Below are 67,845 nucleotides of genomic sequence, written 5' to 3'. Positions count from 1 at the left end.
GGTGCTGTGTGTGGTTGAGGCACTGGGAGGACACTCGCTCTCTGAGTTATGTCCCGGGAAGGAGTTCCTGCAGCCGTTGTTTTTACGAAAATGCTATGCTTCCTGGGATGCGTCGACACAGGGGTCTCGGTTGCCAGGACCGCGGCCCAAGCTGGAAGCTGATGGCCATAGCTAGTGCGCTGAGGTGTGACATGTAGTGGCTGAAAATTGGCGTCCAACTGCAGCAACCAGTGATCCCACAAATCTCTTGTGGATTGATGGATGAGTCAATGGGCAGTGTGCTTTCCTCGGCCGCGTGAAAAAAAAGAAAACGGGTTGGGGGGGGGGGGGGGGGAGTAGCTGCGCAAAAGTTATAGGTGGTAGGTGGGACGTGTTGGTTGTGGGAGGAGAGAACGGTGTCTGTATATAGCTACCAGTGGGGTAAGCTTCCACTCTGGAAAGTATGGGGTGGTGAGGGGTGGCGCACGGGTTGTATATGCAGCGGTCCTCACGGCGGCCGTGTAAGTATGCCGCTTGAGAGAAGTGCGCGCTGAGTGCCTCAAGGGTATGACGCGATATTGTAACGGGCTAATTCCCATATATGCAGGTCACTCTCTGCTTTACATTCATGGATCCCTGGGAGTCCTCAAACCTCTACTGGCGCAGTGCTGCAGCGGTTAATCGAAAAGTAAAAATTGTCGGTAATACAGAGTGCGATACACTACCATTAGAAAAATCTGAAGACAAAACTGCAAACTCTGAATGGAATAGGAATTAGATGACAATCATGCGAAGTAAAAACTTCAAATTTTATTAGGGTGATGGCGACAGCAGCCCATTTACAACACATCTTAAAGCAAAATTACCCAAACTTGCCCAAGAGACTTGGAGGAGGTGATTGCAATTTGCCGGTGGGACTGAGGGCAAATGAATCATGTGAATGGCCGGTTCTTTTCTTTTGCTTTATAAGAATTGTCAATGAACCTTTTATGATTAATGGTTTATAGTTATGTAACGTCCAAAAGGCTATGGGGAACGCCGTAGTGAAGGGCTCCGGGAATTTTGACCATATGGAGTTCTTTAAAGTGCACTGACATCTCACAATACACTGGCCTATAGAATTTCGCCTCCATAGAAATTCGACCACCCTGGCCAGGATCGAACCCGCGTCTGTTGGGTCAGCAGCCCAGTGGCAAGACCACTGAGCCACCGCGGCGGCTCGATTTTCTATAAGCGATAAAATAACTATACTACTCACTTCCCATTGATCCACACCAAAAACAAAAAATACAGAATTTTTGAATAACTTCTTTAAACCTGCGAAAGCCGACTTCTATAAACGATAACAAGGACGATTAATGCAGAGAATTCTATGTCTGTGTCTTCGCGCCGCAAATAGAAGTTGGTGAAGACGAATATGTGCAATGCGCAACGGGAGAGTGCGTTGTAGTTTAACACGAGGCGTGTTCGGCTGCGGCGATAGCCTAATACTCTCACGCAATGGCCAGGGAAGCTGATTTATTTGAGCTGCCATGGGTTCGAACCCTAGTCGCGCATATTTACCTATTTTATTTGCTTCTTATATTTGTCACAAACCAACAAAGATTTCAAACCCACAGATATCGCAATATGCTCGCCAACCTACAAAAAGTCCCAAGATCTTGCTTGGGGTTTATCCATCAAAATAGTGCTTTCGCACTTAAAAACGAAACATTCCTGTAGGCTTCATAGTTTCGGTGGCTGTTGGTTAATTCTTACGTACGCCATGCCGAGTTCCTTGTACTCCTTGTGCTTGTCTGCTCAAGTGTTTTAGAAAAGCTATACAAATTTTGCGCGATGCATAATCGATTATACTCGCCGCACCAGCACAGCTTACTTTTGCTAGATGTCATGTGACCAACGCTTCGCATTCTTTTGAGATAGTAGCGGAAATGGGCCTATATTTAGAGAAATAAGGAATGTATGTTGTAGGTCGTGCTTGTGATCAATTCTTTACACGCTCTGACGTCAGCGCAGATAACAGGACTTGTAATTTTAGGGCTTGTAATTTTGTAATTTTTTGCTTATGAATGCGCACAAATGCCTAAATATGACACTGTTATACAGCCTGCCATTATTTAAAGAAATGCTACCTTTTGTCGATTATTATTTACAAAATGCATCACCCTACTTTCGAAAAACAAGAGGTCAACGTGCAGAAAAAAGTGACACGATTTATGCGTGCATCCCCAGGTGTCATGTGGGCAGGCTACTTAGCGGGTGGAAACTGATCCCTTCGGTCGATATACCGAGACGAGACGCCAGCTTCGCGTGGCAACATGGGAAATGAGCACGCAGGGTGTTAGGAGACTGAGTATATCGTTAATGAACAGGAAATGAGGCCAATTCGCCCATCAGCGCAAGTTGTCGTGTCTCTCCGACGAGACTCAGTGTCCTACATGTTAAAATGTTTTGCTTCCTCTCTCCTTCTTCGCAAAGCTGGTATTTGACGGGTGACACTGTAGCAGACAGGTTTTTCACACATGTGATGGATGGAAGAACCGTAGCCGTTAGAGAGAACAGCTTCTGAGCATTAAAGAACTTCTCACATAGGTGCAGAGGAGACGTGGAATAAGCACAAATAAAAAACTGCATGGAGGCGCGCGTCGACATTTTACAGAGCGAACATCTCATCCTTTAGTGGTCCGCACACAACAGAAAAGGTCAGTGACCTAGATGATTCTCAACTGCCGGATGAGCTGTGACCTTGCGAAACGCGCACCGCTGTTTCGATTGCCATGCTGACTCTGTAAGTGACGCTGCACATGCATTTGCCAAGCGTGCGTTTTTCTCCTATATGACGTCGGTTTCGAAAATTACAAGGCCAGATGGGAAGTAGTTGCGCCTATATGGTGCAAAAGTCAGCACGTGCCGATTGACGCTCGATTCTAGAAGCGTCGGCGCCGTGCAGCGAGAGAACGTCGCAGACCCCTCGTGCCGTGCTACATCCTCCTCGTCGGCAGGTATGTAGCTTTCCTTAAAATGGTCCTTTTTTTTTTGTAGGCCGCTGCGGGAACTCGGTACACTAACCTGAGCGGCCTTTCACTGCGTCTTCTTTCCAGGCGCTCTTGTTTAAGTTTGTGCTGACGTACCGAGAGAAAAAAAAACACATTAGAAAGCATCGCAGCTGTGAGCTGATTTCACACTTTACGGATTTTTTTCAAATGTTGCAGGTATTTTTTTATTATAAAGTGTGAGAAACTTAGCCATTAATACAGAAACGATGTCATGTAACTCGGCATGAGTTCATCAACAATCTTACTGCAGATATCCACCGCAACCAGGAGGGGACAACGGAGCTCCTCATGCATGTGGCTTTTACTGTTGGTTCAACAACAAAGGAATCGTCATTTCGGAAAGGCTTCTGCCGTGAACATATAGGCGGCGGATATACCGCCGCGGAAGTGAACGGACTACTGCGCTTAGCGCTATAGTTCATCAGCTTCAGGGCTTTTTTAGCATGTGCAGTAACCAATACAGTCGATACGAACTAGCGCTCCGCAAGATATACGTTACGAGGGCACTACCACCAAAATAAGAAACGACATTGGCAGTAATTACATGCAGCATTCTGTGGACAAAATGGTAACGCTAGCGGACAGTATGAGAACATCTGATTTGTTGGAACACCGAGGCTAGAAACACCTGTGCCAGCAGACCAGCTGAACTCCGACGTTGTTGAAATCGTGAGCCACTCATCCGTAGCCATGTTTTTTCCGTCATCTTCATGTCTGAGTGAGCACGGTGCATCAATCATGAGCATGTGGCCTAATAAGCACTTCTGCTCCTTGATGCCAGTTTTTTCTGGTTTGCAACATTGGAAATACATCGCGGTGAGGCGGATCAGTGATCCACGCAAGCTTGGCGCCATCGTTCGTATCAGAGATACTCTGCTGCTTCTATCCTATGCATAGTGTCAGCGTCAGTTTAGTGCTGTTTATTGCAGGCGTGACGTCAATGAATAACCCTATAAAAACGCTTCTGGAAGCCTTCATGTTCAGCCGGCAGGCCTTCAAAGCGTCTGCATGTTGCCTAAGAAACGCTTACGCTGCTTCATGCAGGTCAACGCGAGAGAGTTAAAACGGTTCCCTCTGTCCCCCGATTCTGGCGTGCAAACATAAATGCATTTTTATTGGCCGTAAGGTGTAGAGCTTTTGCAAACTCTTTCTCTGGGGATGCTGAGTTAAATCCTAGCCCCCGTTCTGGGGCATCCAGAACAAATGATCTTCTGAAGTGATTGCTGACTGACCGGAAGAGAAAAATAATGTGGCCGCTTTACGGGCACAACAGACAAACATGGAAAACCTAATCTCTGATTCCAGCTCCAAGTTTTCTGACGTGTAAACCAAGTTGAAATAGTCTAGAGTATTGAAAAAACTTCACTAAACGGACTTCGGGTGCAATTCACTGACTTGGTTTACATCAGCAGGCGCTCGATCTTCGTGTCTTTTGCGGTATTTGAAGACCCTGATGAAGCTATGCCCGCGTTGAAAGAAAGAGCGGTTGACACATTGAGTGTAAACCTTAGTATTACCTACAGGCTGATTACTAGAATTCATTCAGTTTTGAAGTTAGTGAAGCCAAGATTGGTGGCAGTATCTTTCCAGGAACAAACGGGTATAAACATATTATTTAAAAACACGCGAGGTGGTCCAGAAACGAAAGTTTGCTTGGGCTACTACCTACCCGAGAAAACACAATGGCTTTCGCTGGGCAACGCGGCGTAAAGTCATGAGCTGTCGTCGTTAAGAAGTACGCTCAATGACCACGCACTGATTTCTTTTTAATTTCTTTTGTTTTTCTTTCTTGGTGTCTTTATTGTCGTCATCTTCTTTTAACACCGCGATATTGGCCATTATCTACTTTACATTCAGAGGTCCCTGGGAGTCCTCATACCACTCCTGGCACACTAATACTGCAGTTAACCGATGCCCCACTGCCCTCTGACGGCATGTGCTGCCACCGAGGGAGTTTGTGGCGCGACCAATCATTAACTTAAGTGCCACCTACCATAGTGAACTGTCTGCTCAGCATCCGATGGCTTTACCTACGCCTTCACTCATCTGCGCCACTTTCTACGCGACATGTCTCCTCTAATCCTCCCGCATTAATAATGAAAGTATTCTCTACAAATAAGAAATTGAATGTTTAGTTAGAAATTTGCGCGTGGCCCAATGGCATATGTGCAAAAGTCGAACAGTCCAATTATCTGCATAATTTTTACAGAGAGTGAAGCAAGCCTTCCTGTTATAAAAACATACACCTACAGAACCTTATTTAGTCTAGTATACTAAATAAAAGAGGGCAGCTGGAAGCTCAAGTCCTAGCCTATAATGCACATGCTTTATAAATCACTGATACTTAGCTAGAAGAATAAATCGATCATGCAGATGTGTTTCATCCTTCGTACAAGTGATTAGCTGCGATGGACAATCAAAAGAATCAATTCAGAATTGCGACTGCGATTGCATGCCCGATTTGCGTTGAATGAAAATCACCAACATCAACGTCATTTATAGTCTCCATTTCAAAAATACATTTTTCTCGTGTTGTTCAGCTACTTCAAACCATTATGCATACTGTCGAATCACTGCTTCACATGAGACGCCTAGTACCGTCAAATTTCCTCTTAGGTGCCTCAGCAACAGACTCCCCCTTCCACGATCTCCAACCCTTTGCTCAAGGTGCACAAGAAAGGGCGAACAAAACGCTTGAACAAAACGATCGCCGACATGCTCGCCATGTTGGCGAGCTTCTTCCCCATAAATGAGTTCTTGGCCAGATCGAGCTTTGGCATAAATTTCCTCGCGAGCTAATTTATGCCTAAAGCCTGGACCACGTGGAGCGCGTTGAACGCTTTCAACATGTGAGAACGCGCAGCGTGTGATACTCACGCGGCCATGACGCCAGGCTTTCCCCTCCACGGGTGCGATTCCCATGTTAGCGCAAGTTCGGCGGTAAGGCCACCTGCGTTTCACATGCGGCGAGTTATTGCCTCAAAGAAACACTCCCTGGTGGCCAAGGTTACGAGCACGTGCATGCCAAAAGCACTCAACCTCACTCTCAGGCTTCTACCTATTGCCCACTCAAGTAAAAAATGTTGGGCAACTAGTTGGTGCAACTTTGAACACTTCGCTGCAAATCATTTCCTTCCCCTTTGCCGCTCCAAGCGCAGGCGACGCAACATTGCGGCACCTTGGTACTTTAGCTCACCTAGCTAAGATGTTATGGACTGGAGTTCTTGCTAGTAGTCGCGGCAGCTTTTTCCAAATATTCATTCTTGTGCGACGACAACCACGCCGTCCTTTACGTGAAGGCTGTTTACCACGCGTACGCTTACGAAAGTGTTTGGCTTATAGGTACCAGAGGCTTACCTTCAATTTTTGCAAGCCTTTTGACTCGACATCAGATTGATCCAGCTGGCCTTTCCCTGGCAGGTAGCAAAACGACACTTCTGAGCTGAGCCTGTATTATGCGACAAAGTCAACGTTATATTCTTTGCGGGACTGAGCACCTTTAGCCACTTGTAGATTAGGGATTTAGAGGTTGCTGTGGCTATCAGATATTTCATTCTCAACTTTCGATTTTTTCTTCACTTGTCGAAGTTACTGCGCCCGCCCCTATAACCAACGAGTCGACCAATTTTGGAGCAAACACGGCCGCCATGTTTATGTTAAACTGCTTTGTCTTCTCAAAGTCAAGTACGAAATGCTCGTTTGTTCTAGTCATTCATGTGCTTGTTCTCTATGCTTCTTATGAAAGTTCCTTATGAATCAATGATGCACGAAGGTACATTTTAACAGGTTTAGTTTTTTAACCCTCAAGACAGGATATTCAGGACGAACTTCACTCTCAGGTCGCCCGTTCTTGCAATAGGGTGTGGAGTGTGTAAATGTGGCATTAGCAAAAATTCTTTTTATTATATTCTCGAAAAAAAATGATAGGATAAATGCGAAAATTGGTATATACTTAGAGAAGGAAAAATGAAGGTTCTAAAAGCTTCGACAGCGAAAAACACGACGGCCAAGACGTGGATTTTTGAGGTTTAATAAAGGAAATATTTGGCTACGTTATGGAACATCCATGCGTCTGTTTAATGCCGTGCTCGATAACTCACGGCGGGGATTTCCGGATGGTGTGCGGACACTTCAGTCTCAATTTATCTGCCCTAGAAGATAAGGGTACTTATCATAGTGCAACTTGCGGGCTCGGGACCGATTCTCCGATGTAGCACTTAAGGTTTGTGTGTCCGCCATGTTATCGCTGTCCGATAATACAACGACAAGGCTGAGCCGCACAAAGAATATGACGTTCACTTCATTCCACCTCAGTGGCTCAGCTCTCAGAAGTGTCGCTTGCTACATGGCAGAGAATCACCAGTTGGATCAATGAAATGGCGAGTCAAATGTCTTGCAGCAACGCAAGGTAAGCCTCTTATACCCTACAAGCCAAACACGTTCGTAAGCGTACGCGTGGTGAATCGCCTTCACGTTAAAGACGGCGTGGTTGTCGTGGCACAAGAATGAATGTTTCAGAAAAGCTCCTGCGATCACTGGCAAGAATTCCAGTACATAATATGGCCGGAATGTGGCGTCGTCTCCGCTTGGAGCGAGATTACTCGATCGTAAAGAAGGCAAATGGGAAGGAAAGGATTGGCAGCGATGAGTTCTAAGTTGCGCCAAGTAGTCGCCCCGGATTTTTTAGTGTGCAGTGGGTAGGAGGCTGAGTGTCAGGTTGAGTGCGTTTGCCACGTGCTCGTAAGATTAGCAGGCATGGGGTGTTTTTTTTTCTCAAGCAAAAACTAACCCCAAGTGAAACGTAAGTGGCCTTACCGCTGAACATTCACTAGCATGGGAATCGCACCCGCGTGGGGGTGGGGGGGGGGGGAAGCTTGGCGTCACGGCCGCGTGAGTATCACACGCTGCGCGTCTTCACGTGTTAAAAGCGCTGCACGCGGTCCAGGCTTTAGGTCACGAGAACTCTCTTAATGCATACCTCGGGAGGAAATTTATGCAAATTTCTATCTTGCCAAGAACTCATTTGAGGGGAAGAAGCTCGGAGTCTACAACAGAGGCTCGAAACTGAAGTAACAGAAGCATTTTGAGCTGTGGAACGGAATCGGCAAGAGAGCAGCGTGGAATAGCCGATATGCAACAAATGACAAGATAACATTCTCCGAGGTTAAATCAAAAAGCTATCGGCATGAGTAACTATCCACAGGGAGAAAGTATTTCTGATGCTCATTTTAGGGTACAAAATGAATTCAAAAAGAACGAAAAAACGGTAGAAGAGGGCGTGAAAGCTGCAGGGGAGCAGATGGTGGCTTGAAGTAAGCAGGGATATAATCAGGGATCAATCGGAGGTCAATAGGAGTTCCCTCTGTGCCGCTATGAATGCGGTTCGCCTCATCTTGTTTACATTAACGGCGACAGTGATGAGGCGTCTTGCCATTAGAAAAGGTGTCGAATTTTCCCACCTGATAACAGCATAGAGACGGATCCGCCACTAGCTTACGGAATATGCTTACCAGGCACTGGTATGTGGCTCTGTAACTAGCTAGAGGCAGTTATGCGTAAAGCAGCCTCAAAGTTCTCGGAGTGAACGGAGCTCGCACTTCACTGGCGAGACATGGACGCCAACTTGGAAGCCTTTAATAACCATTGAAGGAAGGCACGGCGCGCCCACACCAAATAACATGACAAAATCCACGTTATAAAAAGCACTGTGGCTTTTTTTTTTGCCTTTTTCAGGCAGAAAGACAAAGTCTGCTAGTGCCTTGATGACAGCTAGCAATACATTGCATTCATTTCCTCCGCAGGGAAAAGATTAGAAAAAAAAAGTAATCTCAACGCTAAGTGACAGGGGAAGTGGCTTTACGTTGCTATAGGGTAACGAAACGATGAAAAACTTACACTGGCGAGTAAAATCTCCGCTGCTTACGACTGTGACCACCTCTGGCCTTTGTGACGCAAGGGTAATCTTGCATATATGTTTCAGGTGTTTTTATGATTTGGATACCTCCCTGTGACGAATATAGGCGATGCACAATGGCAACTAGTGCACAATAAAGATAGACGTTATAATCAGGTAATGGTCACTGTAGTCCGGCGGCGAGCAGGAAAACAGTGAGAATGGCTCCCAAACGAAACTGTTCACTTAGGCTGACCTGCGCCCGCAAAGAACTGGATCACTCGTCGGCGTCGTAGCAACAAGCATGCTCGGCGGTCGACGAACAGGATGTCAACCGCTCTCGGCCGTGCTCGTTTTAAAGCTGATAGCGAAAGTTTGAGATAAAGCTTGACAAGTTACTAGAACACTCTAGAACAACGTAGAGTCCGCCTGGATGCGATCAACCGAGATAAATCTGGGTGCGTCTTGCATCACAAAAATGCGATAAAGCAGCTACCGGCGCTTTTGAAGAATTAAACAAAGGCTGCACAGATTCACGGCAATATGTTGCTGAAGGCGAACCTTTTTGAGCAAAACAAAAATCTCTATCGCTTGCTTCAAAATTTTTCACTGTTTCGGATGCCCGTGGATAAATATTTGACATTTACTGCTTCAGTGGAAGCTACAAAAGAAATCTGACACTTTCGAAACAGTATCCCTAGCTCTTTCTAGAATACAAAAACTGCGCGTCGGCTTTGGGCGTGTTGATTATAATCACCCCTTTGATTTATCACCACAAAAGTCAGCATATATGTCAGCCTATAAATGTCAGCATATCTCACCTCCTGATAAATCCAGACCAATAATTCTGTGTAAGAAGTAAAGAAAGGACACATTTTATTCCAATCTTTTCATACTTGCTAGAACAACTACGCGCTCGTCAGGGTGTGGCCTCTCTGCTTCTCACGTGGTACCATTCTCCAGTGTCTCTTGATCGTCTGGCCCATCTTGTTCTCGCACAGGAAAGAAGGGACGGGGTGCGTCGAGCTGGGTGTCGATGCAGACCGCTGGGTGCATCATAGGTTTCACCTCACTTTGCCTACGTGGCCGTCCGGCGCCCAGCTCAACAGCGTGCCTCCGAGGTGCAATGGAAGCATCACTGGCCGAGTATTGCTAGTCGCTCGTAGCTACCTTGTGCTTCCTGCAAGATCGCTCCTAGCTCGGCCTCGGGCTTTTCAAAGGGCTCCATGCACGCCCTTCTTTTTTTGGATATTCAACGGCTGCTTGGGGCTGGTCCGCACATGTTCATGCACACATACGCACAGTGACGACCACACATGCTGCTCGGGTCCACAAAGGACGGAGAGGCAAAGAGACACCGTCAGGCTCAGTTGGAGCAAAACCGATCTATTCAAGAACTACATATTACCAATACATCATGCGGAGGCTGGGTTCCTCAAGCTTACATGCAGCCGCGTTTCCGCCAGATTCTTCGTCAGGAAGGACGGAGGGGCTCCAGAGCTAACTTTTTTCCTTCGCTCAAGCTCGGCTTCATACCGTTGGCTTGGGACTTTGAGGCGCCGGAGGACCGACTTCCCAGCGGACTCGTCTCGAGCAGCTCGTCTCTCTACTCCCCCACTTTGCTTGTTTCCCCATACATTGAAGTGGTCGCCCTTTCCACGCTGGTGTGTTTATGCGTTCTTATATCAACCCTACCATTTTCCTTCACATTGCTTGCAGCACTGTCCACACTCTATTTCAGTTCTTCATGTTTGGTTGCAACCTTCATCCTTACTTGAGAGTACTGGCACCACACATCTATCATTGACTTCTCTGTTGACAAGATGGGCGCCTGTTTTTTTTACCTTAATTAAGGACCCGCCAAATTCACCCCACCCTAAGAGCCCGGACGCTGCATGAGCGAAACAAAACTAGACGTCCTTGCCTACGCAAAGGCACTGCCGTGTCAGGCAGTCGACATACCCCGTGCTGTGGCCGCGTCCACTCTTAATGTGTTTAAATAGCCTGTCATTCTTCCCCTCCCGTGGATAGTCAGTCATGTGCTTTAAACGAACTCTAGCAAGCCTCGCTTTAGCCCGCTGAAAGTAGACGGCGACGTAAAGGTTGCCTTCGACGGTGACTTTTGGCGACGAGTCGAGCGTGGTAAAAGCCCTCCCGTGCACAACCTTACACGTTATAATCTGTGTGGTCTTCTGCACAGTTGTGTTGTGCTCAAAGGCGACGCAGCAGAGGAAAGAATCTCGGGCATTGTGTTTGACGGCGAGTATATCGGCGTTTCTTCTGGTCAAGCATTCCGTTGGCCATTTGAAGGTGAACCTGCACCTTCATCAAAGCAGAGGAGAGAGGGTGGATGGGGGAGTCTGTTGCTGAGGCACCTAAGAGAAAATTTGACGGCTGTTTCGCACATATGTGATCCAGTGATTGGGCAGTATGCATTCTGATTAGCATTGATTCAACAAAACGAGAATAAAGTATTTTTCGAATCGAAACTTTAATTTTCGTCGATGTGAGTGATTTCCATTGAACGCAAATCGGGCATACAATAGGAGTCGCAGTGCTAGCACGTGTCCACCCTCCATCAATAGCAATGCGCAGTTTCGTTGGCTGCTACTTTGCTTCGCTAGGATGCCGTTCTGAAGACGAAAAGAGGGTATTCCATGTTTTAATGCTCCAGGACGTGAAGATGGCTTCCCTCCCAGATACTACTCGGTGATGCGCTGTACATGAGGATCCCAGCGTTTCTGTTCCACAAAATAGCCAGTTCATATCGGTGTAAGAACGGCGACCTCATTGCCTTCTTCCGGTGGCGTGCCCACTGGGGCAGCCGACATCGCTGAGCTAGCGTCTAGACTTGAAAACTACGCAATGTCTATGAAGCTGCTTGAGAGTGTGCTCCACCACAGTCACGCCAATCGATCTTAATTCCTTCTAGAACGTTTTTGTCCAGTAAAGCTGCAAGAAAATTATTTTATGCTTAAATTTTGTCATGCTTTCGCGCGGCAGGTAATTTTTCAGTAGAGTTTCCACAAGGCCAGAAGCCCCCTTGTTAACCGTAATCAGAGAAGACGCAAGGATGGACGGGCAACGACACTACCCGCTCTTCTATGAGCATCAGGGCGCCACTAGTTGTCTATAAGCTCCGGAGACAATTGAAGTCCATGGCCCGTACATGGGACACAATAAATCATCACCAGGTGCATCACTCAGCCATACAGTCAAAAAAGGGAGCTACCATAAAGCGAATTCGCTGCTACAAGCGCGCAAACTTTGAAACTAATAACTCCGAACTACACGAAGCTTTCCGGGGACTTCCTGGCTTATAATTCATCTCACTCAATCGATCTACATTGGCTATCGCTTATAACGACCTCCCCCAAACTCTGAGAATTATGTGCCAGTAGTCACAATCGCATATCATAAAAGTGCGCTGTAGTTCTCTCGTCGCCTTTGTCGTCTTAGTAATAAGAAAAACGCTTGTACTGCCAAGAGGTCAAGATAGGTCTCCTCCCACCGTGGAATAGGTACTGACATCGTGATAACGAATCTCATTCACTGCCTCAGCACCTCGTCTTCGCTTCCTGAGGCACGAACTCTCTACGATGTTAACCAATAATTATTGCAGAGTTTGTCGCGTCATCAATCCGAGTTCCTACCCTGAAATAGTAATAATACATACGAAAGGCGAACGAGTCACTGAAAATCAGTGTGCTCAGCTTCTCAACTTCGTATTTACATCACTGTTTACATACATTCATTTTATTATGAATGCTTGTTCTGTATTCTTCAAGTATGTGTTTAGGTACAAGGACAGTAAATAAATAAAACAAATAATTCATTCTTTAGAAAAGGCTTAGCTAATATACTGTGTTATTTATTTATTTCACAATACTGCAGGCCTATGTGGCCCAGGCAGGAGGGGCAAACAACCTAACAATACACAAAAGAAACGAAAAAACAACACAGCATCATTCGGCGATAACAAAGGGAAGATAAAAACAACAGCATTAAAAAATACAAAATGAGACAACTTAACCAAGGAAATGTTCTTCCAATGCGTTGCTAAAATTGCTATTTTGAAAAAGGGTTTCTAGCAGCATGTTCCAATCGGAGATGGTTCGGGGGAAGAAGCTATACTTAAATGAATTTGTTCGTGCGAAGATAGGCTGCAGTGTGTGCTCCTTAGTGTGTCGTGTACGTCTGGTGGTAGAAGGTTGAACATAGTTAGGTATTGGAATGTTTACCTCGCGTGAAAGAATCTTACGGAGGAACAAAATTCGGTTTATTTTTCGGCGGTCTGAAAGAAGTGGGATATTATTTTCAGCCATTAGCTTTGTGGGAGAATCATATCTGCTGTATTTGTGGAAAATAAACCTGACTGCTTTCCTTTGAACGTTGACATGCTCATTTACTTCTTTATGGGGACTACAGAGCCCCAGAAAGGTCTTTAAATGAATGGGCGGGGGTGGGGGGGGGGGATGAGGGGGGGGGGAGAAAGTGCTTGGGTGAGGCAGTATACGCGGATCTCCTTCTCGTTCGCCATCTTGTTCAAATGGCTGTCCGCCATTGAAATATACATCGCCAAGAGGAGAAAAATACGCCTCATGCACACTACTGAATTCCTCCTGCATATGCAAACTGAGGGGCCCTTATAGCTTCTTAGGGACGAATAGCCGAGAGCGCAAGGTGTTCGGCGCCTTCACCGAACTATTGTGGCCAGCCCTACAACCACGCCGGTAGGACATCCACAAAACATCCACGTCATTGAGACGCCCAGTTTTCCGGCACACGGAGAAATTGTTGATCAAGCCACCCAGAATCGCAATGTCGTTCGCAAGATGGCGATAACAAAACTTTTGGCGGTGCCTGACGTATTGAGTCCGCCGACAGTGACATAAACGACAGCCATATAATTTAGTCAGGCTCTGATACAGATTTCTAGCATGCTGTTTCGAAATTCAAGAGAAGGAATTAACGAAGAAAGCAACCATGTAGGCGGGAGCACACGCGTCTATCGCAGGAGAAATGCAGAACCTCGCAATTCTTTGTTCGCAATCACGGCAAACAAATTACATATAGCCTGATTATATTCGGCTAGTGAATATATAATAATAGCGATATTTTCTCATTATTGGGCGCATGGACACGTTGGCCAAAGCTTATATGGGAAACATATGAGGATGTAGAGATTTCTGGCAGCGGTGGCAGCGACGGAGGGACGTGGCCTGATTCCTCGTCTGTTTCTACCTTTTTACAGTTTACACCAGCCGCTGATTTTCTTCGGCCCTGCATAGCCTACAGCCCGGATTTCTGCGACCTTAAGCGGTCTTCAGCCTGACGCACCGATAGGCGTATCAAGTTTATCCGTACGACTGCACCGAAATCCACCGCCCCTTGGTGTTATCGACGGAATCACCTGAAAGCGAACTTTTCGACTGGTGTCGTGCCGCGGAACATTTCATTTCTGGCAGCGGTGGCAGCGACGGAGGGACGTGGCCTGATTCCTCGTCTGTTTCTACCTTTTTACAGTTTACACCAGCCGCTGATTTTCTTCGGCCCTGCATAGCCTACAGCCCGGATTTCTGCGACCTTAAGCGGTCTTCAGCCCGACGCACCGATAGGCGTATCAAGTTTATCCGTACGACTGCACCGAAATCCACCGCCCCTTGGTGTTATCGACGGAATCACCTGAAAGCGAACTTTTCGACTGGTGTCGTGCCGCGGAACATTTCATTTCTGGCAGCGGTGGCAGCGACGGAGGGACGTGGCCTGATTCCTCGTCTGTTCCTACCTTTTTACAGGTTGGTAGTATTGTTTTTGGCACATTGCGAGCAGTTGTCGCTTTTCTTTTTATCCCCTCTGCTGCAAATCCGCTGCCAGTGTGTTTTTTCTTTTTACTGTTGACCTGCCGATTTTTGTTTCTACTTCTGCCACCACTGCCTACTACTGCCTACTGATCTTTATGTTGTATGGTGCTGCTTTCATTTGCTTTTCTTTAATACCTTTTTGCAATCAGTTTCCGATTTTGGGTATGGGGACCGAGATAGAAAGTTTCAAGCGCGAACTTCGGAAAGAAATTAGGGAGCTGAAAAGTAGCCTGGAATTTATAAACGACGAGTTTGAAACCCTCAAGACCGAGTGTAGTGATGTGAAGAGGGAAAACTCTGAGCTACAAGCGTCTAACAAGTTACTGATGCAAGAAATTGAAGCTCTGAAAAAACAAGTGCAAGAAAATGCTTTGAAGATCACTGCCCAAGACCAGTATTCAAGGAACAGAAATATAGAAATCAAGGGAATACCACTAAACAAAAATGAAAACTTGATTGATATAATTGGCAAAGTTGGCGACACTCTTGGTGAGCCAATAACGCAGGAGGATGTTGAGGCATGCCATCGCGTACGTGCATGGAATCCATCTGAGGGCCAAAACATTGTTGTGGCTTTCAACCGCAGAGCAAAACGGGATGCGGTTGTCGAGAAGGCAAAAAAGACGAGGTTCACGACTGAAGACTTGGGATTTTCCCCCACCCAATCAGTGTTTGTAAATGAGCACCTGTGCCCGCAACTGAAAAAACTGCTCGGAGAAACTATCAGAAAGAAAAAGGAAATGGGCTGGAAATTTGCCTGGTCTAAGGGCGGAAAGATTTTTGCGCGGAAAACAGAAACTTCCACTGTCGTCCCAATCGCATGCGAAGCTGACTTAGCAAAGATATCTTGAAGTGCCACCCTCAAATGTGCTAGCTTATCTTACCGATTTTCGCGATGACCGCAACACGCGATGTCACACTCCCAAACAAAAATGGCTTAGTTTTTTGCACTGCAATGCGCAGTCTGCAAAAAATAAGAATGACGAACTGACAGCTTTCTTTGACAGCTTTAGTTTCAAATTTGACGTCATCATGGTAACAGAAACCTGGTACACTTCACAAGAAGACGTACTTAGCATGGATGGCTTCAACAGCTTCTACTTAAACAGATGCCGACGCCGAGGTGGCGGCGTACTGCAACTTGTCTCCAACCGCCTTACTTGCAATATGCTCTCCGAATTCTCTGCTATGACAGCTGATTATGAAGTGTTAACACTACAAAGCCAAAACACAGTTTTTTCCGTTATATACCGCCCACCGGACGGTAAACCTGACCTCTTTTTCACGTTTCTAGATAAGTTATTAAGCTTTACATGTTCCAATCAATTGAATCTCATTATTGGTGGCGACTGTAACATAAATTTTCTTGAAGATACTTCCAGCTCCCATGAGTTTCAAACACTTCTAGATTCCTTTCACTGCAGTAACGTCATAACAGAACCCACACGCATCACCTCCTGTTCTGAAAGTCTTCTTGACTTGCTTATCACAAACAAAACAACGGAGTGCGCCAAATCAGGTGTCGTTGCTGCACAGCTAAGTGATCATTTGCCAATTTATCTGATCTGCAAACAAAATGGTGTTTTGAAAAACTGTGCCAATCCCCCAATGTCTTTTCTTACACGAAATATTAACCTGAAAACTCTCAATCTTTTTCGAAGTCGGATGGAATGCACAAACTGGACCTCTGTATATGAATGCACAGATGGAAATCTAGCATATGACACGTTTATGACTGTCCTTAAGAATGTTTACGATAGTTGTTTTCATGTGAAAAGAGTAAAGAGTTCAAAAAAAATTCGCAAGCCATGGCTCACAGATGAGTGCCTCGAAATGATACGCGAAAAAGATGAAATGTACTTTCATTTCGTGAAAACTCGAAATCCTGCAGACTTTTCTGCTTTTAAAAAATACAGAAATAAACTGACGAAGTTCTTGCGGAAATCTAAGAAAGATTACTACGAACATGTTTTTAATGAGGCATCTGGCCGCAGTGACCTCATATGGCGTGAAATAAATCATTTATTGAAACCAGGCACAAAACAGAATGATAGTCTGAAAATCACAATCAACGATCAGCAATTAACTGGTACGCAATTAGCATCTCATTTTAACGAATACTTCACAACTCTTGCAAATAGCAACTATAATGAACATGCAAAACTCTTTTTAGGTGCACCTAATGCAAACTCTGCTTTTTTTGAACCTATCACACCACAGGAAATTCACTCAGTTTTTATGTCCTGCAAAAACAGCAAAGCACGAGATATAGACGGGCTGGAATTCAGGCCTATTAAGTTTGTTGTCGACCTCCTGGTAGACGTTATTGCCCATATTTTCAATGTGTGTCTAGCCACTGGTGTCTTTCCATTGAACATGCAGAGGGCTAAAGTGACTGTCCTGTACAAATCTGGAAACAAAAATGAGCTTTCGAACTACCGCCCAGTTTCGGTGCTGCCAGTTATCTCAAAGGGATTCGAAAAAGTCACCTGTCAAAGGATTATGTCATTTTGTAATAAGCATAATGTTTTGTCGGAGCGCCAGTTTGATTTCCGCCAAAATATGTCTACGGAACTGGCTCTTCTAACCCAAAAAGATTTCATTATCAAAGGATTCGAAGAAAGAAAAATAACATTAGGTGTTTACGTTGACTTTTCAAAGGCTTTCGACAGAATTAATCATCAAACTCTTTTCGCTAAATTAGAGCACTACGGTTTTCGTGGCATTGTCCTTGCTCTCCTAAGATCTTATTTAGAAAACAGAAAACAATTCGTTTCTATCGGAGAAGAGCAGTCCACATTACGAAGCATAGCATGCGGAGTACCACAGGGCAGTGTCCTCGGACCGGTACTCTTCAATATATACATTAATGATATAACACGGGTATCCCCAGAAGCCTCTTTGGTAATTTATGCAGATGACACGAGCTTTTTCATTCAATGTGACGATACGACGGAACTCGAGAAATTTGGAAATATTACCCTGAATAAATTGTCAGAATGGAGCAAAATTAATTCTTTAGCAATAAACAATAAAAAAACAAAGGCTGTCATTTTCTCGCCATCACAAAAATTTGTTGACCGTAATCTTAATCTTTATTTAGGATCTGAGAAGATAGAAATAACAAAGGAAGTGAAAACGCTCGGTGTCACCTTTCACGAGAACTTGATCTGGGATATCCATGTAGGCTGTGTGATTAAATGTCTGGCCAGGGCTTGCGGGATACTTTGCCGATTTAGACAAGTTCTTCCACTCAAAATAAAGCTGCTACTTTATAATGCTATTTTCAATCCTCCCTTAAACTATTGTAATCTTGTATGGGGAACTACATCACTAACGAACATCAACAAACTCCTTCTTTTACAAAAAAGAGCTCTCCGTCACATAGCAGATGTTCCATACGACGCTCACACAAGTGACCTGTTCCCCTTACTTGGTGTTGTTCCTGTGACACATATGTACGAGCTGAATGCCCTATTGAAATACAAATATTCCCTGAAATTTAATCGGATGCCTTTTCTACGATTATGCAATTTAACAAAACCACCCGAGGTGCCGTACAATATAAGAGAGAAGTATGGTTGGTGCCGTTTTCCCGCACGAATCATGGTCACAACAGACTACAATACATTATGCCTACTTTACTTAACAACTATCATAATTCAAACACGGACATCCACACACTATCGAAACAACACCTTAAGTGTTTGTTCACTCACAATTTAGGGAGGTAACGTCAATGTTTTGAAAGCTTGTTTTATTATTGCAGCCTTTTGTGCACGTATTTTTAATGGTGGCTGCATTACACTGTCTGTGGTAAAACTGTGGTCTGTGCTTCTATGCCTGCAAATGTAGCAGGAAATGTTTTTAGTCCTGTATAGCCATATATCAATTTCGCCGTTAGATGTTCTTCAGTGTGCAAAATATTGGTGATTAAGTATTAGTATTCGTCTCATTGAATCCATGTCTATCAGTTACATTGAACCAGTATTATTACTTTTTACTAATATGCAGCATTTTTGTTTGGAATTACTATGTATATTATGTATTTTGTGTTTACTATATATTTTGTGTTTACAGTTTCTATGTATACTACATGCTCTTATCTTCGTACAATTTTAATCGCAACTTTGTATTATTTCTGCTGTTATCCGTTGCCAAGAGAAAACAAGGGGTAAGAACCGTTGTCAAGCTGCTCGAGAAGCAGCTTTTTGTTCTTATCTTTGCATTTATTTCTGTATTGAAAAAAATGCTAAATAAATTGATTTGATTTGAATTGATTTGATTTGAAAAGGGGCGGGGAGGGGTCAAAAAATTTATGCTAAGGCTTTTGCCCCAGAACCGGTATGCGGGAAAGCATGTTTACAACGGAAAACCGGGGAGTGTGAAAAGGCACTGGCGGCCGAATCTCGCGCCTGTTGCGTACGAGACGGGTGTTCGAATCCGCAGGCCACCGCTGCCGCAGCGACTGATTAGCTGCTGAGCCTAGTAAAGCGGAGTTGTACTTCCTTACTACACTGGAGCCACACACAGAGGTTGTGATGAATCATCTCATGAAAAGGAGAACTGCTGGAAGCTCTACGGCAAAGAATTCGGCGAGAACGCGGCGCTTGAAAGGTCAGGAAGAGAAATTTAGGATTCAAAATATGAGAAGAAATGAGCAGAGGAACAGGCGTGCCTGCAGAAGCATTCGGTTCACATAAATACATTTTGATGTTAGAACTTCGAAATGTTTGCAGGACGCGTGTCTAGCTTATAGTGCTGCATGTGTTAGCGAAATCAAGCGAGAAGGCAATGAGCAGAGAAATCTTTTTCTTTCATTGGCTCAAATGACATCTCTACAGAACAGCCCCTCTAGAGTTGTGAAATCGCTGTGCGAGGTTAAGATGCCCTATATGCGGATGCGTGTGGTAGCTCATAAATTATTGCTTCAGTCATCTTTTAGGAGCCCTAGATGAGGCAGGGTCTCTGATATCATTTATCCGCCTGCGAAGGAAGCCTTGCACAGAGTAGGGAAGCTGTGTTCGAGAAGAAAAAAGGGAAAGGTAAGACGTCATTCATGACAGGTTTTAATCAAGAGCCCTTAGCAGTGCGTCTCTCCGGCAGGTGGCTTTTAATTGGAGCTAGGTATTGCTGTATGAAAGGGAGAGTGAAGGTGAAGAATTGACTCTCCGCTGGGAACAGCAGCAGTTTATTGGCTATAAAACATCGCTAATAGAAGATACCTTACGGCTGCATGGATATTGCTTTAGGGCTGTGTTTAAATGAAAATTTAACTAAAAATAACGCAATAGTTTGGAATTTTGTAATTACGGGAACGATCTGGAGTGCTAGTAAGTTTTTCAGCCAAACATGCTCTGTACAGGAGCTATAGAGCAAAATCAAACAGAAGGGAAAGAATGCGTTACACGTTAAGGGTGTGACAGTTAACCAAAATATCCTGGAGTGTTGGAAAAGAAAAATTAAGTGTAATGCCCCTTCAAGCAGCCATATTACAGTTCAGAACACTCGACGAAAGGTTTCATTATCTACCGGCTGGGCGCTTCGTACCAATCGCTATTTAATAAGGGTCGTTCAACGAACAAAAAGTTGCAAATGTTTTGGATACTTCTATGAAGTTGTTTCAGTTAAAGACACGTCATCATGGTGGTGCGCACAGCCGTGACCATAAGTCATCATGTTGCAAGGGCTCTGATGAGCCTTGTCGCGAGGCACATACGGTAGCCCTCAAGTATAAAGTTTACAGCGCGAAAAGGCGAATCTTATGTTCATCCTTCACGGCTTTGATACCTTAAAAGACGCCGTAGGCGCCCCACTATTAACCTCAAAGCAGTGGTTGTAGCCTGAAAAATATTCATGAAGGACCATAGTGTCTCCTGCGAAGGACTGCTACAAGTCCTCATTGATTTTCGTTTAGGACCACACTGGCTTCCTTACACATCAGTTGCACTAAGCAGACGCGGTCTTTTGATCGCCCCGCGCTACAGCAGAGCATGTATTATATTATTATGTGCATAGGTTTTTTTTTACTTTATTTATTTAGTAATACTGCAGGCCAATACTTTGGCCCAAGCAGGAGGGGTATATCACAAACAAGAAAGCACAGAAAAGCGTATACAATACAACATGAAATGAATATAATGCACAAAAAGAAGCACAAATGAGAACTTCAACATCGCTAATTTACACAAAAATGATTTTGCAATGCAGCCATGACATCGTTTGACTGAAATACACTAATGGGAAGTGAATTCCAATCGTTTACCGTTCGAGGGAAAAAACTGTACTTATAAGCGTTTCGGTGCAAGGAAATACTCATGACTGTCTCGTGTTCTCCTCGTAGAAGGCCGACATACGGAAGCTGGTAGCGTCATATTATTTTTTCCAGAAAGAGAGTTATGTAGCAGTAGTACCAGACGATTAGTTTTTCTGCGTATTTCAAGTGTCTGTATTCTATTTTGTACCATTATTGAGGACGGCGAATCCTTCCTGGCATATTTCCCGTGTATAAATCTCACTGCTTTTCTCTGTACTCGCTCAAGTTCTTTTGTGTCTTTCATGGTATGCGGTTCCCAGAGTTCGGAAGCATATTCTAACTTCGATCTCACTATTGCATTGTAGGCTAACATTTTAGTCCTTACAGGCGCGTTTTTAAGCTTTCTCTTTATGAACCACAATTTTTTTAGCGCTGCTGAGCAAACATACGAGATATGAGTAGACCATGTAAGCTTATTGTTAAGGGTAACGCCAAGGTATTTGTATTTGTCGACTTCGAGGACAGTTCTATTTACAAGTTGGTACGGAAAAATGCTCGCAGATTTTTTTCTTGTTACGCGTAAAAGTACAGTTTTTTTCCGCATTGAGCTCCATTCCCCAATTGAAACACCAGTCAGTAATTTCTGCAAGGCATCTTTGCAACACATAATGATCATCATGGGACACAATTTTCTTGAAGATAACACAATCATCCACGTATAACCGAATGGACACATTACCAGGAATAACATCAATCAAGTCGTTAACATAAATTAAAAATAACAATGGTCCTAGCAAACTCCCCTGATGGACTCCTGAGGTGACCTGACGAGCACTGGAAGTACAATTTATAATATCAACAAACTGTTCTCTGTTTTTGAGATAAGCACATATCCACTGTATGATACCAAATGGGAGTCCAATTTTATCTAATTTATGTAATAACTTTGCATGAGGAACTTTATCAAAAGCTTTGCTGAAGTCCAGAAAGAGCAGATCTATTTGTCCAGATAAATCAAGTATGCGGGATAGCTCATGTACCGGTGTTACGAGTTGAGTTACAGTGGAGAGTCCTTTCCTGAAACCATGCTGAAAAGGTGATAGTATGCTATGATCTTTCAAAAACTCTTGTACGAAACCAGCGACAATATGTTCCAATGGCTTACAACACGTGCTAGTAATAGATATAGGACGGTAATTTGAAACAGTTTGGCGGTCTCCTTTCTTGTGTACCGGCACAACACGTGCTTTACTCCAGACTGATGGTATTGCGCCTAATTTTCAGGATAACTGAAAAAGATTAGAAATGAATTCAGATAATTGTTCAGAATATCGCCTCAAGAAAGCATTAGGAATGTTATCGGGCCCAGCTGACCTCTTAATATTTATATTTAGAAGCAATGCCAGGCCACCTTTGCGACTGATTAAAATATGATCTACCGATGGGCTACTTGACGAAATTAGAAGGCGCCGACCAAAAGAAAGGATGAGATGACGTTTCGGCTCCCCCACGGGAGCCTTGTTCACAATGAGGGACAACGTAGCTGCGTTGTCCATTTTATACACGGCGCAAGAGCGAACCCAGGCACCTGGCGTAGATTGGGGGCAAGTTTCCGTCATTCCGATTAAGCGTATGCGCTGTCGTCTGGATAATCAGCGATTACAGATAGAGGCGTGATATCTTGTCCTTTTCTTTTTCGATCACACGTGCCTCTGCCCAGTCTATGTTGTGATTGGCGGATACTGAGTGCTCGGCAAGCGCATTTTGATCTGCGCGCCGGTTTTTGACGTCATTCTTGTGATCACGCAGTCTCCGCTCAAAGTCACCCGACTCGCCAATGTACACAGACGGGCAGTCCGCACATGGGATCGAATAAATAACACCTGGGAACTTTTCCTTCTTCAGTTTATCTTTGTAGTGCACAATCTGACTCCTCAGCTTTCGAGCGGGTACATGTGCGGTCTTTACATCGTATGACCGTAATATGCGCGCCAATGGTTCGCTGATGCCAGGGACATAGGGAATCGCGGCTCGTTTCTGGGTTGCGGGATTTGCCTGCAGCCTGGGACGTTCCAATTGACGCTGTACAGAGTCCATGACGTGTACAGGATAACCACAGGTGGACAAGTCTCGCCGTACACATACATCTTCAGCAATCCGGTCTTCTCCTCTGGAACACACCTCTTTTCGTCGGAGGAGCGAAGACACCACGGAACGTTTCTGGCAATCAGGGTGAACGGACTTAAAATGGAGATAACGGCCGGTGTGCGTGGGTTTCCTGTAAACAGTGAAATATATAGACGTGAGGACTGTCTCGAAACGAGAATATCTAAAAACGGGAGATGGCAGTCGATTTGCTCTTCAACGGTGAACTGTATGCTAGGTTCCAAGCTGTTAAGGTGAATAGCAAAGTCATGTAATGCTTCTTTCTTCAGGATGCAAAAACAGTCATCCACGTACCTCAGGAACGCCTTCGGGGCAGGCGTGAAGGACGCAAGGGCGCGGCATTCGGGCTACTTGTACTGGAAAGTTCACACTGATCACTTTCTGTAAACACACTTTGAAAATATACATTGAAGTATTCAGCAATGCAGTGCGCATCCTCTATTTCAGTTCCGTTGACGTTAATGCTTTGTATCTGTTGTTTTCTCTGGCTTCGGTGCAGCCAAAACTTTTTAGGATCGCTAGAAATAAATTCTTCAAGATTCAATCTGTAGAACTCATCTCTAGCCAAATTTACCTTTCGTAGTAAGTCTTGTTTCAGCTGCGTAATTTGCGGGGTTGTGGCTTTGTTCCCCTTTCTCAGCCTTTTTATTTTACGCTTGGTCTGAATAATATCCCGATTTATCCAAGGATTCAGGCGCTGTTTTCGAACTACCTTTAAAGGAACAAAGTGCTCCGTACAGTACTTCACAGTCTCCTCAAAACGTTGCCATGAAAGTTCAACATTATTTTCGATTATATCAAGTTGTGCATCTAAATAATCTATAATCGCAACATCATCTGCCTTAGTGAAATCTCTAATTGTTTTAACTGTTCTATGATCTTGGTGCTTCTGCGCAGCAACTTTCCAGCAAAAAGATATCAGCTTGTGATCTGATATACCAGGCTCCACCGTTGTTGTTCCATCCGAAAATACTTCGCTCAGGAATAGAAGATCAAGAATATTATTTCCACGGGTATCATTATCAACAACCTGCTGGAGGCCCAGACTTAACATAATATCCATCGCTAAGTGACGAGAAACCGATGAACCATAAGTTAAACGATTCCAGTTTAGACACGGCAGATTGAAGTCACCTGTTATTATTAAGTTTTTTCCCTTTAGTCTCAGGAGATGATCATACAACTGATGCATAAAAGAGTCATCAGCCCCTGGGGCCCGATATACAGAGCACAAAAAAAACGACATTCCCCAGATAGATATCATCGAGAATAAACTTTCGTGTTCCTTGATTTGATCTGCAACTGTTACATGAACACTGGATTTTGTTATGACTACAATACCGCCACCGCGAGAACCCCTGTCTTTTCTGTACAGATGATAGTTCGGCGGAACTATTTCGTCGTCGCAAATGGCTTCATGCAACCAAGTTTCCGAAATGATGCAGACATGGGGGTCATAATACAAAAGCAAATCTTCCAGCTTATCTGTCTTATTTACATACTTCTGGCATTGAATGAGAGAAGCCGGAGCTAGTGCGCCTGCAAAAGCTAGCTTTCGGACGTTGAGCTGTTCGTTCTAGAATTTTGTTTGCGGCTCGGTGAACTATCAGTTCCAGAAATCTGTTTACGGGAGTTGGAGGCAACATCCCAAGAAAAATACAGGTCATCAATTCGTAGCTTATCGTGTATTAGCTGAACCTTTTTTCCGCTATTTTTGTCTGCCTTCGCACTAGTCCAAAGCAGTTTGCGTTTGCGCCGCGTGTCAGCGCAGTAATCATTCTGAATAGAAATATTTGAACCTTTTAGCTTGTATGCGTTCTGCAGGACTGAATGTTTTTCCGTGTAGCCCTGGAAATACATGATAATCGGCTGGCCATCTGAACTCTTCCCAAGCCTATGTATTCTTGTCACCGACGAACAGCTCACGCCCAATTTATTCAGAAAGACGTCGTTTAAAACCTTGTCACGTAAGGGCGACAAAGTTTCATTGGGAATTTCCGGAATGCCAAAAACTATCAGATTTGCTAGCCTACTTCGATCTTCTAGGTCGATCAGCTTGGCTTGCTGTGATTTTAGTATCTCTTCCATTTTACTTACAGTTGTGAACAAGGTAGCAGCTGTGCTCTTATTTTCTTGTACGTCTTCTTCCAACTGAGTCAAACGCTTGTTAAAACTATTGACCGCTTTTTCTGTATTTTCAAGGCGCATTTTCAAGTCCGCGATATCATTTTTTATTGCCTGTTGTCCTTCTATCAAGGATTGAAACATTTCAACTGTTGGTCCAGGATTTTCCTCAACATCGCCACACATCAGTTTGCAGGAGCAGAAACAATCATAGGCTATACTTATACAAAGTTGAGGGCACGGCAGAACAACTAAAAACCTATTGTCACTACGCAACGAACAGTTGTGACCAACCTGTACAAAGAAGATGAGGCGCATGGTGAACGACCTGCGCCAAGCGCTTTCGCCGTGCCCACTCGTGGCTGCAGTGCTTTAAAAGCACTGCAGCCACGATAGATATGAATAGGAATTTTGCCCTCCATGTTTGCTTATTCGGCCGTTCACTGGAACCCATGACTCTCACATTTCGTGAAGCGAGAGACACTTACTAGTCAACTTGCAGCATCGACTGCAGCAGAAATGCGCCGTATTTAGGTCGTCTATTCTTGGCTTCCTTTAACAGCTGTGTTAAGGATTAAAGGTTGACTGATTAAGATTTTAGAAGTAATTCAAACAACTACGGAATTCTACTGCATCGGCCTCCGTGAAAATTCCCATTTACTTTGTGAAATCACTCTCTTTAATACTAAACTTGACGCTTAGAAGCCGCCACAGCCGGCTTCCTGCCTACTCCGGCATTCATGCAGGGAGGCTTAATGAAGACCTAAAAATGAGCTTTCAAGATTACACTACCGAGAACAAGACATTTAATCACTTTATCGGCTCCATGAAAGTGTGCCCAGCTAGGTAGTCACGCCGAGCTTCTTTGCGATGTTTCAAACTCAAAGACCATTGAAATATCAGGCGATCATCTCCAACAGCCGGCGACGTCGCTTCGGCGGACGCGCTTGTTGCAACGCCCATTTTTCAATTGTGCCTCTCAAATATTTCAACTTTTCTCTGTTTACACACTGCAGCGATTGTGGTTCAGCTCGACGCAGTAAGCAGGCTCGTGCACTTTCCTTTTCATCCTTCCCTCAATTGCAACAACTCCAACCATTCCTGCTCACACGTGGGCCGCCGCCCATGCGTTTTGAGAGCGCCGTTTCGGGTAACGATGCCATCACACGCCAGCTGCCGCTCCTGGCAACAAAGGGGTTTTGGCGGCGATGCGATCGCACACAAGCTGCAGCTCCTCGCTCTGTCGGCGTTGTCGCAGCAATGCCATCACACACCTGCCGCTCCTCGCTCCGTCGGTATTATGGAGGTGATGACACCACACGTTAGCTGCCGCTCCTCGCCCGTTGATTTTCTGGCGGTGAAGCCAACACACGCCAGCTCCCGCTCCTCGCTCCGTCGGCGTTCTGGTGGCGATGTCATCACATGCCAGATACCGCTCCTCGCTCCGTCGGCATTCTGGTGGCGATGCCATCTCACACCAGCTCCCGCTCCTCACCCGGTGGGCGTTGTGGAGACGATGCCAAAACACAGCAGCGGCTACTCTTCGCTCCTTCGGTGTTCTGGTGGCGATGCCATCACACGCCAGATACCGCTCCTCGCCCGGTGGGCGTTGTGGTGGCAATGCCATCACACAGCAGCTGCGATCTTCGCTCCTTCGGCGTTCTGGTGGCGATGCTATCAAAGGCCAGCTGCCGCTCTTAGCTCCGTCGGCGTTTTGACGGCGATGACATCACACACCAGCTCCCATCGTCGGCGTTGTGGTGGCAATGCCATCACACAGCAGCTGCGCTCTTCGCTCCTTCGGCGTTCTGGTGGCGATGCTATCAAAGGCCAACTGCCGCTCTTAGCTCCGTCGGCGTTTTGACGGCGATGACATCACACACCAGCTCCCACTCCTCGTTTCGTCGGCCTTGTGGTGGTGATGCCATCACACAGCAGCTGCGCTCTTCGCTCCTGCGGCTTTCTGGTGGCGATGCTATCAAAGGCCAGCTGCCGCTCTTAGCTTCGTCGGCGTTTTGACGGCGATGACATCACACGCCAGCTCCCACTCCTCGCTTCATCGGCGTTGTGGTGGTGATGCCATCATACAGCAGCTGTGCTCTTCGCTCCTCCGGCTTTTGGTGGCGATGCTATCAAAGGCCAGCTGCCGCTCTTAGCTTCGTCGGCGTTTTGACGGCGATGACATCACACACCAGCTCCCACTCCTCGCTCCGTCGGCGTTCTGGTGGCCATGCCCTCATAGGCCAGCTGCCACTCCTCGGCCAGTGGGCGTTGTGGTGACGCTGCCATCGCACCCCTACTGAAAAATCCGGTATGAATTTTAAACCGGAACCGCATACCGGGTTATTGTACAGGATTTGCGATACCGGATTACCGGAATATCCTGTATAAAACAGGACAGTCCTGTATAATACAGGACTCTCCTGTTTTGTACAGGATACTCAGGTAAACCGGTATCGCAAATCCTGTACAATAACCCGGTATGCGGTTCCGGTTTAAAATTCATACCGGCATACAGGACAGTCCTGTATTCTACAAGCTAGGCCCGTATTATACAGGAGGGCCCTGTATCACAGGACAAAGGCAGGAATAAAATGCTTCAAATATATCCCACTTGGACTAAATCTGCCCAAAAACTGGGGCCATAAGTGTACATGCCAAATGCTGCAATATACAGAGCCTCAGAAACTGGTAATCTGCGATTATCAGCGACTCGTATTGCAGTCGATGTGCAATTGTGTTATTTGCTCCCAGCTTTTACCAAGTATTGGTAGCTTGGTGAGTATTATAATGCATCAAAAACTCCAAAAGATGTTTATTTTTTTCGCAGGTCTTGAACCAGCTCACTGAGGTAATAATTTAACTCTTTGCGACGATCTACCGGCGCTGGGGTCTCTACAGGGTGCTGGCCAATGAAGTAGTCAAAAGCACCTGCTGAAAAGTAAATATGATTGGTAGTACATAGTGCCCCCAGCTTATCATTTAATTGGGCACTGACACACAACATAATGCATTGAGAACTGTGACATGCAACTTACGGCCATTATTACTTTATTCATTGCGCAAATGCATAGAATCGCTTCAATTACCTAAATATATTGAGCATTCTTTAGCCAAAACACTACGCACACTGAATATAGTCGAAACGTTGAATCAAGATGCAAGAATATATCTCGTTAGTGTATGTATGCTCTCTGCAAAATTCGATGATATTCATAGGCATATTTATTTAACCATGACATGAACGCCCGCCCTGAACTTGAAAATTTGTATCTTTCAACCACACAAGAACACTGCCTGGTACATAAGAGAAAAAGATATATTACAGATACCAGCAGTCTAGGGCAAACATCGCGTCCCATGAATTTTAGAACCGCACCTTGTCCATATTTTAGCACCGTGATAAATTATTAGACTTCAACGATTGCTTCGATGCGCAGACACAACGTACAGTACCTTAGAATCTCGCACAGTCCGTATGTCGACGCCGTTGCGGCGAACAGCACGCTCCCACGTAATCCTACGTCAGTCTTTTGGGAACGAAAACACAAGCACTTTTGGTCCGTTGTCATAGTTTACTCTACAGTTGGGCACGCAGCAGCGACCCATTGCTTCAACAGCAGGTCACGACACGCCAAGATTTAGGTATCACGATGACAAGCAATTTCCTAGCCAGCACTCACGAACGCAACAGCAATAAAACGCAGCAGCGCACGCTGACATGTCCGGCTACACGACTACGGAAGGGTGCAGAACTGGTTGAGGGAAGAAAGGACACGTCTCAGTGTCGGAGGAATGCGGAGGGGTCAACGGCCAAAGTGGCTGACGTCAGAGCGGGGGGAAAGGAAAGCGCGCAGGCCTTGGGAATTCTCAGACCCAGGAAAAGCAGAGAAGGCAGTGATGAGAGAAAAAAAAAAGCTTTAAAAAAAAATTGCGAAGAGACGGGTTACTCGTGTAAGGTTTCTACAGGTGGTTTTTGTTGTTATTTTGTTCTCTGGAGCGCTGTATCTTTTAGCTAGCATGGAGCGTCGCCCTTAAGGGAACACCCAAGCTGCCGGCTCCATTGAATTAACCTTTTCTTCGTCGATAGAAATGTTCTGGGCGATTTGTGATTAGTATGTCTTCCTGATGGAGTGAACGGTGGGGCCACTCGCGATGGCGCTTGGACAAGTTGCGTTATCAATGGACTATCACTTGATGAAGAAGAAGTGCAAAGAATTCCTGCACGAAAGCCAAGAATTTTATTTCTTCACCGATGCGTCGCTACAGACTGCCGCTAGCGAACATTAAGAAAGCTGCTGCAATGAACGCGACAGTAACAAACCTTTTGGAGCCTCTGGCGCAGTCACCGGAGGCTCGCCATGTTTATCAGCCAGTCGTGAAGTTCTGCACTGTGAAACCCAGAGTAATCTGCGCAGGACTTACGAAGACTGCTGGCGGATGTATACTAGCCGTTTGCCCGCACACAGCAGCCCTGGCTTTGTGAGGGTGCTGCACGGGAAGCCAATATGGCGGTTGCGCTCCATTCACCTTCGTGCAGCCCCCGCCTTTCATACACAAACTGCATGTTTTGCCACGCTTAGCCCTTTTCTTTTCCTAACCCTTTCAACAAAACCGTGTATGTGTTGATTATCGCACTTATGCGCACGCTTACCCCCCCCCCCCCCCCCCCTTCCCCTTAAAAATATCTGCTGGCGTACAACAGTCAATCTGCAGACCAAGCACCAAAACCGCAGCACATATCGCTCTGAATACAGGCTGGTATGTCCGGTTTGAGCTCCGTACCGGACTAGTCTGTCCGGTTTGAGCTCCGTACCGGACTGGTCTGTCCGGTTTGAGCTTCGAACCGGGAATGAACTGTCCGGTATGAGCTCCGTACCGGAGCGGTCTGTCCGGTTTGGGATCAATACCGGACCGGTATGAACCGGTATAGCGATCAAACCGGACGGGTCTCGCCGGTATGAGAGTGATACCGGACCGGTATGAAACCGATATGTTCCGGTAAAATCCGGTTTGCCGCGATACCGGATTTTTCAATAGGGACGCTAGCTGCCGCTTCTCGTTCCGTCGGCGTTCTGGTGGCGATGCCATCACACGCCAGCTGCCACTCTTCGCTTCGTCGGCGTCGTGGTGGCGATGCCATCACACGCTAGCTGCCGTTCTTCGCTCCTTCGGTGCTGTGGTGGTGATGCCATCACACGCGTGGTGCAGCTCCTTGCTCTGTCGGCGATCTGGTGGCGATGTCATCATAGTCGAGCTGCCGCTCCTTGCCCGGTTAGCGTTGTGGTGACGCTGCCATCACACGCTGACTGCGCTCCTCGCTCCGTCGGCGTTGTGGTGGGGATGGCATCACACGCCAGCTGCGCTCCTGACTCCGTCGGCGTTCTGGTGGCGATGCCATCATAGGCCAGCTGCCGCTCCTCGCCCGTTGGGCGTTGTGGTAACGCTGCCATCACACGCTAAGTGCCGCTCTTGGCTCCGTCGGCGTTGTGGCAGCGATGCCCTTTTACCCTTTTATTGGTCCTCTCAAAAAAGAGGTAAAAAAAACATAAAAGAAAGAGAGAGGATGATGCCTGGACCAGCAATGCTTTGCCAGGCTTAACGCCAATTCAAAATAAATGAAAAATAACTAAATGTTCCAAAGAAGAAAAAAAAAATTAAACGAAAAACAGAGCATTAAAAAAACTCATAAGAAAAGAAAACAAAAGTCTCGTCATAATAAGTTAGACGCAGGCAGATAGCCAAAGCACAGCGTGCAGTCCACGAAATAAATAATAATAATAAAAAAAAGAAAACCCAAGTCACTGCAAAGTCATTGTCACCGTAACAGTCAAAGAAAGCACTGAGTGCCGGCCACAAAATAAAAATCAGAAAAATAAAAACATAATCAAGACAAAAGAAAAAAAAAAGAAACCGAAGTCACACGCCAGCTGCCGCTCCTCGCTCCGTCGGCGTTGTGGCGGCGATGCCATCACACGCCAGCTCCCGCTTTTCCCTCCATCGGCGTTCTGGGGGAGTTGCCATCGCACGCCAGCTGCCGCTCTTAGGTCCGTCGGCGTTGTGGCGGCGATACCATCACACGCCAGCTCCCGCTCCTCGCTCCGTCGGCGTTGTGGCGGCGATGCCATCACACGCCAGCTCCCGCTCCTCGCTCCATCGGCGTACTGGGGGCGATGCCATCGCACGCCAGCTGCCGCTCTTAGGTCCGTCGGCGTTGCGGCGGCGATGCCATCATACGCCAGCTCCCGCCCCTCGCTCCATCGGCGTTCTGGAGGCGATGCCATCGCACGTCAGCTGCCGCTCTTAGCTCCGTCGGCTTTGTGGCGGAGATGCTATCACACGCCAGCTCCCGCTCCTCGTTCCATCGGCGTTCTGGTGGCGTTGCCATCGCACGCCAGCTGCCGCTCTTAGCTCCGTCGGCGTTGTGGCGGCGATACCATCACACGCCAGCTGCCGCTCCTCGCTCCATCGGCGTTCTGGGGGCGATGCCATCGCACGCCAGCTGCCGCTCTTAGCTCCGTCGGCGTTGTAGCGGCGATGCCATCACACGCCAGAACCCGCTCCTCACTCCATCGGCGTTCTGGGGGCGATGCTATCGCACACCAGCTGCCGCTCTTAGATCCGTCGGCGTTGTGGCGGTGATGCCATCACACGCCAGCTGGCGCTCTTAGATCCGTCGGCGTTGTGGCGGCGATGGCATCGCACACCAGCTGCCGCTCTTAGATCCGTCGGCGTTGTGGCGGTGATGCCATCACACGCCAGCTGCCGCTCTTAGATCCGTCGGCGTTGTGGCGGTGATGCCATCGCACACCAGCTGCCGCTCTTAGATCCGTCGGCGTTGTGGCGGTGATGCCATCGCACACCAGCTGCCGCTCTTAGATCCGTCGGCGTTGTGGCGGTGATGCCATCACACGCCAGCTGCCGCTCTTAGATCCGTCGGCGTTGTGGCGGTGATGCCATCGCACACCAGCTGCCGCTCTTAGATCCGTCGGAGTTGTGGCGGTGATGCCATCACACGCCAGCTGCCGCTCTTAGATCCGTCGGCGTTGTGGCGGTGATGCCATCGCACGCCAGCTGCCGCTCTTAGATCCGTCGGCGTTGTGGTGGTGATGCCATCGCACACCAGCTGCCGCTCTTAGATCCGTCGGCGTTGTGGCGGTGATGCCATCACACGCCAGCTGCCGCTCTTAGATCCGTCGGCGTTGTGGCGGTGATGCCATCACACGCCAGCTGCCGCTCTTAGATCCGTCGGCGTTGTGGCGGTGATGCCATCGCACACCAGCTGCCGCTCTTAGATCCGTCGGCGTTGTGGCGGTGATGCCATCGCACACCAGCTGCCGCTCTTAGATCCGTCGGCGTTGTGGCGGTGATGTCATCACACGCCAGCTGCCGCTCCTCGCTCCGTTGGCGTTGTGGCGGTGATAACATCACAGGTTAGCTGCCGCTCCTCGCTCATTGATTCTCTGGGGGCGAAGGCAACACACGCCAGCTGCCGCTCCGCGCTCCGTTGGCGTAGTGTTGGTGATGACATCACGTGTTAGCTGCCAGTCCTGGCCCGTTGATTTTTTGTGGCGATACCAACACACGCTAGCTGCCTCTCCTCATGCCGTGGACGTTCTGGCGCACCAGTTGCCGCTGCTCGCTCTGTCGGCGTTCTGGTGGCGATGCCATCACACGCCAGCTGTTGAAAGGGATTGTTCGTCTTGGATATCCCGCTGCTTTCCGGTGGTATTGTCAACATCCTTTGCGGTATCGTCCTGTCTGATTCTTTATATGAATATCTTACTGCGGGATTGTCGGTTCCTCTTTAAAGCAAATTTGCTCAGAAATCTTTCCGGATAATTTTGTCGTCTCGATATATTACGCGCGAACTCCTTTTGGTGCGCTCTGGCTACCAATGGAGCCCATGAATGCGAAAAGTGAGGGGGGGGCATATGCTGTTTTTTTTTTATAATAATGTTTTAGTGATTTGAAACTTCTGTGCTTTTAAAAGGATTAGGTTTTAAAAAGGATGATGCTTTTCATTAACAAAATGCCTTTAATTTCTACTGCGCTCCCTCAAGAAATGCTTGATATACCCATATTTGTAGGAAAATAAATTTTTTCCAATGCACTGACCTGCTCGCAAACAGTCGCACTTGCGACGTGCAGGTCCATGTAAACTTTCAACAGCGCGATGACTCTATTCCACACAAAGCAGGAACCAAAACCCAATCTTTCTTTATCACCTCTATGAATGCTTCGATATTAGCTTCCGGAAGGCGAATCAATGCGATCTTCTGCAATTTTCGAGTCAGTGCTTGCACCGTTTCAAACGATGCCTTGATGGCGACTGACTTCACCGTGGCCTAGGAGATTATGCAGCGAGGCTTGATGCTCCAAAAAGCCCCCGATTCCATCGCAGGCATTTTGATCATGCCCATTTGCCGTGAGCATCCACTTTGCAGAAGTCCTGGGGCTGTGCTAGAGCTCACAAAGTTGGCGCCTCTTTTTAACCATTTTTGTATTGCCCTTATTCCGATTCATTTAGTATAAAGTGTACAAGTATGTGGTTTGACATATAGCTCTTATATTGACTCTATCCGATAGTTACAAAAGCATGACATACAAATAAGAACCCAAAGTTCGCATAGTGAAAGCAGTAAACCACTACCACTCTTCTAGTTATTAAATATCTTGCTGTTTGTATCTTTGTAACGCCCATCTTGACTACAAAAGGAGAAAGCTAGGCTGCGGCAAATTTAATCTCCCACGAAATAACACCTCGACATGCTTAACATGGGACATGCTTTGCATGTCCCATGTTAAGCATGTCCGTTTCAGCATGTCCGTTTAACCATGTCCGTGTTAAGCATGCATAAAATGGGACATTCTTTGCACTCGCCAAGTAACCATTTGCCAAGAGGACAAGAGGAGAGCTTGAGACAGACAAGTCGCGAAGCTCTTCAAGGCTTTTTTCCTGCCCGCCGACTTTTTACAATGTGCACTCGGCCAGCTTCGTGTTCGTGCAAAAAACGCAGGCGCCTCCTGTCAGGGGATGGCGATTACCCATTTCGGCGTTGAAGCGTAGAATTTTGTTCGGCAATCAGGCGTGCGAGGTTAACTGCTTTAAACTTGCTGTATGCCTGGCGAATAGACCGAGTCATGGCATGTCGTGTGATTAACTATTTTTCACCGACAAAAACACGTCCCATCTTGTTTTTTGCGCTTTGTCGAGAACAGTCCTGGTAGTTGTCCACGGCTGCCAACGGCTGCCCATGGCTGTGTCGTTCTCGTTTGCGGGTCAGGCAGTGGCCGCACATTCACTTGATGCATTTTAGACTTTCTGATCATGTAAAGGGATGCTGGCGGAATAAAAGTTTTTATTTCTTTCACTGAGATTGATGGTGGGAGAAGAGTTCATAGGCAACAGAGCTCATTATGGGAATCAGAAGTGTCGAAAGGCATGCTTAAAGCTAACTCAGCACTCGGATTAAGCGCGAAAAATATCTGCCGTGCTTGTAGCTGTCGCACCCGCCCCGTATGCTGCAGTCAAACTTGACCGGATCTTGTTTAAAACATCTTCGATGTCCCCTTCCGATTGTTTTCCGATTCCGATTCCGAATTCCGATTGTTTTGAAGGTGGCAATTCTGAACTCTCAACATACCTGTTCTGCTCTTCAACGCCGGCTTCTTCGAGAACAAAAGTTTGCTCGAGTCCAGATGACTGCGGCGATTCCGGGGCCAGGTTCTTGAAGCGACGAAAAGTTTGCGCACACGAAGTCTACTTCTTGGACGGAAAGACACTCTTTTGGGATAAACGTCAGAAAGTCCCTCTGAGAAGAAAACCTTTTTCACGTGTCCTGAATAATCTGCGCAGTACACGCAATTTTGGCTATACTCCTTAGCTTTAACAGCGAAAGAAGGCAAGAGACGCTGGTGAACTGTAGCCGGATGTGCACACGGGAAAATGACTGCGGCTGGGAGACACCTATGAAAGTAATGCGCATATTCTCACAGCCAATTCTGTTACTACTCGTTTCTTCGAACAGCGAGAAAACGCGAAAGAGTAAACGAAGAGTCACTCCGGGCATCTCCCAGACACACCGCATTCGCTGAAAGGCGAGTTTCAAGTCTCCGCCCGTCGTTTGGCAGACTTCTAGACTGCTTGATAAGCAGCGAGGATTTTAGCTTACCGCATCTGTTTGAGCGGCTTGGAGCGGGTGTCGCACCCTCAAACGAAGCAACTGTTGTACTGACATGCGTAGAAGACCGAGCACGGCAGCTTTAGCAACTGAGCGTGAAGCCCAGGTGGAAATAATTAAAGAATAATGAATTATTTTAGTCGCAAATTTTATTGAAAACCTCTCATTGCAAGGTTAGTGTGAAGTTCTTTTCTATGTCGCCATTTCATGTTAGGACCCGACCCTCATAATCGGTTGCTCTAGCGGCAGCATCTAAAAGGGTAGCATTCGCTACTGTGTAAGTGTCAAAATACAAAAATAATGCAACACATCTTTTAACGATGCGATCGGGCACGTTTTGACGCATCATTTCTGCATGCTTAAAAGAAATTAAGGGTGGCCCTTTTCTAAATATTTTTTCAAACTGTGGCCATACAGGCGTTTCACTCGCAGGGCAGTGTTATTTCAAACTTGAAGGAATCCTGCCAGGCAGTACAAAATGAGCATAGATTTAGCCAATAGAACACATAATGATGTCGGAAAGTTCAAGTATTCCAAGTTTTAAATTTGTGGAGACATACAGCTTCATATTTTAAACGTTATTCAAAATGTTTCTTTACCATATTTTTTTACTTCAGACCCATCGTACAGACAATTTTACCCATCGCCTCATTATGCTGCACGTGGACTGTAGGAAAGAAAATATCTAAAAAAGCTGGCTGCAAATATGTATTTTTATATCTTTCCAAAGTTTACGTTTTGCGAAGGTTTTGGTTCTGCGACATCAGAAATTATGTGGACAGGATGATTAGTTATATAATTAGAGCCAAAAATGTCAAAAACAAGGAGAAATTGCGCGGACGTTGTTAAAGTGAGTGGACGGGAAAACAGCCATGGACGCAGAAATAGTGAAAATATAGGCAAAAGAGAAGATAATAAAGTTTGAAATGTATTTGATTAGTGATAATGAATGGAACAAAAAGTTTTATGCACATATATTAATTATTTGAGTACTTCTCAGCAAAAACCATTCGACGGTTCAAGAGAGAAGAGCTCGACGGGGCTTTAGTAAGTGGGCGGAAAAGGAACCACGGCGCCAAATTTGAAAAACCAAAATGACTGATTGCGACAAAAGAAGGTGTAGTCAGAGTTATTAAATCAATCTTTAATTAAAGCAACAGATAACTCCGCTAATGTACTAGTTAAATTAATAAACTAACAAAAAGAAAACGATAAAGAGAAGCAAAGGGAGGCGACCAGTGCCCAGGAAGCGTCAATGCTTTCGCATTCTCCCAATGCCGGTCGCCGCAGTCATCTCTTACTTTTTATTTAGAGATTCTCGTGTTAAAACACCGCCAACGCAAACTACGGCTTTTCTGCGGCTTTTCTGCGACAAGGGTTTGTCCGCGACACGGGGCCCCTAACACAATCGCGTTAAAGCAGGAGATGATTTTTGTACGTAGCGAAACGCATGCAGAAATAAAAAATGTATAATAGACACCGTAGGAAGAATAAATTTATTCTGCTTTTGATTGCACAATATCAGCAATTGAAAAACAATGAGGGACTCCTTCGAAAACCTTGCAGCTTCTTCACAGTGAGAGTCGCATCTATAACGGGCCCTGAAAAGCCGCGGGCGCCACCCCGCAACGCAGAGTGTTGCACCAAGTGAATGACGCATCACGGGAGCCTGGATCGAACGGGCGGCGGAGTCCACCGGCAGAGAGGCGCAGCGCGACCTCAGCGAATTTTTAATAACACTTGGTCGCCCGCCTGGGTGACTATGCCAGAGACAAGGGCAGCTAAACGGGTGCATAAAGGTTTGTGTACTGACAACGCTCGATGTCTAAGTATGGAAGCAAAACACGGCACAATATGTACACATGCATTCCTGCAGTGGTATAGTCTAGGCGTAGCACGGTCTAGCCCAGAAATTTATTTGTAATATACGCCGCCATTCAATTTACTTTTCTCTGATGCCAGCCAGTGGTCACGATGGTTCGGCTAATGCTTGCACTATGCGGCTAATGCACTAATGACTAATGCACTATGCGAAGCGTCAACAACTGGCGGTAGTAAGAATGAAACGCAGCTCCTGTTGTTGGCGTGCCACTAGTGACCTTGGCGCCGAACACAGGGAGAACACGACTCCCAACCGAAGGAATAACACCGGTGGCGAACCCTAACGAACTTTGGCGAGACATTCACTCACCTCGTGGTGCCTACGTGTAGTGCTGCCGCCTGATCAGCGCATACGCCAGCGTATTGCTGGCTCTATGGTAGGCGACTCCAGCACTTGGGGAGAATGGTCCTACGCGCTGTTGTGCAAATCAGCGGTGCCTGAGCGTGGTGCCAAATCCATGCGCTCGCGGGCAACCGCAATTCATGCGGTTGTCTTGCACAGAACCATGGCGCCATCCTTCGCAGCGACGCGGGACCCGTTTCAAACAGCGGGAGCAGAGGAGGGTAATGGTCTTGACCCCTACACTCCTGTTTTAATGCGACAGCGTTAAAGGCCCCGTTAATTAGAAAATCCAGCGTAGGCGTTTTAGGCGTTGTGAGCGAAAAATCGAGAGCGTGACCCTATCTCCTGGTGCACAGAGAGCAGCCAAGGAGGCTGGCGGGCCCTCTAGATCACATGACCTTGTAACGTCATCACAAATTGCCCGCTAGATTTTGAGAAAACTGCCCACCGGCAGCTGGAAGTTAAATGGATGATTGGTCGCTCGAGGAGAGCAACCTGGGACCCAAAAGGCCCATCGCAGGGAGTAGTTGCCATCGCAGAGAAAGTGACGCATCGATAGCATCTGCACCACTGCGAAAGGAGGGGTATGAGGACTCCCAGGGATCTATTAATGCAAATTACAGATTGATCTCCTGCATATATGGTAATTAATCTATTACGCTGACGCTTCATGCCTTTAAGGGTGAACTGAAGTGTCCCCTCAAATTTGTTCCTAGGGATTATGAACACTGTATATTCTCTTGCTACTGTCAAGTGCCGCCTTTAATAACCGAGAGTTCATATGGTATTACATGCTCGCTCTCAGCCGTGGGGTCAGAGGTAGCAAATGCAATAATTGGGTGGCGCATGTATCGTGAAATTGCCTTCTTGCTTGCATAACAGAGAAATTATTCTGCAGCGCAGCTCTTTCAAGATCATTAGGGCTATGTCCGCCTGCGTTACCATGAAAGTCAGCAGTAAAATTTCAGTAAAGGGCGTTAGACAGAGAGACGTGTTTACAGGACTTATTCAGCGGTCTGGATTGAGAACAGCTGAGGGTAAGAGTTATCAGAGAAAAATTCAGGGGGGCACTTTGTTGACCTAAAGTGCGGTGAGGCGAAAGTCATTAGCGCGGTGTTGCTGCTTGTGTCCCTGAGGTGTGGTTAAGATGGTAATTAAGCAAACAGTTGTTTGTGAATCTTAATGCTGGAGACATGGGAGGGTGTTTGGGAGGCATCCGTCTGATTCGACGCCTTTCTACAAACACTCTCCAGCGTCCTAGAAAAGGAGAACTACTTATGTGTTGGCAGGAAGTAGCGTAGCCATTAGCATGCTCGTCTGCGGAAGGGAAGGATGCTGGTTCGAATCCCATCGTGCACAAAGATTTTTTTTCTGGTCTGAATAGAAAAAGCGCGACACCTCTGCTGACAACCTTCTGTCGACAACGATCAGGCACTAAAGGCTTTCGCCTTGATGCCTTCGACACCTGAGACTCGCTGATGGCATTGCCTTGTCAATTCACTCTGGGCGTGAGCTGCAAAAGATTATCAAAAATGTGGGCATTAAAACAAAAACGTGGACATAAAAAAGAATGCAGAGATCCGAAGTAATGTTGACAGTCCCGGAAGGAGACAGCAGTCTACGATTGACAGCGAAGCGCTGGAAGTGGCAATGGAGTACGTCTACTTCGGGCAGGTAGTGACCGCAGATCCATCCGGATCACGAGAGTGAAGTACTTATACTAATAAGAATGGGGTACAGGCAGTTCACCAATAACACTCAAGAGAAGAATATATAAAAGCTGTGTGTTACCTGTACTCACCTATGGGGCAGAAATCTGGAGGCTAAAGAAAGAGTGCAACTTAAAGAGACGGTAGCGCAACTTAAATAGAAACGAAAATGGCGGTTGCAATGTAAAGAAACAGGAAGATAGCAGAATAGATCGGGAAACAATCTCGGGTTAATGATATCATAGTCTAAATCAAGAAGAAGAACTGAGCTTGGGTCGGGCAGGTAATGCGAATGAGCGATAACCCATGTTTCTTATGGCTACCGGAGTGCCTACCAAGAGAAGACAAGCGTGGCAGAGAGCGGCAGATAGTTAGGTAGGCAGATCTGCGGGAATGAGGCAGCCGCGTCTTGCACTGGAGAGGCTTAATTGGAGAGACACGGGAGAGGTCATTCTCTTGCAGTGGGCGTAGTCTGAGTGATAGTATGAGTAGCACTTGACATCCCGTGACCAGTGTCGTGATGTCACTGAATGGAGCGCTTCATGTGTCCTTCGTCGGCCTCGTGACCCTACGCCATGACGTCAACAGAAATGAAGTAGTCTGACATAGAGCCCTTCCCGCCGCCCTTGCGACCCCCACGCCGTTATATTCTCCGCAACACACCTGGGAAAGAAGACGAGAAGGAACTGCAAATTCGAAACTCTCGAATTCGCAATATGAAAATTACAGTTCGCCAAATCATTAATCGTGAAAGAGAAAATTCTTGCGCTGGTAAAACTGATTGTAGAGGAGTATCATCTTCCAAGCATTTTTAATGGCTCTATTTCATTCTTGTCGGTAGCCCACCACGCCGACTGCCAAGTCATGTGGCGGCAGAGGCACGGAGGAGCTTGAGCCAGCCGTCATGTGTTTGTTAGGCGATATAAAAAAAACGAAATAAATCATATATTGCCCAATTAATCTTGCACGCAATTTTTTTTTAATAAAAACGTACTAGATCGGGTTGTGCGCGGGAAACCCTTGGTAATCTAAAGCTCACTTTTGAAGAATAGGACTGACCCCACCACGCGGAGAAGCTACTGATGTTTTATTAGCGTTCCACTTTATAATCTACAAGAGAAATAAATGCACGCCGGTTACCAACTCACAAATTGCCGCGGTTGAAAAAGAGGTATATCTGCACACGGCGGACTGATCTATTTTATTTTATTCTTGGTGCTTTTGCACACCAGTTGCCAGCAAATGCATGAATTTTGCGTCTTCTTTTTATCCTCTTAGCTGCGAGCCAGTGATGCTGTCGGCCGTTTCTTCTTTGGTCCCTTTCCTCTTACTGCTGCTTCTTTAAATGTACCATAACACGTAGCGCCACGGTCGGTGTTACTTCACTTAACGGTAACATCTGTTTATTGTTTACATATACCTCACATTTCAGACATCCTATGGGGAAGCTGAGGAGCTTCGTGCTTGTGGCGGTCGGCCTGCTCTTCTTTTATCTCATTTACACGCTAGAGCTGAACAACATAGCTAAGAAAGGTGAGTGCATGTATATGCTGAACGACTCCGTCAAGTGTTGTAACTTTGCTGTAAACAGAGGGCAGTAAGATGCAATTCTTGGCAACAAAAAGGCAGTGAACAAAGGTTCGCGGAGAACCTCAGGCCGCTAGCCAACGTTCCGCTAACAAAACTGGTCTTCGACTCGGCACAGGCGAAGAAAGGTCCTCTTGTCGAGTCGTTGGCTAGGAGACTGAGGTTGCTATCAAACATTGTTTACTTTGTGTTTTATGCAGCTTTGATGTTCTTGATAACACTTGGCAGCATTCGTCAGTGATTTATACATTCACTGTTTTATTATACAGAATAATGAATTCATTAATTCATTCATTCATTCATTCATTCATTCATTCATTCGCTCACTCATTAGTTTACGGAGAAAACGCTAGAGAAAAGAATCACTTTTCCGCAAGCCGGCCCCACTAATCCTTCAGGGCTTTTTTTTTGTTTGAACGGGAGCAGGTTTTTTTTATCTTATTTGGTTCTCTTCACTGCGTGCCGGGAACATCTAGGCACTGCTGAGGGAAACCATTGATCTCTTGATTGTAAACGAAGTTAAGGTCATGAAGATATCAAATCCTGTCTTTGATAACCTGCCGAACAGGGTAACTGAAAGGACCCTTTGTCTTCAATACCTCTGCATCATGTTAGGCACATAGAAGTCATTCTTCATACGACTAGGTCTTCATTTTATCTCAATACAGTAAAACCCCCATATGTGCGGTTACACGGTAGGTACACATATTTTGGCGCAGTAACTTCTTTCATTACTGCTTCTGAGTGTGCGGTATGCTCCCTTATGTAATTACTCTTGTAGGGGCTTTGAGAAAAATGAACTGAAATGACGCCGCAGGCAGTACAACTAGTGGGGTGGCAGGAAATATGCCGTCCAGGTTTTGTTTTAAATGTAGCGGGACCTACTTGTTCCTTTTCCAATTTTATTCTACCAGGCAGAAGCTCGGAGTGCAAAGAAATAGGCTGGAACTTAATGGAATATAGCGCCGCGATCGACATGTAAAATTACAGAGGGAGCGACAACAAACAGCAGGGGAGGTGGGTTGGTTAGGAGACAAGGGCGAGTCAACCTTTTTTCAATTGAGATCAAGAATACTAAATGGGCATAGGCAGGATATGTAATTCTAAAATCAGATAACCGACAATCTCTAGGCGTAACGGACTGTACTCCAACTATTGTGCATGGAATAATGATAGGGATCATGGGTGCTTTACTTTGAGCGGATAGTTATGCGCAAAAATTACTAAGAGGGAGTGAGGGTTACTTATCCATGTAGGTTACCTTTGTCATAAAGCTTACAAAAGATAAAAATAAGTATATTTAATCTATTCTTACAGGGCGGCCAGTTTGGTAAGCTCATTGGATACGAGGATGTTATTGCAAAAATGACAAGGCTTGAAAACTGAACGTAAATACAAAATTGTTTAAATGTGAGCCCGTTTGCCCGGATGCGTGGGAATGTCACATAAGAGAAACTGCCATGAAAGTGAAGTTATGGCGTTGCATTACTGTGATTTGCATTGGTAGTGCTGAAATTGCTTGTTAAAACGATACACGACAGCGCAGTGATGACGCGAACACAAATTCTGCCGTAGATGTTCCAACTAGTACAATCAGGTCATCTCTAAACATTGCTGGCGTGCATAGTGTCAGCGCGTCCGATAATATGCGAACGACGCATTAGATGAAATAAATATGCAGCACCCGGTTCAAATTTGATTGGGGAGGCAGAGTTGGCTCCTCGATCGTAAGCTTTTGAAGCCCTTGCATTCCTAACCGCCATAAGTGACAGCCGTGGACGCCCCGCGTCATTGGATTCCATATTCTTGCTCGCCAGTAAAAAAGTAAACGCTTCTATTTGTTTGCGAAATCGATTCGTTTTTGCCATTGCTCACGGTTAGCAACGTTCTGCACACAACGAACCGGGGTAGCCTATATTCTCTAAGGAAGGGAACCAAATGCTGAATATTTATTGCTATTTGGTTTTATTCTCCATCTTTCCTACTTCTAGAACAAACAGTGCGATGGGACACCAGAAGAGCTGGAAGTGGTGAATCCAGCAAGGCATTCAACACCGCTTCCAACGACCAGTCTGAAATGAAATTCACCGACTCTACAATCGAAGGACAACTCCCCGCTGCGTTCGCAGCCGCTCTAAGAACCTACTCCATCGTGCCTCAGACCGACGTTAAAATAGTGCTCATCGTCACGTACTACCGGTCTGGTTCGTCGTTTCTAGGCGAACTCCTGTCTCAGGGGCCCAGAACGTTCTTCCACTTTGAGCCACTCATGCCGTTCACAGTGAGCGGCCATATCCGGCCCGGCAGGGAACGCCACGCCTTCGAGCTCATCGAGCAGTTGCTCCGTTGCCGTATGGAGAGTGTTCCATTGTACACGGCGTGGCTGGAGAATCATGGTTATTACAAGTTCAACCGCTTCTTGGCCGATGTTTGTGAAGGAGGTCAATCGTGCTCGTCTCCAAGCCACCTGTCCGCACTCTGCTCACGGGCCAGCACTCAAGTGTTTAAATTCACCAGACTCAAAATTAGACAGGTGAGATTTGTCACCAGTTATTTGCTGCATGTAGTAGTGTGCCGTAGGCTTCTTTAGCTGAGAGGCTCGGGCGGTTAACGTAACTCTGAAGAAGGTTACATGCTCAGTTAGCCACACGGAGGCTTCAAATAGTTTTCAAGATCATGGTAATTGCGTCAGTTCAATTTATTTCTTTCGAGTTCTCAGCAAGGAAGCATGTGCACCAGTTTTCGTTATTTGACGACAACCGTTAGCCATGGCCGAATTTCGGTCAGCCTTGTGGCAGCAAGCACTGAAACTACTTTTTTTGCCTCAAACACAATCCCTCTTCGTTTTCTTGTTAGAATCGGCGAAACTCAGGGTCGATGCCAGATAACACTCCTTTTTTAGCAGAATAAGAGGCGATGAGATGCTATCTTCCAGTATGGCTTCCTATAAAGTGCCACAAAAGCGCGCGAAAAAAGTTTCAACAAAAAAAGCTACAGGCATCGCTTAAAGGGCCACTGACCAGGGGTCTGGACATTTTAGACAAACAAGCCCAGTGCGTGGATGACGCATCGAAGGTAACCTCTGCAAAATACTAGAGTCATGCGCGTCCCGAAAAGCTGCCAAAATTCAAATCAAAGCTGGTTCGCTCATACCCTGAAGAAAAAAATATTCTCATCCTCCACTCTGGCTCCTGAGCCTTCAAACCGGCGTCATCTTGAAAACTTTCACGAAGGGCATTCCATTGGTGGGTCGTTCTGACTGACGGCCGGAGGTTGGGCATAGCTGGTTCGCCGCTTCTTCTGCTCTTTGCGCACGCGTTTTCCGTAGCGCCTTCCGTTTTCTCAAGAAAAAACAAGAATTCTAGTTACTCATGCCAGTTCGTGTATGCGTCAGCGTGTTCTGTGTGCGTGCCGTGTCGTATGCCGTAGAGCCTTTCCCTCGTTCGCACACTCGACCACATCGTCCAGCTCGTCCATCTTGTCCACCCTGCCAAGACAGGAACTTACAAGCAGAGAAAAGACACAAACACATAAAAGCCATAAACACACGGAGAAGCGCAAACGTGCATTTCCAAGAAGTGCCAGATGGTTCCCGGGACCGCGCTTCGCCCTGCGTTTCGAACAAAAGTGACACCCGCCGCTCCGGCCATAAAACTGTGGAGAGCCCTCAAAGAAAAAAATATTTAGATGCATAAAAGGGAGGCTCGTTAACTGGGGATGTTACTGACCAAAACAAACAGATATATGAGAAGATGCGCTCGCTAACATGTTGAGATGTCGAGCCGATCGCGTCCCTCGATGGTTCAGGGTGCCGAGAAAATGCAAAGCTGTTTCGTCGTTGGAGCGGCGACTTGAGTGGAACCAAGATCCGGCGCCGATTGCCAGAAGATGCCTTGAGTCGTTTCTGGCTCCAACGCATCGGCCTTCCAAACACAATGGTCAAGAATGTGGTGGCTTGCGGAAGACACTTTACTCCGCATAACTACGTCCACGATCCAAGGCTACTTCAGGTTTTAAGCAGCCTCCTTCAGTGAGGCTGGGGCTAGGAAGGACAAAGAAAAAAAACTGCGGCGAAACACCGCGAGGAGACCCAAGGCGAAAAATAGAGAAAGTGTTGGGAGACCCCGCTTCCCCCCTCCCCATGAAATTTTCCAGGCACCAAAAAGGAAGAAAAAAATTCTTTTCAAGGCGGGGGCACGACGCAGACATTTGACCTACACCAGACATTAAGCCTCCCGCTAACATCGGAGGAGGAAGGGTGAATTACCGTTGCAGAGCCTACTCGACGAGGCACGAGAGAAGAATCTCGGGGAGGGAACGCAAGGAGAGGAGCATGGCGAAGTAGCTTGATTGTTATGGCTGTAACTACGCTATTAATGAGTCTTCAAAAAATATTTGCGGCCGCGTTTTCCGGAGACGATGCCTCGCTACCAGTGTGGCAGAAATTATTTTCGACAAAGGGTGGTCAGTGGCCCTTTAATACGCACATGGCCTTCTTTCGAACGATGAAATTGGTGCGTTAGAAACCCACTGCCTGAACCCGCCCACATATTGTAGTATGTTGTCGTGAAATTTCGGAATTATGTCATAATCTAAAACGATGTGAGACATACAGTATAAGGAACTTTGCTGAATTATCTCCCATGGTCCTAGTACAGTCGTCAACAAACAGACCTGTGTAGAGCGCTCGAACGACCCACCATGGAGTACACTTCTGTATGCGAGTGGCCTAAGGCTCAAAATTTCAGCATATCGTGAACGCACACTCCCGTGAAACGTATTTAACTCCTCATGTCTTTAAAAGCTTTATCAGGCCCACTATGGAGCGCCAATTGTCATCAATGGAGAACAGAGTTCGCGGGAAAAGCGCTCTAGACAAGTGTAAGAACGACTGTACTACTAATGTTTCATTCTTCATATAACAAAGTTAACAGTACCGAGACAGCTGAAAAAACTCGGAAGTATAAGGTTTGCATGTTAGCAGTGAGAATATGCGAAATTGCCCCGCGGGTAAACGATTAAAAAATACATTTCTCTTTATATGAAATACCGAAATATTAATTTTTTGACACTTACAGGAGCACTACAATGGTAGCCATGGTTGTAATACCGTTAGAGTTTCGAGTAACACCACATCTCGCGGTCAAGAGTCCTAAGACTAGTTGCGTGCTAGCCAAAGGCGCTGGCATGGTATGTCAGAACATTGTTTGAAGTAACGGAACTCTATCACCGACGTTTCAACGCAAGTTTGTATAGTTGCATTCCGTTCCGCCACTTCTTACTTCAGGAATTTTTCCAAAAAGGTTATTATTCCGAATAAACAAACTTCTTCGTGTTCTCTAGTTAAATGAACATTTATTTAAATGAGCATTTAAATAAACAAAGCGGCTTCAGTAAAGATAATTTTTGTACGTTCTCGCATATGAAATGTTGTTTGGCCGGAACACGTTATTCCGGTTGAAATACTTCAAGAAAATAGGTTGACTGCGGCGTTTACAAGTGAGGGTGGCAAAGCGCTTGATATCCTTTCTTCAAAAAAAATCTGAAAACTGCAAATAAAATTTGAACTTTCCCACCAATTATGAATGCCATTGAGGGTCCCGCTGAAAGACAAGGCGAAAATAGGGGTTTTATCAGGAGCGGTTTCTTTTTTAACAATCCAGTTAAGGAGTGCTTGTTTAGCAGTCTACTTTATTCAATAAAGGCGAAAAGATTCAACTGCTCGTGGCGACAGACATGAAGATGGCAACGTATACTTATGAGACACTTGTTGAGGGTATGGAAATTCACATTCACTATTCCAAGGATTTGAATTCGATTTGATGATGTTATATCAGTGCTTCCTACTGCCTTGTATGTAATATTCGGTAACCTAAATGCCTGATGTCACATTATAGCTTTCACTACTTTGGGGGTCTCTGCTTATTACGTGAGATCATTATAGCAAAGCCTAAAAACAACCAAAACACCTTTTAGCGTTCTGCAGCAGCGAGATATTTAAAAATAGTGCACTTTCAAGCGAAGATATATATATTTTTCAAATTATGTATCTAACGCTGTTTCCTGCCTTTAAAATCGATTCAATTCAGTTTATTTCGGAGATATAAACAAAAAATATGCAATATGTGGATGAGTTGAGGCAAAAGGAGAAGAAACCAGCTATCGCAAAAATAAAAGAGGTGATGCATTAACATTGAAATGTCAAGGGTAGCTACATGGAATCTGGTCGTTGACAATGGTTTAACGTCAAAAGAAGCGTGTATTCTGCAAGCAGCTGCACACAACCGCTACCATGTAGGCTCCATGTGCATCAAAATCAAAATCAAAATCAAAGTCAAAATCTGATGATGACTGCGAAAAGAAGCACTCGAAACCTTTCTGCTTTGCAGTTTCCCTCTCTACATTCTGCCGAAACACAGATAAGATAATGTGTGACTACTCAGGCTGCTCTGGTCTTCACACAACTTTTTGTTTCTATACGTGCCATGCAGCCGGCCTTATAACAAGCAAATAATAAGCGTGTTGGTTGAAGAGTATTGCGCATAGATTGAGTTGTTGCTTATGTGTCTTCCTGAGATACGTGATATATTTATGTCATCTGTTTTTTTTTTAAAGGTCTAGGATATCGCTGTACCTTCTTAGGTGCCGCGCCTGCAATTGTTTGTGTAGTAAATAAAGAAATTAAGCATCCGACGCCTCACAAGAATATCTCAAGCAGCTGTTAGCTCTGAACAGTCGATAAATAGCCGGACACAGTAGCAAAGATGGCCATTTCAACGAGCGTATAGTTTAATATTACGCCTTTATAATGGTTACTGAGTGGAAGAGGTCTAACCAAGTTTTCAAACGATGGTGTTAAGTGCCCTGTTGAGCGCAGAATCCGACATTGTAATAGGTGGCGTTGTGTGCAGAAAATTGTGTACAGAATTGGTCCAGAAGATCTTGACGTCACATCACGTGACCCCGGGCGGACCACTAAAACACCCCAGAGCGATCACACAGTAACACAGTGATGATGTCACTACTCCATTTTCATTGCCCTACTGGGTTGTGATGTCATTTCACCAGCATTAAGGAGTGCCTGTGAGGAAAATAAAGCAATTACCTTGAAAATACGCCGGGTTCGAGTCCCGGCGGTCCGAGCCGGGACTCGAACCGCCGCCCCTTGGGTCCTGAGCCAAGCGCAACTCTTAGAGCACTAAGAAACTTTTCTTCAAACTGGGTATTTATTACACTAAGATTATGTTCCATTTACGAGACGAATATTTAAAGCTTTTAGAAAACCACACGACAAACATCTAACACAAGCAGCGGAGGGGAGCCCTAGGCGAGAGGTAAGTCTAAGCACATCACGAAGAGGGTGTGCAACTCAGATTTAAAGTCGGTGTGTTCAAACACTTCCCCCAGTTGAACAATCATGTGGTAGAAATGAAATGTCGAAACAATTGACCCTCACTACGGGCTCATCATTCTAGTTTTCCATAAGCTGCGTAGTCAGATGAGAAAAAAAAGCATATAAAGATGTTCATCAACATACAGCATTCCGATGAGGTATTGTGTGGTATCAGAACTCAAATAAATTCACTTTTAAAAGGTCAGTGGCGAGGCATTCCAGAACAGCATGGCGCCCTTAAAATTGATGAAGGAATGTTGGATTGTTTCAGAAACATCACAGAGGTGGCAGCTCACAGAAAAGACAGAAATTCCTTTTTCGGAAGCCAAGTCTTTACGAGCAGTGTTTCCGTATGTAGCTTGTAGAAGAAAGACAATGAACATCACATTTTTTGTACCCGCGTAAGTAAATCATGTGCCAGCAGTTCACAAATACATCGAGAAATAAAAGGCAGGAAAAGAATCCAAATCAAGTCCTTCTACCAACGTTTTCGCGACACTAAAAAAAAAAAAACTATGAAAAATGGCCTGCCAGTAGCGCATAGCAAAACATGCCTCATGCATAAAGCACATATAAAAGAACAGTCAGAAATGTTAGCGGACACAAGATTATCGCGCAAATTGAGAGAACATAGTAGTAGCGATAAAAAACAGGGACGACAGGGTAAAGGAAAACAGCGCAGGAGCTAGGCATAAACTGACTTTATTCCCGAAAGATACCGCGCATTTATAGGTACTATCAGGTGACGGCACTTCCAGATATAACAACTTCAGTACTTTAGTAGAAAGCCGTACCTGTTTTTGAGCGCTACTACTATGTCCTCTCAATATAAACACCAACTAGGCCAGCTTTCTGCCTTAGGTACGCGCAGAGCTTAAGTAAATTTGTCTGCAAAAACCCTTGAATTATCGATTGGGAAAGGCCGTGAAAAACCATAAAGTGGTCCATAGTCTGCCGTATATAAAGATAGTATAATCCTATCCCACTACCGCTCAAAGCCTGAAAAGATAATCATATCACTTGGGTTACGCCGAAGAACCCCCCAAAAAAGAGGTTTTTTAAACCACCGAGGCATGTTCGTTCGACATGGTTGAAGGTAGGCCTTGTGCGTCTTGTGGTGAATAAATGAAGGTTAACATAAACGGAAATAATTAAAAATTGAGAGGGCACTTTGGCTCTCTTAAGTGCTGCAAGGCGAAAGCCTTTCCTGGCGCACTGTTTTTTCTTTTATTTTTCATATTTTATTTTTATTTTTTCTTATTTTATTTTTTATTTATTTATGAAACCCATGTATTCACTAGATGCGCCTTTATTCATGCTGAAACCCTGAGCCTTCGTGGCGGAGTGGTAGCGTCTCCACTTCTCCACGCCTAACGTGGACACACTTGCTAACATAACTTGGTCACGACAGTATGAGGCATTAGAGGCTTTCGCCTTAATAGTGTCCCCGTCTACTGCGTGATATGCAACGAGGACCCCAGGCCACTAAAGCGATCCACTAACGTCATATTGCCATACCTTTAAGCCGGTGTTTAGGTGTCCACAGAATAATTTAAGGCGTCAGTGAATGTCGAAACTCCACCCGTGTCGTTCTCCTCTCTGTAAACTTCAAATAGGTTAGCTGTCACTCACGATGCAATTCATACATGTGCAGGTGGCAGCCTGGCTAAAGCGGAACCCAGACATTGCACGGTCGGTAGAAGTGCTCCACCTCGTGCGGGACCCTCGTGGCATCTACAACTCTCGCCGAGGTTTAAAATGGTGCACTAGCAACGCCGACTGCGGCAAAGTCACTGCTCTCTGCGATCAAATGCGTGTGGACCTCGAAGCCATCAGCGAGCTCACGCGGCTCCTGCCTGATAGTCGAATACACAGACTTCGCTTCGAAGACCTTGCCTTGGATGCAGTGCATGAGACGGAGAATCTCTACGCTCGGCTCGGCCTGAATTACACGGCTGCCGTTGCTCAGTATTTGCGAAACCACACAACGGCGACTCGCAAAGACATGAAGGACGCACACTCGACGAAACGGAACACTCACAACGTTCCTGGTGAATGGAAAACTAAACTCTCACGAAGAACGATTGGTTCCATTGAAGAAGCGTGCAGTGACGTGTTACGTACCCTTGGTTACGAGTTCCTAGTGCACGGTGGGGCCAAAGTTCAAACGCTGAAACCTCGAACATGAGGACCGAAGTGGAGCTTCAGAACTGGGAAGTACACAAATTTCCAAAAAAAAAAACATAGACAATCAATGTGGTTGTTGCGGCAAAGCATGCGTTAGCACTGGTGTTTGCTCCGGACAGAGGACCCGCTGGCGAGATCACACCGTGCGAACAGGTGACGTGAATCATTTGAGTAATCATAATGCGACACGCCATGCCCTCTTTTCCACTCTCCTGCATCCGCCACGTATCGATTTTCATCCTCGTTTATTATTCTCTCTCCAATTTTCATTCTCATTCATGTCCTCTGACAGTGTCGAAGCAGGTTTCCCTCAGTCTGCCACCTGCCACCCGTGGTCTCCAACACTCCCTTCGTCCTCGGTCGCCCACTTCCCCTCTCTTTTGAAGTGTAATTGCTACAGTCATTTCGTACAATGTGGGAACAGCAGCGAATGATTACAATTTTTGTAGAGCGCTCTGCATGGTACTTTCTTTCTCAGCAAACAAAGGGATAACGCCATGCGCCGCCGGAGATAAACAAAGCGCGAAAGTAAAAAACACAGAAGAGAACCAACAGCGCTTGTTTACAGTGAAAATGATGATTATACTGAATTGTAACAGCGCGAGGGCAGATTTGGCAAAGAGTGAAACTGTAGAAGGTATTTTTATTCGCGCAAGTTGGGGTCGTAGACCAAGTTTCCATGAATTTAAAGCAGGTTTGCCAATCACACGGTGAGGGAAAAGTTTGTACCTGCTGTATTTCTGGTTGGTTTGATTTGGTTTATTGGGGATTAGCGTCCCAAAACAACTCAGGGTATGAGGGACACTAGCCTGCAAGGGCACCTTGAGTCTCGAAGTGGCAGTGCTTGACGCCAGCACGGACCCTTAGCTCTAATACCGAAGCTCTCATTCGAACCGTGGAGATAGGTTTTAAAATGAATGGTAGAAACCATGAACGGTGGCGGTCGGGGCCATGGTCAAGCTCCGGCCGACGGGCTTCCCGGGACCTTCCTGTGACTAAGACAGTGAACCACTGGCAACATTTTAGGAACTGTCAGCATACCATTATCGCATGAGAACTTCTGTCAAAAAACCTGATCGATGCCTAAAAAGGAACCGCACCCATCAAAGCTCCACCAAACCACACCTGACAGTGACCGTTTTCCTCCATTCCAGGTTATTCATTACCTCGCAGATAACGACCCAGTTGTAGCAATGTACGTTTTTGTTATCGAGAACCCTTGAGAATGCGATAGAGAAAAAATACGAAGCACAAAAACTTTCATCTGGTGACCTTCGTATTGAAGCGTCGCAGAAAAATCACTCCGACATACTTCTGAGACAAAAGCAGTTTGCTCATCGCCTAGTGACCATCACCCCCCACCGCAATCTAAACACAGTGCAAGGTGTCATTTCAGAACAAGATCTGATCCAGGAAACAGAGACTAACCTCCTGGAAGGCTTCCGAGATCAAGGTGTCATTGCCCTTCGCAGCGTCACCTTAAATCGGAATGGTCAACCGGTGGGGACACCCCATCTCGTCCTAACATTTGAAAGGTCCCGTCTTGCAGAAGGTGTGAAAGAGAATTCATCCGCTTTAAAGTCCATCCATACGTCCCAAATCCGAGAAGGTGTTTCAGCTGTCAAAGTACGGACATGGGTCCAAACCATACCGCGAAAAACTCACCTGAACGCAGTAAAGTGACAATGAGCACTCAACTGAAACCTGCAGTGGCATCCAAACAGACTATCCCAACTGCAACTGATCACACGCCGCGTACTCGCGAACTTGTCAGACGTTCCAGAATGAGAAGAAAATAATTCAAATCAAGGTGTCACGGTGGGCACGCAATAAAGCGTCACAGATGCGCGCCCGTTTCGGCCCCCCAACAAGCAGCCTTCGGCCGCACCAACATTTCAAGTAACAGAGGTTACCTTTTCGCAGACCTCTGGGAAAACGCAGACAAATGACAGGGAGTCTGCCCCTCTTGACAAATCCACGTCTGCGTCCGCGTTTCCATCTCAAGCAAGGAAGGTGACAACGGTATCCTCAGCATTGGAGCCGCCGTGGGAGTCCCCCAAAGATAGGCGGAGTTTGCTAGACCGCCTTTAAACCAAAAAGACATCTGCCAGTCAAGCCACTTGATAAAGGCGGCGATATCTAAATAACTCCCGTTAGACTTCGCTTCCCGAGAACAATGGCTGTCGAGAGCATTATCCACTGGAACTGCCGAAGGCTGCTTAAAAACATTGATGACATATATGAAATACTCGCACAATATCAACCAAACATTGCTTTTACCACTGGCTACTGATTTAGAGGCAGTGTCAATACGAGCCCTAACTTTTGACGCAGTAATAACCGTATGTTCTCTATTTATACCCCCGAGATCATCACCTGTCCATTGATCAATTTGAAAAACTCATTGACCAGCTTCCGCAGCAATTGGTTGGTTGGTTGACAATCTTAGCGCACACCACCCATTGTGCGGAGGTACTTGAAAAAATTCTCGAGGTGCACTAATTGAAAAATTCCTATTGTCGTCTGGCTCCTGTATATTCAGGAGAAAAGAGTCAATGTATTTTAATACAGCACACAACTCATACACAGCAACAGACCATGCTATTGGCTCTCCATTGCTCTTGGCAGCTACTGAATGGGCTGTTATTGATAATCTTTTTGGAAGGGACCATTTTCCCATTTTTTAAACTATAAACAAAATATAAACCAGAGGGTAAATAATCCTAGAAAGTTCGAGGAACAAATTACTGACTGGAAGATGTTCTGGGAACTCTTAGCATTGCCCTGGTGATCAATTACAGATCTAGGATAGGTGAATCTTAATCCTTGATCACACAGCGTATTATAAGCGCCGCACAGAAGTCCATTCCACAGACATCAGGTAAAGCAGAAAACTTTCGAAGACCATGGTGGAATGCACAGTGTAAGAAAGCTGGTTAGAACCAAAGTAATGCATGGTCAAAATTCTGCCGTTATCATACGGTTGAGATCTTAATAAACATTAAGCTTGCTAAAGCAAATGGCAGACGTACTCGACGTATATCCAAACGGGAGAGTCGGCAGTCATTTCTCTGCTCTGTAAATTCTTGAACAGATACGCATAAAGTATACACCAGCCTAAATGTGCTTAAAGGGCATAGTGCACTTCCAATTCCCCTGGTAAGCGCTGCTGGTGATACGTTGGAGCACCAAGAAGATGCAGTAGGCAAACAATACGAACACACTTTTAGCTCAGCGAATTATACAGCATCCTTCTTGCGATGCAAGCTAGCTAAGGAGCGGAAATATATCCAAAACAAAATGCTATCTGTAGGAAAGTATATTGCGCCCGGCGACGCTATAAAGCGCAGGCGCTGAGATCGGCGGTACCAGCGCGCGCTAGAGGAAAATAAAGATGGACAGCGCGTGCTCGGAGGGCACGCCCAGCACGGGCTGTTCGTAACTAGAAGCCTGCCACGCTGGTCGTCTTGTTCTGGTGCTCCACTGCGACCCCACAAAAATCCTCAACAGTGGTGACTCCGGCCTAAGACAAGACCGACCCCAGCAACCTCCCGCTCTCAGGCGGCCTTCAGCCTGACGCTACCTTGCGCCCACGGGACGTCGCAGTTCTGCAGCTCCGCCTACCAACATTCTGACCCAAGTGTCCGTAGATCTGGTTCGCTCAAGTGGAAGCCGTCTTCCATCTGCACCACGTCACCTCGAAGGCATCTCGGTTTCATCATTTACATCCCCTATTCTTAAATGCCCCCGTCCCTCTGAAAACAGAGCGACGGTCATTACACAAAGCGCAAAACTGCTTGCGATAGCTTTAATGAGCTACCAGCCTTTCGCCATACCTCCAGCCCTTAAACACACCCCACACAACAAGATTACTGAGAATTCTAACTACAAAACATCACACATGTGACACTACGCAATAAGTGCACACCAAGTATTCGCGCCATAGAAAATTACAAATGCGGTCAGTCCAACATCACATAATCAATGCACACTTTATATATCAATCATACCTATACATGTTTGCATCAGTTAAAATCTGGCAAATGTATACGTGTGTCCATGCTGTCACAATGAATCAGAACGCACCCGACGAGGCGCCGGAAAAATGTTCGACACAATTAGCCGCCGCAGCCGATATCTCTGACGGAATCGGTCGGTCCTGATGAACGGCAACCGATATGCACCCGAAGCAGCTCACCCCGACGTCGTCGCGCCGCGATGGCGGTGCTCTCCAGGCACACGATGCTCTGAAGACGCTGTCTCAGCAGTGCTACGGTGCGGACAGCCCCGCGCAGGTTGCCTCTGAAGTTCCGCTGATTCGGCTTTGGCACATACCGCCGAGCCTGGGGCTCGCGCACATGCACTCAAAGAACCAGGAAGCGGCGACAGGCGTCCCAAAAAGAAAGCATAAACATGCCAAGTCCGTGGCCCTTGTACACTGCAAGGCTCCTGAGAGGCAATAATGCCACTGAACATGAAAAGACATTTAAAAACAAACACAATTTCCACCACCCCAGCGGGCGAGCGCCCGACGACGCTACAATGGTCCGGGATAAGGAGGACTGCGAACAAGTTAGACACTGACTGCGAGCACACACACATTCGGAAACGTCGCTAACAAGCATACCCCTCAGCGGCTTCTCCGCATGCTCTTTTTTTTCTTACTTTCTCTTCCCACATCTGGGCCCCGTTTGACAGATTCGTGTGCGGGCCTCTCCGACATCTCTAGGAACACTTGGCCCGCGAGAGGCGCAAACAGCAGCAGCTATGCGGCGACCAGGCACAGTGGAAAGGAGGAAGGCGCCGGCCCACGCACGGAGGAAAAGAAAGCTTTTCACCCCCACAGCAAAAGCCCCTCCCGGCGCATCCGGGAAAAAAGCAACCCCGCACACGACCCTTCGCGCCACAATGAGACAAAGAAGGCCGTCTTCCGAAGTGAACGGAAATGCGATTGCTTATCTACAATACTACACTTTACATATGCGAGAAAACAAAGCACTTCCAAATACATATTATACAGACGGGAAACATTAAGCACGAAAATACACTTTGAAACATTCACGGCACTGTACAGAAACGAAACGTGCATTCTTCCACTCACATATCGAGCTGAAGGCTCAGCGAAGTAGCTCGCTCCGGGAACGCCGCTGAATGGCCTCGCCACGGCGAAGGCTGGTAAAGTCCGAGCTCAGCTCTCAACCGAAGATGTCCGATATCAAGCACGGGACAAAACACAAAAGTGAATGTCGTCTGGGGAGGCACCGAAGAGACAACCGAAAGCGATCGTATGCTTCGGTCGTGCCCGCTTGCCAAAACGTGAAATCAATGGACCTCAGCGTCACCTATCTCGCTCAACAGTAAGCGATCAAGTCGGCAGCGTAACCCGACTTCTCCGTGCGCTATAGAGAGCACGAACAAGACGAGCGAAAAACTGTGCGTAGAAAGGAAAGATCCTTTCGCGCCATCTCGACCCTGTCTCTCGCCGCGGAACAAAGGTTCGCGGGTACCGCTAGGGGAGAACTCTGCGGATCGGCTCTCAACACCTCGAAAGCGAGATCGAATGCCTTCTCGCGGTGAGTCCGCTTTACAGACCGTCAACAGCCGTGGGTCGCGAAGGAACTTGATTAATTTAGAAAGAGATGCTGCGACGCTGTTGGGTGGACTCGATATTCCAGCACGAGCCGTGATGACCCATCAAGGCAAGCCCCGGGGACGCCATTTCAGTCTGGCTTCGGCCCCTCGGCGCACGCTGCAATAGAAGCTAGCGTTCCGGCGCCAGCTCTCTCCCAAGAGACAGAATTCAACGGCCTCATGCGCGCGTCGCAATACCAGCGACTTTCTGACGCATTATCTCCCTGAGACTACCCTGAATTCTAAACGCGAAAGGGGTCACCGCGCTGGGTCCTGAAAAGCTATTTGGGCGGGAGATAATCCTAGCTACTCCCGAGGAGTCCAGCCAGTTTTGCCGCCCTTACATAGTGTCTTACCAAGCCAGGCCTCTGCTCTGCCACCCCTCGGCGCGGCGCGGGGATGCTCGTACGCGTAGACCCCTTCGGCGCCAGCGTGATAGCATGTACGCAAAAGGCGGCTGACTGAATTGCTTTAGTTCCGAATAAAGGTTCCTTTCTCACGCATCCAGCGACCCGAAATTACGAATTCACAAGTTTTCTAACAAACCCTAACTACCCGCAACGGAGGATAGAAAGGCTTCTCATGCGCGTTACCACCTGGCTTAACTAGCCCTGAAGCTTGCAACAGAATGCAGTAACTACAAAGGTAGGAACTGCCCCAAGTTGGTGCGCCAATTATGTGGGATCGTCATCACCCGAGTGACGGTGTGCTCATTAGGTGGCCCTTCGCCCACATTACGCGGGTTCGGGCCAGTGCAAGCTGAGGGCACTGACATCGTATGGTACACGCCTGCGCTCTCGCTCCGAAGGAAGGAAGGCGCAGTTGTTCGAAAGCAGAAGTGTTTATTACAGAGAAAGCTGCATTACATAAAACTGCACTAATCCCCAGACCTCGGTGCAACCCATAGCCCTGCCGCAGCACCCGAAATCGGGCCCGCGGAGCCGCGCGCGCAAAGCAAAGACTACATACGCGCGGGACAGCACAGCTAAGGGCGATCGCATGCCGCGCGCCCAACCAAAGGGTTTAATCGCGCGCAGCGCAACACGAGGAAGAATGGGGTATACGCGGAGCACATCTTGACGACGCAGGTCGCACATCGATGGTTCATCGCGCGTCGTCACCGGCAATGGCCGGCGATGACGGAGAACCAGCCAAATCAGGCCCTCCCGAATCCAGAGCGCGTCGGCGCCGCACAGGCGGGCTTACACGACTCCGGAGGTTCGGGCCTGGACTCAAGCATACATACTAGATGCGCACGTTAAAGCACCCGCGCTCTCTGGCCCCCGGCAAGCTTCCCTTGCAAGGGAGGACAAACAGCGCGGCTGCCCGCATTCCGCTCGTGGACACCCCACGGGGGGTCTGTCTAACGAACGAAACGGCAGAAGTGGGCGCACACTCGGGTAGCCCAAGAAGCTCAGCCCCACACCCTATAGATTTGCGGGTGCTGACAAAAAATTTCTCATTGCATATAGCTCGTATGTGCTAGACACATTGGAAGCTAGATTGCGACAAGGATTCCAACCGACGACATCTTTGACGAAGCAGACGAAGTTGGCAGTGGCGCGGGACCGAGCGCCCGCACTAGGCTAGCGGTCAGGGTCGAACGGGAACCGAACCTAAACCCGAAACCGGAACCGAACCCGAATTTTCGCCCGGAACCGAAACCGAACCTAACCCATATTTTTTCGCTATCTTGGAGCTCAACTCGAACCGGAAATATTGAAAGGAACCGTTCTGAACCGGTTCGGCAATCGGTTCAGCCCCACTTTTTTTTGCACACCCGGCACACTTTTTTTTTCACAGAAAATAACATAGTCAAGCGCGTAGGTTTGCCCGCCCGAAGCTTTCTGCGCTAGAAAGTGCGAAAATGGCGCCCAGCCTATGCGGCAACAAAATTGAATGAAGTCTGTTGTCTGGGAAGAAGCCCAACAGTCGCTTCTCTTATGTACTAGCACCGATTCTAAAGAATTGTACGTCAGGTTTGTGTGAAATCTTGAGTTATTACTCCTCCCTCTGTACATGTTTGCGTATGGTTTTAATCAAATTGTTAGCACTGATCTAACGCAATAAATCACTATAGACACCAAACTTTTGCTTGCGTGTTTTCTTCGTTAAAACGACGCTTTCGAGATTGGTCTATATGGAGCACCCCGTGGTATTCGCCTACGACCAAGAAATAAATTACATTTGAATTTCTTCTTGACGCTCTTTTGGTTTCACCAACAGAGCGATTGCTGTGACGTGTAGTTTAAATCAGGTTACATGAGGCAAGAAAAAACTGCAATATAACTGCTAATATGTAATTAGTTGTAATTCTAGCCTATGAAGCAGGCTGGTTTATGTACCATTGTAAGTGAAAACAACGTATCAGCGTTTATATATATATCACAGTTTTCCGCTCCTCACGGAGACCTTAAGCTCGACTACACGTTACAGCATCGTTCGGTTGATGAAACTGAATCAGCATGACAGAATAAATTATTTTCTAGATTATTAAGCGGGCGTAGGCGAATACCACACGGTGATCCTGGTATTCTATTACCTAGGGCATCATTTGAAAGAAGAAAAAGCGCAATGAAATTGGTTGTGTATACTGCTTTAATCACCCATTGAAAATACCTTCCCTTTCTTTGCGTAATTTACCACAGATATATGAAACATTAGCGCAACGACCAAAACAATGTTCTTGCGATGGTTTCTGAGGAAGGAAATGGCGCAGTAACAGTCTCACTTCTCGATGGACTCCTCAACCGCGCCGTAAGGGGACGGAGGAAGGTCGGAGTCAAAGAAGAAAGAGAGAAGGGGGTGCCCTCGGGGAGGGCTCCGGAGTAATTTGCACCAACCAGAGATCTTTAACGAGCACTCACACAGCACAGCACAAGGGTGCCTTCTGTGCTTAGCCTCCATCGAAACGCCACCGGGTTCGAACCCGGGTACAAAAAATAAGTAGCAGAGCGCCCAAAACACTGAGCCATCGCAGTGGGTAGTGCAAGATTTTCTTTTTAAGCGTTTGTTGCCTCCGACAGCAGGTATAAATAAAGCCCCTCACGATGGGTCAGTGGCGCAATGAATAAAAAAAAGATGCCTCAGTGGCTGTGGAGCTCAGCTGCTAATCCGAGGTTGCGGGTTCGGTCCTAGCCTCGAGGGCCGCATTTCGATGCAGGCGAAATGCAAAAACGCGCGTGCGTTGCTGATGGTTTATTACTGATAGTTTAGCTTGGTTAAACTTAGTGTGTACGCGAAAGCTTCTCACTCGCCACCGAACGCGTTGTCCGTGAATTTCTGGTGAAACTACCTCGTTGCAGTCACAAATTCGCTGAGACGAATCATGTAGTTGTCCGCCGCTCTGACTCGGTTTCTATGGGATGTTGTTGAGCCGACGTCTAGGCGGCGGCTTCGTTCGCTACTCGTTGTCGTCGCTTCTCCGCTTCTTGTCGTTGTCTTTTAGCGAGCCGTTCTTCGGGTGTCTCAGCCGCTCGCTAGTCCCTCCTCGCTTCCTTCTCGCGTTGTCGGCTGGCCCTTTACCATGCTACGGCTTCGGGATCCGTCGACGTTGCTACTCGTAACCTTTGCTGATGCCGTACTGAGTGCGTACGCTTGCAATCTACCTCTGCATCTATTAAGCAGCTGAGAAGCGAGCGCAAGCTCACGATAACCCTGACAAGCGAGTGCAGCTGCTCGCGCCGCCGTGGTGAGAGCACGGCGCATGCGCAGTGAGGCCCATAGATGAGTGATGACGTCACGTGCGGCTACGCGGAGGTGACCGGCCCATCGGCGGCGACTTTGCGCTGCGAACACCTGTGGCGGGGCTCAGCCAGTTGCCATGGAAACGGCGCATGCACAGATGGGGCCTTGCGCCCGACCCGGCGAAATGCTCCGCAGCTAGCATAGTGAAGGCTTCGCTCTAAACATTGGCAGTGGTTTCACTCCTCTAAAGCTAGTTAGATGAGCGAAAGCTCCATTAGAATTGGCTACGCTTGGTTAGATGCCGGAAACGCCTCGCAGGCGTTTGAGGCACACTGTCAGCCGCGCTCTCATCCATGGCGAAACTGCATGAAAAAGTAGCGCCGCCTCTTTAAGTGAACTCCGAGTCACGTGCATAATCACATGACCACATCTAGTGAAGCAGCGGTCGGCGCACCGCGGTCGGAGCAGCGGCGTGGCCACCCTAGCGTGGCGGCTGCAGCTGCGGCGAATCCCGTGGTCTTAGCCATGTGGTGTTAGCCTTAGGAAAGCCTTAGGAGCAATGCAAAGAGGTAAAACAGCTGGTGACGATAAAGTAACCGCGGATTTGTTGGAGGACAGAGGGGAGATTGTGTTAGAAAAACTAGCCACTCTGTTTAGGCAATGCCTTGGGACCTCAAGCATACCAGAAGCTTGGAAAAACGCTAACATTATCTTAATTCATAAGCAAGGAGACGTCAAGGACTTGAAAAATTACAGGCCGATCAGCTTACTCTCTGTTGGCTGCAAAGTGTTCACTGAGGTAATCACTAATGGAGTCAGGTCAACCTTAGACTTCAATCAACGAAATGATCAATAAGACTTTCATAAAGGATACTCGACAATAGACCGTATTCACACTATCAATCATTTCATAGAGAAATGCGCAGAATATAACCGACCCCTATACCTATATAGCCTTCAAGGATTTGAGAAAGCATTTGACTCAGTGGAAACCTCAGCTGTCATGCAGGCATTGCGCAATCAGGGTGTAGAAGAGTGTTATGAGTAAATACTGGAAGATATCTGTAACGACTGCACAGCTACCATAGTCCACCATAAAATTTTTATAAGGAAGAGTGTCAGGCAGGGAGACACGATCTCGCCAATGCTATTCTTTGCCTGTTAACAGGAGGAATTCCGAAGACTGAATTGCGAAGTTGGGGATAAGAGTTAATGAAATCTGCGATTCGCTGATGACATTGCCTTGCTAAGTCACTCAGTACATGAACGGCAAAGCATGTAGGTAGACAGAGCAGAATGATGGGTCAAAAATTAACATGCAGAAAATCAAAGTAATGTTCAAGTCTAGCAAGGGAACAGCAGTTCGCGCTTCGTAGCGAGGGGCTGGATGTAGTAAGGGAATATGTCTACTTAGGGTAGGTAGTGACCACTGATTGGGATCATGAGAGGGAAATAACTCGAAGAATAAGAATGGGTGGAGATTATATGGTAGGTTCTCTCGGATCTTTAATGGCAGTTTACCGATATCCTTCAAGAAAAAAGTATACAACAGCTTTATCTTACCTGTACTCACCTATGGGACAGAAACATCGAGGCTAAGCTTAAGTTAAGGACAACGCAGCGAGCTATGCAACGAATAATGATAGGTGTAACGTTGCGAGATCGGATGTGGGCGGAGTGGGTGAGGTAACAAACGCGGATCTATGACATCCTGATCGAAATCAAGAGGAAGAAATGCGCTTGAGCAGGGCATGTAATGCGAAAGCAAGATAACCAATGGTCCTTAAAAATAGCAGAGCGGATTCCAAGATACGGCAAGCATAGTAGGGAGCGGCAGTAATTTAGTCACAACAATCCACCTTACATGTGGGCGATGGGGGGTGGGGGAGACATTTAAGATTGTTGAAAGTGCATTTTTGCCAGTGAGTGCCAGGATGTGCGCCCACCGGTATGTGGTGTGCATCAAGGGTGGAGGCTGTACGAACGTACGCCCGCGCACACACGCACATCCCCCCCCCCCGACACCACGCACACAGTGAGGTTATTTTTGGGAGAGGAGGTTATATTCCTGACGCAGTAAAAGGAACACCTAAAAGGGTGCCCATATTCTGAGTTGGATTCGTACCAGTGGCGGCGCAACAGAAAATCTCCGTTTAGAGATGCCTTAGCTACTAGGCCATCTCCGAGGTTTCTTGTTATCTTTGTTGCATGGAATATTAGTAACCTTTTTGACCCTTCTGGTGGCTCGCTTGATCTCTTCGAATTCAGAGATCTCAGTATAAGCCCTACGCCACCATGATTTCCTTACTCCGCCCGCTCGTCAAAATTACGGAACAAGTCAGCAAGTTGAAATTGCGGAGCATATTTCTTTTGCGGTAAAGAGCACTGTTCTCTGAACATTGACCTCGTTGAACGCGGCAGTTCTGCGTGCCCATCCATCATGCTGGTTTTCCACATGCTAAGTGGTGCTATAAACACGAAGAGTTCGCATGGAATTCCGGAGTCTTTCATCACAGACAGATATGTTATAGTGAAGTGTATGATATAAATGTCTTTTTAAAAGACTGCTGAAGTATGTCCCCCCCCCCCTCCCCCCCCCCCCCTCAAAAAAAAAACACAGCATCACGACAAAAAAAAAATCACTTTGCTGCTCAATATTTCTCGTTGCTCGCACAGGCAGCAGTTCACTGACGACGGCACGAACGCCTCCTTGGCGCGGAGGTATAGCCTAACATGTAAGGCTCATGTTTGAACGTTGAAAAAAGATTTTCCGTCCGTTTGAAACTATAGTCGAGCCCATTTATAACGAATATGCCGGTCACGCGAATTCTGTTCGTTATATGTGATGTTCGTTGTAAGTTGACACTTCGTATAACTGCCAAAAATACTGAGGCCACCAAAAGGGGCGTTTGTTTCTTAGAAAACTGCGTTATGCGCTACTGCTTGTGCAAAGCAAAGCCTGCAGCGGCTCTTTCCAGGCTACCTAGGGAGGTCATTTAAACCTCGCCAAGACCCTTGCTGCCAAGTATCAAATTTAGGGACGGGGTATAACTAATCGTGGTTGAAGTGACCGCGGCAGCTGGTGGCAGGTCGGCCATATATATATATAAGATACCTGACTGTACGGGAGTGCTCGTAGATGATGTTCAACGTCTTCGTCAAAGCACGCGCTTCTGTGATTTTGTGGTCTGCAGGAACGTAGTTATCCGAGGAAACATCTGGCCAGCTATGGGTCAGCGAAGCGTTTTTACAAAGCTACATGCGTCTGGTCACGTGTGTTTCGAGCTTCGTGTTTCGTTCCTGGGCTCATGCAGCGACGAAAGTAGCGCAGTGCTCGTGGCACAGAGTGCGTCAGTTGCACTGCCCGCTCTATGACGGTGCCTGCACTTTGTAGCAGTGCAAAAGATGGGGCCGACTGGGCAGGCTATGCTTACCACGGGACCAACATGGCTACCTAGGCTTTGAAAATTCTCAAGTCGCTGCTGTTTGTTGGTCCACAACCATGGTCAGTAGTTTCGCTTTCGACGATGTCCCTTCCTCACGCGCAGCACGCTTTTTCCAGTTTTGGCCAGCCGGCGAACATGCAGGCAATCATTGTTCTCGTAGGCCATCGACGCGGGCTTGGCCGGCGATTACTTACTGTTTGAATACAACGTTATAGCATATGGTTACCGTGTTTGAGTTTTCGTTTTAAACTGCGTTACCAGACGCCGCACTTTCCGGTTAGCGCTGTGCACCTCAGTGTTGCCTTTTATTGCATTTTTGGTTCGACGTATTCTTTCCCGGGCGGTGTCCTGAAGGTTGAGAGGCGCTCTCTCATCTCCGCGCTTACTTGAAGCCCGACCTCTTCAACTCCGGGGGTAGTTTACGGCGCCTCCACGTTCGCTATAACCGAGAGGCGCGGCCAAACTTTTTGGTTGTATCTGCGACGAATTGCCATTGCATTCGTGCATATTTTGACGGTAGCACCACGCCCATTCGCAATAAGCAAGCGTTCGTTATGTCTGCAGCTGTTATAAGTGGGCTCGACTATATCCACTGAATTTGCTTCAATACACTGCCATAAAAAAGACTAGTTAAGGCTGCAGATATATGGGTAAAGGAAGTAATTACCGATCAGAAATTTTTGTCATTTGCCATGTGGAGAGGTCGTACAGGTATTCTGAGTAAAAGCGAATATATCAGCATAAAGTTCTTTCACGACCATGTCCAGAAAAGACAGACGAGCACTTAGCCGCCTATTTAGCACAGCGGCCAGAAAGGGGTTGTTTTGTAGTTTTGAAAATAAATGCCCTGAAACTATTGGTGGACAAATGGAAAATTTAAAACATGAACAACCTTAATTTCATACGTTTCTCGCATGGCTCATATGAAAACTGAGTAGAACTAAAACAGTCTATAAGGATATGCCGAGAGAGCTTGCAGAAAAGTCGAAATGAATGTGACCTTGGCGCGATGTCAGAGACGTCGTATGGAAGCTATACAGGGTGTCCCAGCTAACTTGGACCAAGATTTAAAAAAAAACCTAAGCGTTCTTCAGAACTGAAATCACGTGGATGTTCTTAGGGTTTATCTAAAGTTATAACACCATTTGTTCTCTCGTCTCATTTGAATAATTAGTCAAATAAATAAATTAACATTTTTAAATATAGCTTGAAACGTTCAGGCGTCAATAGGAAAGTTGTGGAGCTCCACAAATATTGTCCCATCCAAGCACTTCCAACAAGATAGACTTAGGATGGCCGTTTTTATTCGGGAAAAACGAAAGCCCGCGGAGTTTAAAAAATACCACGTGAGAGCGCGCCACGTGCGCCTGGATGCGCCTAAAACCCCTGATGCGCCGCGATTACAGCGGCGTGCTTTCTGCTTTCTAAAAAACATCACTCCCTTCACGCCTATCGTGCTAAAGACGGGGCTTCGCGTTGCGCTTGGTTCCAAGATAAGCGCCAGTGGGTTCGGGCGGCAGTTCAAAGAAAGCGCGGCTCCTGTTTTTCAACGTAATTCACACGACGTTATCAAGCTTGTTGTATGCGTCTTTCCTTGTTGGAAATGGATCCCAAATTCGAACTCATGAGATTGGCGTCGTTCATCCGCATGCATTCTGCTAACGTGGAAGCGCAATTATTGCCGCAGAAACGGGAGCCGCACTTAAGCGCGGCCGTTGAAGGAAATTTCCTTGAACGGCCGCCCGTACCCACTGGCACTTACTTATCTTGGAACCAAGTGCAACGCGAAGCCCTGTCTTGGGCAGCACGAAAGGAGCGAAGCGAGTGATGTTTTTTTAGAAAGTACGGATGAGAGCCTGTAATAGCGGCGCATCCGGGAGCAGGGAGCGCGCTTTCACGTCGTATTTTTTAAACTCCGCGGGCTTTCGCTTTTTCCCGAATAAAAACTGCCACCCTATGTCTATCTCGTTAGAAGTGCCTGGGTTGGACAATATTTGTGGAGGTCCATAACTATCCTATTGACGCCTGAACGTTTCAAGCTATATTTAAGAAGTTAATTTATTTATTTCGACTAATTATAGAAATGAGACGAACGAAAAAATGGTGCTGTAACTTTAGATACTAACAACATCCACGCGATTTCAGTTCTGAAGAACGCTTAGATTTATTTTAAATCTTGGACCAAGTTATCTGGGACACTCTGTATAAAAACCACGCATTAAAGATATGAGAACGATGCGGCGAAGTTGAAAAGCATATAAACTTTACATTGTTTTTCGTACCACATGAAATACGTTTTCATATTCGCTATGGCCTGATTCTACAGATCTCTTCAGTAGTGTTATCACAGATAGCATTACAATATTCAAAAAGGTTAGTGCAAAGGCAACGAGAGAAAATAAAGGAAAAGACGACAGCGGCACTTCTGGCAACAGGCCGAATCATTGTGTATCAGACGACCAAACTGACGAAGTTCAAGGGTTTCTAAATGTTTCTGCGCTGACCCTTTTGAAGTATGTTTTCAAATCAATCGCCCAGCTTCAGGAAGCGCCAGGGCTTTTACGTGTTTCCTTTTTCGGACCTGTTGATTTGGCGCTAATTTTTTGGAATATCATTTAACTAGCCGACATCAATGATACTTCGGTGAGAGATCAGTTAAGACATGCTTTGAGCGGAGCATATGTCACTGGTTTCTGGTGCAACCCTACATTACCTTCCTTCTGCACTGCAGTACAATCTACACCCCTAAAGATATGCTGTCACCTACACCACCCTAACAAGAAGGAAAATTTTAGTGAAAAGTGCGCACTAGCATTGCAAGATTCATCATCACCATTCGCCTGACTACGCCCACTGCAGTGGAAAGGCCCCTCCCATGTCCCGCAATATAACCCGGTCCTTTGTCAATTGCGGCCCCCGTATCCCAGAAAACTTCTTAATCGCATCCGCCCACCTAACTTATTGCCGTTCCCTTCTACGCTTGCCTTGAGGTCAAGGGTAATTAATTTTCCTACATTGCATCATTCATTCTGCCCTAATATTGATTTTCACCTGTTAAATGGGGTCATCTACTCCTGTTGTGACCCCGGGGAGTACCGGGAGGACGACGTTCTTTAAGGTTTTTTTTTTTAATGCCGCGCTTCTGATAATCGAGGAGAAGCTGAGCCTCAGCTGGGTAAGAAAGAAACGAAGTGATTACGAAACAGGAACTGCATAAAAAGGGTAGTGACTATCAGCGCCGCATTCCATCGAGCAGGCAAAAATAACTATTTCTACAGCACACTCCGACAAAGGAGTGAGCTCTGCTCGGTCAAGTCGGCAGTCATAGTCAAATCCTTGTGTTAGCGAGCTACAAATCGAGCCGAATCGCATGTCCATTGGCAAAATACTGAAGGAATCCGCATTAGCTGACACTAAAAGAGGATGAGTTGCAAAGAAGCCAGGATATTAAAAAATATAGCGTATCCAGGCTACACACAGAGCTAAACTATATAACTGCTTAGAAAGTAGTGGCTATGGACAAAACACTGCCTGGTCCAGGCTAAGTACAGCATAACTTTCATTCGAATAGAAATGCTTGGCTAGACATCCTTGGAGCGCAAAATGCGAAATTATTGTTTTCAATTTCAATACATTTTTCTCTGTTTTTCTTCAACTGGCCTTTTCACAACTGATCAGCATATTGCCAAGATAGAAAACCTCAGCAGTATTTATGTTCTGCTACCAGCGATTAACAGATAGAAAGTCGAGTATTGTAAATTTGTGTCGCGTTTTGCCCCACTCTCTCCTGTTATAAATTTTTGGCAGGAACTTTAAATCACAAAATAGCGTTTCAAGCCGCGTACAACCAACGCTTTGGCTGAACGAGACACGATATATTTTGTTAGTTTCTGATATAAACATTGCAAACATGTACCGAATGTATGCTTAATATTCATACAGCGTTGACGAGTTATGAGCTAGAATTATCACGCAGGATTTGGGTTTCCGACAGGTGATTTCCTAGCCATTCCAGCTGAAAGCATTCAAGCCCAAGGACCGCAGCAATCGCTAGGATCTTGCTCTGTCCTTCTGAGCTTAGTTCTATTTGAACAGCGTCGTCTAATATCCTCTACATGCATCGCTGCTCTTTGGAACCTTTGCAAAAACACGTTCAGAAATTCTCGTTGGCTCATGCTGCCTTCTGAATAAGAATTAGAAAGCGTGTGTAAGCAAAAACAGTTTGAAACATTTTGAGGTGAACCACTGCAGCTTCTTCGAGGTCATCGCTCAGCCCCAACGGAGCGAATAGCCTGTGATTTAGAAATGACAAGATACAACGAACGAACCATTCTGCAGGGAGTACACTGCGTTTTATAAAAGTCCTTGAACGTTTTAACACGTGCCTTCGTGTTTTACCCCGCTGCGCTGCACACATCCCTGCATAGTTTTTTTCGGAGCCTTCGAGCGACAACCGCAC

The 67,845-nt window shown here is 46.5% G+C and overlaps 1 protein-coding gene across 2 annotated transcripts; it reads left to right on the top strand.

Moving 5' to 3' along the window:
- The first annotated feature begins 7,339 nt into the window (after positions 1 to 7,339).
- Positions 7,340 to 53,210, top strand: LOC149343662 (carbohydrate sulfotransferase 5-like). Of its 2 annotated transcripts, XM_089545984.1 has the most exons (4): positions 7,340 to 7,443; positions 40,888 to 40,988; positions 43,034 to 43,575; positions 50,090 to 53,210. In XM_089545984.1, the coding sequence occupies exons 1-4, from the start codon at positions 7,412 to 7,414 to the stop codon at positions 50,621 to 50,623; spliced, it is 1,209 nt and encodes a 402-aa protein (XP_089402110.1). In that variant the 5' UTR covers positions 7,340 to 7,411; the 3' UTR covers positions 50,624 to 53,210. The 2 variants fall into 2 exon arrangements, with proteins under 2 accessions (XP_089402110.1, XP_089402111.1); XM_089545985.1 differs by lacking the exons at positions 7,340 to 7,443; positions 40,888 to 40,988 and adding an exon at positions 14,203 to 14,726.
- The last annotated feature ends 14,635 nt before the right edge of the window (positions 53,211 to 67,845 follow it).

Source organism: Amblyomma mixtum, chromosome 5, assembly GCF_055824585.1.
Source record: "Amblyomma mixtum isolate Tamu chromosome 5, ASM5582458v1, whole genome shotgun sequence".
NCBI lineage: Eukaryota > Metazoa > Arthropoda > Arachnida > Ixodida > Ixodidae > Amblyomma > Amblyomma mixtum.
This window is presented reverse-complemented; position numbering and strand designations above follow the sequence as displayed.

Coding starts and splice junctions, on each gene's coding strand:
- LOC149343662 (XM_089545984.1), top strand. CDS start 7,412: ATGGCGAGTCAAATGTCTTGCAGCAACGCAAG. Junction 40,989..43,033: donor GAACAACATAGCTAAGAAAG/GTGAGTGCATGT, acceptor TCCTACTTCTAG/AACAAACAGTGCGATGGGAC. Junction 43,576..50,089: donor CCAGACTCAAAATTAGACAG/GTGAGATTTGTC, acceptor ATACATGTGCAG/GTGGCAGCCTGGCTAAAGCG.